Here is a 72,089-nt window from a genome sequence, read left to right as displayed (position 1 = left end):
ATCTTCCCATGGACAAAATCCGGCAGCATAACATCTATGCAAAGAGATGTGGTAAGATAAGCACATAGAGTTTGTCAGCAAGTCTAAAGGATAATGACCAAACTCAAGGTATTTGCAGAAAATTCGGCAGCATAACGACCATATAGAGAGGGTCTAAAGCTGCTAATCACAAAGGGTATGCCAACTGGGTTAAGATAAAGTAAGGCTTTCAGCAAGAACACACACTCGAATGAATGTCAGCAAGATAAACTCGCAATCAAACAAGTGGAACATAATCAAATCAGAATCAATCATAGGAGAAGGATACAATAGGCAACACTGAATTTTTCATCCACGATCAAAGATGATCAGCAGATCAGAAAGAAGACCACGGCCACAAAATGACAGAAGTAGGTCATAGACCGGGTCTAAATATTGAAGATGGATTGATATAATTGATCGAATTTAGATAAGGAAACCTCACTGAATAAGAATGCCTTAATCTAATAATCAATAGATAGATATATATACATATATATCCTAACCAGGGGCACCAACCCTAGTCTAATGTAGAGGAGTCAAGGAAGTCTCGACTCAAGACAGACATGTGAGTGTACTAGGACTGCGTCTGTAGCCACATAAAGTGAGCTACCCTAGTCTAAAAATAGGATAAGGCCCCTAAATCTAGGCTCCAACATGTGTAAGCAACACATGTTCATCCTTATATGAATGCAATATAGATATAAGCACATGCAGATCCTAATTGGGTTTCACTAAGTCGGCAAATATATTCATATACATAATATATGTAAAATGAAAGTAGAGCTCCGGACTCAATATATCGGGTACTATGCTTATGATCCATACTTAAAATGTATAACACAAGTACGCCTAGTGTTATACATAGTATGCTTCATTGCTCATCGGCTGCTGTAAACACAAGTACGCCTAGTGTTTACGACTGCAGCACCGACGCATAGCTTGGTAATAGATACAATAGCACCATCTGGATAGTGATATCCCATGAGGCACGCATTATATCTATCCCGTTGAGCCAATAATAATAAAATCAATAAAAGAAAATAAAGAACAAAATGATGTATGCTGTGCAGTGTGTGAATCCCTTGTTTTAAACACCTATTTGGTGCCCCTGGATTCTAAACGATTAAATTCCCATTTATAATGATTTTAGCCCAAAATTTTTCAAAGTTAGTAACAAATGGCATTTTAATAGAGTTAGGCAATATCTCGAAAGAATTCCCCAGCAGAGTCGCTAGCCTGTGGACCCCGATCCGAGAGAGGCGGCGGGGAGCGTGCCCCACACTATCCGTCTCACTGGATCATCCACGTGAATGGAGAGCTCTGCCAAGGAACTCTCGAAAGAAGTGCCTCTCACAGCATGAGTGGCGATATAAAAGGTGAGATACCTCTCGATTCGGGGACTAGCCCAGATTCGAGGCGTACCTTAAACAAAGAAGAGTCGCCATCCAAGGAAGTGGGCCAAGGATCCCATACTATGCTCTGTTGCAACGGATAACCAGAGATATAAAAGAAGGTTCGTGCCTGGTTACGAATTCGGAAGGTCCAAAGAGCACCTCGTCCGCCCAAGTGCAAGCACCTGGTCTCTTATGCCATTTACTTAATGATTTTGAAGAGTTTTGGGCAAAAGTCATATGAAATGGGAATCAATATCTCCGAGAAGACGTCTATCTAATCATGCATGTCTCGGAGATGAATAATAAGCACACATAAAAGAAATGAAAGAAGTGTCGCCTAAGCAAAACTAGGTTATAAGTGACATGCCTAATGGGTGTCTAAGTTCTGGTGTGCAAACACATGCATGTTACAGCTAAATGTATAGGATCTGTACATGAAAGTAAGAAAACACAGCAAAAACATACAACACAAATCAACTCTATACCTGACTGGACAAAATGAGTCCTAACTCTAATGCGACCTGACTCGGACCAAGATGGCCGTCCATCCCAGCTGCTCTACGTATCCCGGCCTCGGGAAGAATCGGAGTCAACGTAGTTCGATGCCCTATTCTAAACTATTATGCCTATCCATCTAGAACTGCTATCCTAGACTCGATTCCACTAGACTCGACTGATTTTTAAAGCTTTTTTGCACGATTGCTTAAATTCAGATGAATTGTAATTTTTAGGACTCTCTATATGCCCTAACTAATGCAAGTTGATTAGCCTTAAGCTAATGCAGGTGAGCCCTACATCCTACGTGTATCTAGGCTGTGCAACCTAAGGAAAAACATGGGCTGACTATATGCTTCCTAGTCTAGCCATCGGTTGGACTAAATGTCTAACCGATCAACTTGAGGCCTCCTAACTCTAGGGACACTCACACGATAGGACACACCATATCAACAAATCAGGACAGACTCCTAACTCTAAAACACCCTAAATAGCTAAGACAGACTCTTAACTATAGGGGAAGATCTTTTTCAAAAAGGTTTTGAAGAATTTTTGTATTTTTGGAAAGGTTTGAAATGTTTATTTTTTTTAAAGGTTTGGCTGGACTTGGGATGTGGATCCCAAGCTGCACTACGTACCCTATGAGAAGGGATCAAGCCAACGTAGTTCGGAATTGATTTTCCTAACTACTCTGAAAGACTCAAGATTTTTGAGATTTTTGGTTTTTTAGATATTTTTGATGTTTTTGAGTGTTTTTGAAATATTTTTGTTGTTTTTGACACCAGAGAATAGAATCCTATCATCATAAGGGTAAGGTAGACTTCTGGAATCCCGCAAAGGTCGGACAGCATCCTATGCTTTACGGGGGAAAAAGACAGAAACACGACTCTGCAAGGGTTGGACAGCATCCTATACCTTACAAGAGTGGATAGAAGAACATGATTTGATAAGAGGTAGAATAGAATCCTAACCCCTATGATGATAGGACTGACTCCCTAGACTAAGGACGGATTCCTATGCTAGTGGACTGTCAAACTAAGATAAAGCTCACAAATAGTAACGAAAAAGAGACCTTGTGCATATTTGACAAAGGTAAAACACCCAGCCGGGCCGGACAGCTACCTAGCCCTAGGGTGCAACAAATGTGCAACCCAATACCCATAAGGGTAGGGGTATGATGCCAAGCCGAGTAAGGTGTTCTCCCAAAACCAAAAGACGCACCAAAGAGGAGGTTTAGCAAGAAAATGAGACTGGGTAAGTCTCTTAGACACAGAAGTAGGATAGAGAAAAATGCTAACAAGGAAAAAGAGAATTTGTGCATATTTGGCAAAGGTAAAACACCCAGCCGGGCCGGACAGCTACCTAGCCCTAGGGTGCAACAAATGTGCAACCCAATACCCATAAGGGTAAGGGTATGATGCCAAGCCGAGTAGGGTGTTCTCCCAAAACCAAAAGACGCACAAAGAGAAGGTTTAGTAAGAAAATGAGACTGGGTAAGTCTCTTAGACATAGAGGTAGGATAGAGAAAAATGCTAACAAGACTAGGCAAGTCTCCTAGGATGGGCTTGGGCTATCACCTTCATCGCCCTGGCGATGAATGGGAGGATCTAATGACTTGAGACTATCTTTATAAAAGATAAAAGAAAGAGGGATACTGCATGGACCAAGTAGGTCTCTCTAAAAGATGGGCTTGGGATGACTCCTTCATCGCCCTTTTTGTAATGAAGATAATCTACTAATAATGAGATTGCAAAATATCCATAAAGACAAAGATTAAGGAACCACTATGATCTTGAAGTTAAAAGACAAAACATCTTACATGTACTAAAAAAAATCATAAGAATTCAATTGATTACTGACTCCATCTTACCTGAACTCTAGAAACATTATAAAACCCAATGCAAAGCCAAGGTGTCTAACATCTTATGCATATCACCTCAATACAAACACCCACCTATTGCAAATTTATTCATTGTAAGAGAAATAATCTCACCACATTCTTATTTTCATCAAGGCACACACTCACTTTATAGTTTTAACATTTGATACACTGTTAAAATGTTGATACAATTTCTAAAAAGACTCACAAGTCAATCAAGAAGTTAGTGTTTGAACCTTGATAATACAGGTACCAAAGTATGAGTATGCTGACACTAACAGGATAAAGGTACCCTGCTCTACAAACCCTAAACTCATCTTGTGTTTTGGATGGAATTGCAAAACCCCTAATAGACTCTTACAATACTTAAGAGACTATGAAAATCAACACAGCTGTGAAAATTGAAGGAACAAGACGGATCTGTGTAATTACCAGGAAATGATGGTATTAATATTGAAAGCACAAAAGATTAAAGCCAGGAACACTATGTTATTGCGATAGTTTCACTAACTCATTTATCTCGAGCAATTAAAAAGAGATGGGAACTAACAGAAGCTGTTACCATTACCCCCATTCTAGTGAGCATTCATAAGAGAAGGCAAGACAAATTAATTCAGTGCAACTATCAACAAAACAAGCTGATCTCATGCTATTATCAAAACCAAGTAATAGTAATATCAATATCTGCAAGCATTCTATTTTGATAATTGAATTTCACTTCGTTCACTAAACAGCAAATGTACAACATGAGCATCCATCCAGCTTCAACAAATACCCTAAAAGAATACCTTGACTCAAAGTGATAAGATATTATGATTTGAAACAGGAGGTGTCCATTCTTGTGAAATTAGAGGAGATGAATTAGACTTGTGGGGATTATTGAAGAACCAGGGCATTAACACCAATAGACAAATACGTTATCTGTTGGTGTTGTTGAACTGGATATTCTTCCATAAATCTAACTCTTCTCCTTTCTAGCATAAAAAAAAAACTTGAAAACCATATGAACGAACCTGCAAATGAAAGGAGCTGATGCTGATTGACAGATTTGTTGAAATTGCAGAGGACAACAATCAGTTCCGGAAGATCAAATCTCAGCAATTTGCAGAGGTGATGAGTTCTAAACCTTGTGGAGAAGACGATGAAGATTGAAAACAAGAAAATGACAGCGAGAATGGGCCGTAAATCTCAGATCTAATAAAGGAGAGAGTGGCCTGTGGGAATTGGACGGAATTCATGGAGATCTGCCGGGTTCCGGCGAGATCCACCGGAGAAAATGAGGAAGAGGAAGATCTGTGAAGAAATCACCAGATCTAATGGCAAATGGCTGAAATAGGGTTTGTTTGCTCAAAGTAGTCAGATTCCGGGAAAAACCGCCGGAATCAATGGGGTCGGATTGCAAGGAGCCAAGGATCTCACCGGAAAAAATTATTCGGAGATAAAGATGAGTTGCCGATCCCCTTTCTTCTCTTCTCTTTTCTCTTTACTTCTTTGATTTTTGTCCAAGAGATTGAACTCGAGGTGGCTGGAAATGCTGGTTCAAGATGTGGCCGACCGAAGATGATAGTCGGATCTCCGATGATCTCGCCGGAGCCTCGTCGGAGAAGGAGACCGAAGGCTTCTCTTTCTCACTCCTCTCTTCCAAATATCATATCTGAATTTCGGGGCTTGGAATCTCACCGAAGAAGGAAGAAAAGGGTTAGGGTTTTAGATCTGATGAGGATAGAAAACCTTCTAAAGCCCGATGAAGTGTGAAGAAGGTGAGGGGATGTGAAGCCGGCCAGAGTAGGCCGAAATTCCGGTGGGATCGGATCAATAGCAGAAGAAGAAGAAGAAAATAAGAAAACCCTCTTTGCTCCCTCCCCTCTCACCTCTCTCTCTCTCTGCCATTTTTTCTTCTTTTTTTTAGAAAAATGAAATACCCCTTTTCCAGCTCTAATCGATGGGCTTTAAAATGGGGTAATGATAAATTTGACCCACATTTTTTTGCCGTGGACAGCCCCATCTCTACTCTTATTTGACAGCCCCATCTCTACTCTTATTTACACCACATGGTTTAGTATTGGCACACTATGATTTGCTATTTCACCCCACTCTTCCTTTTACAGATTCCATTTGTTTCTTTTGGATGAGGTGAGTACCTCGTAATTTCCAAAGCCACACCCTACTGCTTTTGTAGTTGCACTCTCCATTTCTATACTTCACTCCCCTTTTCCTCCAAATAAAATAAGAAATTTGCCTTCCTTTCTTTCCTTGGCCAGCCACCGTCTTCTACATTGGACAGCCACACTCTAATGCCTTCTTGGATGGGTTTTTATTGATGAGGGGTGTGTTGATTTAACATTCTCTGATTTTGGTAATTGCACCCCTCTCTATGCCCTTGCGCATCCTTGCTCGATTTTAAGGGAAACAAATGATGACATTAGCACCTCCTTGTTTTACTATGGACAGTCCTTGTAGTTCACTCCTCCTGTTTTGAACAAAGATGGGATCCCACCTCTGATTTTTCTGAGCAGGCAAGCCGTTGTTCGAGCCCGAATGCCCTTCCATTTATAAATGGAAAATGATGTATTCCCCATACTTTTTTCCTGGACAGCCCTTGGAATTGCTTGGACAACCCTCATTAGCACCTTTTCAGCCCATTACTTTTACACCAGAGGGCAGTTATATATATTCCTAATTCAGCCTCCTTTTGCCGATCAAAACTTTCCTGTAAAAGTCAAATGAAACATTTGCTCACCTTTTCCTCCCTTGGACAACCCTTGTCTAGTGTATTTATGACTACTCTTTATGCCATAGGAGTAAATTCATTATCTCCATGCCTTGATATTGACACACTCATTTTGCCTCAATAACGCACCCTTCTACAAGCTTGATAACAATACGAACTTGACTTAACATTTTTCATCGGATTTTTCTAAAAATTTTCAGACACCTACTTGGGACGCTAACCTACTCTAGGATAAAATTTAAGACTCTACCTCACTCATTTGGTAGGGGTTTTATTCAAAATGACAAGTTTAGGGTTCGGTCAAAATGGGGTGTCTACATCCGTATTCCTAGATTTTCAAAGTAGGAGGCAACACAACTCTAATTCTATGAACAAGGGAGCAAGTCACGTGAAAATCAAACTCACGAGTAGGATATGAGATGATATGGGAATCAAGCAAGGCAGCATATTTAACCCATTCCAAGACAATGGAAAACACTACTATAAACTCACAAACTAGTGGTGGTGTAGCGAGATGGCTTGATAGTCTTACACTCACAAACAACATAGTTGTGGGACCGAAAACCGGGCAACAGGAACTAGAGAAAACAAACAGAGAAGGAACGTGACTATGTGCGAGACAAATGAAATTGGTATAGCCTCCCAACATGGCTGTTAATAGCAAATCACATAAGATCAGTTGAAATAACATAAACTAGCTGATTACATGCAATTATCAAAACTTAGTAATGTCGCTATTGAAAAATCCAACCGTGGATAGTCGCGCTACAATATTTTGCTAATGACGATACTAACCTGGTGAGACATTTCTCCATTGGAGGCTGTACCTCCTCGTTTGCCCTCTTTTTCCGAAATTTGGTCTCCAATTCTGGTGTGGTAATGCAGAAATTCCTCTATGAGAATTGAAACGGCACTCTTCTTCATCGAATGACCAGTGAGCTTGACAGAATTTGCAGAGGGTGAAAATGAAATGGGTTTGAGGCTAAACTGGAAGGGGGTTTGGATCTGATTTTTTTTGTTGTTGTGCTGAGTTCTAAAGCCCTAAATAAAATGGTTATGGTGGCAGAAATGGATGATCGAGTGGAGGTGGCTTATGGTGAAATGGGGCTACAATGGGAGAGGGTTTGAAGAAATGGGAAAGGGATTAATGGTATTATAAAGGGTGATTAGATCTTCGGCAGACTTGCCGAGGAAGGAGGCCGGAATTGGGGTGAAGAAAATGGGTTAAAGGGTTCTAATGATGGAGATGATGTGGATGATGGTGGAAAAGAGGGTTTTAGATGGAGTGGAATCTTAAAACAATGGTCGTTGATGGTGGGAATGGATGGGGAGGAAGATGGGGTCTGTGATAAACTTGGAGGTGAGAGATAAAATGGGGTTCTAAAGTAAAATATAAAAGGGTTTAAAGGGAAGATGAAGGCTGGAAATGATGGGGGTGGTGATGGTCTTGGGCTCGCCGGATTAAATGGAGGAGGTGGCCAAGGAAATGGAATTGTGGTGAAGGTTGACCGGATTCTGGCAAGATTGCCGGAATCAATGGTGTTAGAAATGGGGTTTGATAAAAAAATGGGTTGCAATGGTGGAGGCTTTGATGGAGGCTGATAGTGGTGAAGGTGGGAATGGGGTTTAGGTAGTGGCTGGCGGTGACGGATGATGGTGGCCGAAGATGGGAAGTGGCCGGATTCTCCTTTTCTTCTCCTTCTCCCTCTGTGCAATACCCTCTCCCCTTCTTCAACGAAAATCAAGAGACCCCTCTCTAAAACGATGGTGGCCGAGGATGGGGAGTGGTCGGAGTTAGGGTGAGGTTGCTGTGGTGGTGGAGCGGGAAAAAGGATGTGGGTTTGGATTAGAAAAGTGGGTTTTGGTGGTAGAGATGGAATGGCAAAGAGGGTTTGCTGAAATATGTTGAGGATGGGTTTGGATTCCGGTGGGGTTTGCCGGATTTCGGCCGGAGAAGATGGGTTTTAAAAAAAAAGAAAATATAATGGGTGTGGTTGATGATGGTGAGGATGATGATAAGAGGTTAGGGAAGAAGAAGATGGTCGGTGGGTGGGTGGAGGTGGCACAGCCGGAGCAAATGGCCGGAGATGGTGAAGATGGAGGTGGCGGCTGAAATTGCAGAGGGGAATACCAGAATTGATGGTTGCGGGTGGTGGTCGTGGTGGAGCTAAACAAAGATCTGGTGGTGGAGGTTGAGATGGTGGGGAAAATGAGTTCGCCGGATTCCGGCCGGAGGAGACTGTGGACTCCGATCCGAGAGAGCGGTGGGGGACGTGCCCCACACTAGGTCTCACTGGATCATCCACGTGAATGGAGAGCTCTACCAAGGAACTCTCGAAAGAATTGTCCCTCACAGCATGAGTGGCGATACAAAGGATGAGATACCTCTCGATTCAGGGACTAGCTCAGATTCGAGGTGTACCTCAAACAAAGAAGAGTCGCCATCCAAGGAAGTGAGCCAAGGATCCCATACTATGCTCTGTTGCCACGGATAACCAGAGATATAAAAAGAAGGTTCGTGGCTGGTTACGAATTCGGAAGGTCGAAAGAGCACCTCATCCGCCCAAGTGCAAACACCTGGTCTCTTATGCCATTTACTTAATAATTTTGAAGAGTTTTGGGCGAAGTCATATGAAATGGGAACGAAAATCTCCGAGAAAATGTCTATCTAATCATGCATGTCTCGGAGATGAATAATAAGCACACATAAAAGAAATGAAAGAAGTGTCGCCTAATAATAGCTAGGTTATGAGTGTCATACCTAATTGGTGTCTGAGTTCTGATGTGCAAACACATGCATGCTACAGCTAAAGGTATAGGATCTGTACATTAAAGTAAGAAAATACAGCAAAACACACAACACAATTCAATTCTATACATGACTGGACAAAATAAATCCTAAAACTCTAATGCGACTTGACTCGGACCAAGATGGCCGTCCATCCCAGCTGTTCTACGTATCCCGGCCTTGGGAAGAATCGGAGTCAACATAGTTCGATGACCTATTCTAACTACGATGCCTAACCGTCTAGAACCGCTATCCTAGACTCGATCCACTAGACTCGACTGATTTTTAAAGCTTTTTTGTAAAATTGCTTAAATTCAAGTGCATTGTAATTTTTAGGACTCTCTATATGCCCTAACTAATGCAAGTTGGTTATCCTTAAGCTAATGCAGGTGAGCCCTACATCCTATGTGTAACTAGGCTGTGCATCCTAAAGAAAACCATGGGCTGACTATATGCTTCCTAGTCTAGCCATCGGTTCGACTAAGTGTCTAACCGATCAATCTTGAGGCCTCCTAACTCTAGGGACACTCACACGACAGGACACACCATATCAATACAAATCAAGATAGCCCCTAACTCTAAAACACCCCGAATATCTAGAACAGACTCCTAACTCTAGGGGAAGATCTTTTTGAAAAATGTTTTGAAGAAGTTTTGTATTTTTGGAAGGTTTGAAATATTTATTTTTAAAGGTTTGGCTGGAACTGGGATAAAGATCCCAAGCTGCACTACGTACCTCGTGAAAGAGGATCAAGCCAACGTAGTTCGGAAAAAGATTTTCCTAACTACTCCTAATGACTCGAGATTTTTGAGATTTTTTGGTTTTTCAGACACAAGATGACAGAATCCTATCATCATAAGGGGAGGACAGGCTCCCGATATCCCGCAAAGGTTGGACAACATCCTATGCTTTACGGAGGAATGAACAGAATAACAACTCTGCAAGGGTTGGACAGCATCCTATACCTTGCAGGAGCGGATAAAAATCACATGACTTGATGAGAGGTTGGACAGAATCCTAACCCCTATGATGATAGGACTGACTCCTGAAACTGAAAGACTGACTCCTAGCTAAGGAGAGATTCCTATGCTAAGGACTGACTCTAAAATTAGCAATTCTAAGAAGGAGGTGCTAATGAGACAAAGCCTGTCTCAAAATGAGTTGGATTTTCTTAAATGAGACATAGCTAGTCTCTTCAAAGGGGGGCAACTTTGTGAGACTTGAATAGTCTCCTATGGATTGACTCATTGATGAGACAAAGCCTGTCTCCAAATGATTTGACTTTCTACCGAGACATAGCTTGTCTCCTAAAAGGGTTTGATCTTTCTGTTGAGACATAGCTTGTCTCTTTAAAAAAGGGCTCAAGATATCTCTTTATTTGCCTACGCATTGAATAGGGGAACCTAAGGTCTTAAGGGATATACATCTAAAAGACTTGGGCAAGTCTTTCAAATGAGAGAGGGGAATACTACTTGGACTGAGCAAGTCCCCTAATAATGGGCTTGGGCTAACGCCTTCATCACCCTTGCAATGAACAGGCATTTCTTGAATTTTAAGGATAAAGGATCTCTTTCATATTCTTCAATGGAATAAAATACTAATCATATTCTTTCATATTCTTTAGGACAAAGGTATTTCAATTCTCCTTATAAATGATAATATATCTCTATCTATGAAGAATGTAAACTATGCAACAATGTAGAATAATCCTAAGGAAATTAATATTTTTACCTTACTATAATCATTCTTAGTTTACTATAACAAATTCCAGAAAATTCTTAGTTAAAGGTCAATACAATTTTCTCAAAGGCGCTAAGGAAAGTGACAGACTCCTAGTAGAGAACTCATTGGTGAAAGCAAAAGATACTAGCAATGTCTTTATATATGTATCACCTTTATATCAAACAATACAGAAACCTTACAGTCACATAATAACAGTAGCTGTGATTTGGTGCATTAAGCCTGACAATAACATCTAAACAAATTAGCTCTGCCATATTATACCTTATTACCCATTTTCTTAAAAAATTGTCAAAAACTCTAATTACCTTTAGTGACTAGTGTAATCATTGACAGAAAATGAAGCTATTTTATTTTAAGAGCATGATATTAAAACATAAAAGGTCTTAAGCGATGAATTCAAATTGTGACTTATAGATTAAAAAAAAAATGAGGCATATTCACCTTTGAATCAATAAGAATAATCTTTTGAGCTAAATGAAATGCACTTAAGTTTATAAAATCACAGAAACATTTACAAAACCAGAGGAACATATTAATCCATGACCTTATAGCTAATAGCATCTAATAATCTCAACAAGCTAGGAAGATAATTGGTCATGGGTACTTACACACCATCATCATGTCTTGAGCACATGCATCCTATGAACAGCTTGTAAAATGTCACACGATAATTCAGACATAGAACTGAACTATAAATGAATGGGCTGAAAACATATACGATCATAGAGATAAAACTAAACACATACTTGATGTGATAGACACCCATCTACACATTTACACACACACATATGGACACTTACAGACACATACACCCTAGTTTATAGATTGTTTTCCTTGCGTATTTCAAAATCACAGCCTAGCTTGAAATTGTTATCCAGTTCTCATTCTCATTTTTCAAAACAAACATGGGTTAGGTCCTACTAATTTCCTCATGATAAATAAACCTTTAGACATATAAATCAAGAATTATGAAAACAAGATAAGCCCTTGACAAGAAGTCGAGGCTTTCTACACAAAACAAGGATGCAACCTTAAACTGAATTAGGTCTGCACTCATAGAAAATAGGGAGCATAAACCATTCATAAAATTATGCCAAGACAAGATTGAACTAGTCCATATTGAACCATGTCAAAACAGGGACAGCAATATGGATTAGCTTTTGTATCAAAACTAAGAACGACTCATGAGCTGAATTATGCCAAAATATGAGCTGAATTAGGGGCTAAAATAGTGCAAAACAAGGAGTAGAACCAAAGACTAAGTTAGTATAAAATAGGAGATCTACACATGTGACAACAAGGTGAATAATTGTCATGCCAAAGCAAGATAATAGTTGAACTAAATGAACTAAAAAATAAATAAAATGCCAAAACAGGGCTGAATCATTGGGCTGGTTAGGCACTAGTTATGTAATGGTTAGGCACTAGACTGGTTAGGTTATGCACTTGATGGGTACTGGGTGGGCACGGGACTGGTTGTCCATTTGATGGGCTAGGGGCTGTTCATATACAAATGGGATGGGCTGTGCCTATACAAATGGGATGGGCTGTGCCTATACGAATGGGATGGGCTGTGCCTATACAAATGGGATGGGCTGTGCCTATCAAATGGGACATGAGAGCTGTGCATATCAAATGGAATGGGGCTGAAATTATCAAATGGGACATGAGAGCTGTGCACATCAAATGGGCCATGAGAGCTGTGCATATCAAATGGAATGGGGCTGAAATTATCAAATGGGATGGGGTTGTGCCTATCAAATGGGACATGAGAGCTGTGCATATCAAATGGAATGAGGCTGAAATTATCAAATGGGATGGGGTTGTGCCTATCAAATGGGACATGAGGGCTGTAAGCTAGATCATTAAAAACCAAAAGAAAATATTCTAAAAGCAACTCATTAACTCATAAAGGTCCCAAACCAACATTTCAGATCTCAAGGACACAAACCAAAGTTAAATAAAACACGCTCTTCAAGCACACATACCAAAGCCTTAGAGATATTAAAAAGAATACTGTTTTAATAGGATTAACAAAAGATACTCTGACAGATATAAACATAACCCAAAGCCTCAATCAAATTAATTCAACTGATGTAACCTCAAACCCATTATTACAATATATACTTACTGATTCATACATTTATAAGCATAATAGAAACAAAGCCTTTGTCAACTCTAACCTAAGTGTATAATTCCTGAAAAGTTTCAGTTTCTTCGCAAACACCCCTCACAAACTGAACTCATGTGCATTATAAAGAATTATGTCCAAAAAGGAAGTCTCCAACGACCAGCAGATATCTCAAACAAAAAAATTGGTCATGAAGTAACCATTCTCCTTTAGAGAACAAATCAAGGATAACAAAGGTAGTCTTAGCGAAAGCTTCCACCTTGTAATAAAATTTTGTTCTACTTGAAACAATCATGAAGCAAAAGAGGGAATTATCACACATACACTGATGTAATGAAGGAAGAATGGTATCATTATAAGAGTAAAATTTCGGCTAATATCTCAAGAACATAAAGCTATAGGATACTAACTAGTAGTGCCAAAATAAAAATCAATCAATCAACTTTCCCTAAACTCTATGTTTCAGTTTGATCTAAATTTATAGCAAGACAATATATTCAAACCTTGGCAATAAAACACTATTCAAAATTCAAATACAAGTAAAAGAAAATGTGACTTCCCTGAATAATATTCTATATAAGTAAATGATCAACTAGCTGCTGGCGCAATTTTCAAAATTACTAATGCTAATAGCCAATTCTCAAAACAAAACAAAAAATTTCATGTATCAAATTGAAATAAAAGCAAAGATCAAATCGATTACTAGCACTTGCAGAGAACTTCGAAAGCAGGTATCATTCTCCAAAGAGATTCATTAAATCCCCTGTCTTTTACACTTGCATTATCCTTTTTTAGAACTTCGAAATGATCAAGCTTCGTTGGAACCTAGTTGATTTTGCCTTTGAAAAGCTCTGAGATGCTCAAACCTTGCTCAAATCAAACAAATTTCTGCAATTTCTCCTCTTTACAATCCTCTCAAATTTCTCTCTGTAGCTTTCGATCTCTCTCTATTTACAACTCTTCTTTGTAGATCTTTATATTTTTTTTTCAACAAATTCGTAGATCTAGGGCTCTTAGTTAGGGTTTCGAGAAATAAACAGATGAAAATCTATCTATAGATGAAGAAAACAAAAAGAAAGTGAAGATCTATACAGAGAAAAAGTAAAGAAGGACTTTGATCGGAGAAGGCCGGAATCTAGTGAAGTTAGCCGGAGAAGGTAACCGGAATTTGACAAATCTTACCAGAAATGATAATGATTCACCAGATCTGATGAAGTAATGTCAAGATCTAATAGAATCTTACCGAAATTTGGAGTTAGCTGAAGGTTTTGAAAGAAGATAATCAAAGTGATGGATGATCTTAAGGGCCGGCCAGAGCTTGAGTTCGCCAGAGAAGATGATCCAGTCGGAAAATTGGCCGAAAGACGATCGGAGAAGAAATAGGAACAAATTTAGGGTTTGGATCGCACGAGATCTATTCTCTCTCTCTCTAACTTCGCAGAGTTTCTCTCTCTAGAAAGGGGGAAAATGGAAATTCTGAATTTTTCTCTTTTTCTTCAAATGAGTTTAAACAGATATTTATAACAAAAATCGGGTGCGGATATTGGCACTACTATTTGATGAGAGCACGGTTTTGCGCGAATTTTTGATAAGCGCACCACCGAATCGCGTCCTATTCAGATCTGCTCGGTACCGTTCCAGGATAATCCACCCCCCTTCTGAACTTGTATCACGATACTAAATCGGCTCGTTTGCTAGTCAAACGTGCTTGGATTTTGACGAAATTTTATGGGGACCTAGCTGGGACCCTAACCTATCTTGGGGCAAAATTTGGGGTCCTAAAGCATTGGTTTAATAAGGTTTTACTCAATCCTGAAGGGTTTAGGGTACGGTCAAAATGGGGTGTCTACAGAGACGAAGATGGCGGCTCCCCTTTTCTCTCCTCCCTCCCTCTCTCTCTCTCTCTCTCTCTCTCTCTCTCTCTCTCTCTCTCTCTCTCTCTCCTCTCGGTGGCTGCCCCTATGCGGCTCCCCTGTTGGGAGAAGCCAACATCAAGAACCCCCTCCTCCCTCTCACGAGCTCTTCTTTGGGATTTTATATCTAGGGTTTTATCCTTCACTCTAATCCTAGCCATCCATTTACCACTTATTTTCTCTTGGCTGTTTTCAGCCCTTGATCATTTTCTCTAGAGGGCATTGATATCAGCACACCTCCTCCCTGGTGTTTGAATCCACTCCTTTTATCCCTTTTATCTTTGAAAATGATATTAGCACCATCTCATTTTGATACCTTTGCAAATCATCTTGTCATCTAGTGTTTAAAGGGCTGCGCTGATATAGATTGGAGCCCGGGGGATCGAAACAGAGGAGTGCCAATACCAAAATTTTGGGGCACGCTGTAGGTTGCCTAATTTTTGCAGAAATAAAAGGGAAGGTCGGGGCAATTGAACAGAGGATATCGATGGGGCGTCGGGATCACTCAGGCTTTTCAGAATATTTCCAGAAATGATTTTCAAGCTGGCATTTTCGGATTTTTCAGGCTCTTCTGTAATTGGAACTCAAGTTCTAGAAATTTCGGGAATCGGTTTCAGGGACTTGAAAATTGAGTGTGGGGAATTTTGAATTCGATTTCAGGGATCGATTTCGGGATTTATTTGATTTTTTTTTGAGAATATTGGGGTCAGGTCAAAATGGGGTGTCTACACACTACTACACTGGCCTGGCGCATCCCAACCAAAGCATAATATAAAATTAATGCTAGTAGGAAGGTACCTAAAACAACAGATTATATCCCTGTATTCTGCTTAAGTTTGTATCCATTTGTTTTAATCAAAGCCCATTTCGCATGTCATTTCTACAATAGGGCCCAAAATCAATTTCCAACTAGCTAGAATTTCCTAGATTAAAATTAACTTTGTTAGGGCCCACCACATGAGCAGATTGAACCACTTTCCACGTTATCTAAACATCTTTTTCTAACATGGTAATTAACTTAGAGACATCTCATTAATTAATGAATTTGAACTCGAGGATAAGATCATCTCCCCATTCAATCAATCTGAAGAGCTACAACAATGTGTTTGATGGTCCATTTGAATGTGTACTGTCTCTAACAGATGATAGTACTAGCAACAAAAATGCTCACTTTTTTCATAAGGAAGAAGATACATTTCTAGATGTTCTCTCCATGAAATTAGTTTAGGGTGTTGTGTTGGAGTTTGAGAATCAATTTTTAGTCCAAAACCAATTCTTGGCAAAATTGGATGTTTAGTTCGCAGTAGTAGAATTGATTTCAGACCCAAATCAATTCTACATCCCAACAGAAATGCATATATATTGCTAAGATGTAAAATGGGAATCGAACGCCAAATTTTGCACACAATACTTTTTGGACTCAAATCAATCTCAAATCTTAAAACAAAAGGAGGGGGGGGGGGGGGGGGGGGGGGGGGGGCGGCTTACGGAGTCTGTGAAATTGATATTTGGTCATTGATCATATCTTGAAATTGTTTGGGATCTTCGCCATTGCGAACCCGCTGTATCAGGCCTTGGTACGGCCTCTACATGATTGGGTCATGGAGGTTCTGTCTAGTCTTCTGACTGATGGAACTTTCGATCAGACGGCTCCCCTTAAAAGATTCAGAGGGATGGTTGATATCTTCTCTTTTGATCTTAAAGCTGCGACCGAAACTTAGTCCCTTTCATGATTACGGACTTAATTGGTCTAAGATGAAAAAAAAAACAGTGAAACTGCTGGAAAAATGGGGTGGAAATATAATTTGATCTTCTTAACTACGTGATCTAAGATGCATCTACCATAGATTGGGAGTATCAACACAAGTACCTAGATTGAACTTGGCTTTGAAGTTAAGCCTTTATTATTAATTTCACAACTATGATAACTCAACTTGAAATATGATGGATGCCCATTTTTATACTACTCGTAACACTCATCAATCCAGCAAACCTACTAGAAAAACCCGAATTAATCAAACAGATATAGATACATTACGAGGTTCTATGGACACATTTAGGATCCCTATTACAGAATCCAAAATATTTTTGCTCAGATCCAAGCAACTAGAAAAACCCGTGGCCCCGTGGGACAGTCTTAAATCTAATTTTATTTTATCATTTTATGAAAACATCCTCAAAATTTTTATAATTTTGTATTATTTCAGGAGTATTTTAGTAAAAATTAGATGCATATATTTTTTTTCGAACCATTCCCATTTTTAGTATTTTGTTATTCATCTCTCTCAAGTATTGAGTGACTCTCTTTTCATCCTTCTCTAACTATTGACCCTAAGTCCTTAAGCTACTGTGCTGTGGCCACTCTTGCTCACGCTTTCCCTCACCCTCTGCCAAGAATTTAACTTTCTATAATGTAAGCAGGACCTCTGATGGACGGTTCGATAGGATCAAAAGTGGATCCGTTGACACCCCTAATCCTTCCTATGAGATGACTATGGTAATTAGGTCACCTAGAAGGCAAGCCTCTTAGAGACATATCTCTGTACTAAGTGAAACCGCTCTCCTGCATTTTAAGGGGGTGGGCCTACCGACTTACCCTCTTCTAAGTATAAAATTATCTATGAACCTCTATTAGCATAGCAACAACAGATCTATTCCTACGCCAGCGCTTGGTAAGAGAAGCATCTATCAATCTAAGAGAAGGAGGGAAGGTGCTGGTGTTTTAGTTGAAAGTAGCCAGAGCCAAAATGCAGCTAGCAATTTCTGAAGAAATGAGCTTCAGGCTGTGTAGTCTAATGCAGCTGGATGAAGGTAGATGGATGGGAGGCGGGTAAGAAATAAAATCTAAATTTTATTAATTTTTTATTTTACTCCTTTACTGTGCCTTTTTGCTAGAAAACTTAAAAAGAAAAGAAAAAGATTACATTACATGTCTTTGCAAAGGAATTGTACTGCCATAAGCTCTCTATCACAGGGACCGAATGGGTCACTTCACGATGGTCCACTAAGTCCCTGTTCGTTTAAGATTATGTGAACTGATTGTGAGTCCCAAACCGATTATTGGACTCAAGAGTATATTAATTGGTCCGGGATTCACAATCTGGGGCGGGTGGGCTCATCGATAGACTCAAACTCAGGGTCACATCATCCACTAGTCCAATCTTAAAATTCGAGCCATAACGTGGCACAAATCACATGCAAACATGCAGCATATCGATCTTTCTTCTTAAAAAAAACAAGAAAATGGGAAAATATACTGAGAGAAAGAAATAGAGTAGTTTACGGAACCGCAGGTGAAACCTTCGTAGGAAGCCAAACTATATGGATGTATCAAGCCATATCACATCGTTACCTGTTACCCTCTTGAATGGTGTGAAAAGGAACTACTACTTTCATCATTTGGTGCCATAATATGTTAAGGAAGGACCACTTGTAGGACTATTTCTTTTTTTCTTTTGCCGGATGAGCGGATGTGGTTGACGGAGAAAGGGTCGAAGCCAACGAGGGAGTAGGAAATGCTGGCGGGTAAGAAGCTAGAGCAAGGGTTGCCGGAGGCAAGGAAGCGGTGGATGGTGGATGCGCCAACTGGAATAGCTCACGGAGCCTCTTGCAATGCGATCTTTCAGATGTCGTAAGGCTGGTCGCACACAGACAAGGCTATGTGCCGGTTTACTGTGGTCAGTTTGGTAAGGAGGAGGTGAGAGGGTTACCGGTTTGCAGTCATTTCTTCTTCGGAAAATGAAATGAGGGGGTTAGAGGTAGTCAGTGATGGGCGTTGTTGTAATCAGGGCAAGGCCATGATAGGCTGCTCTAATATCACATTAAATCAGAGATTTCTTAGTCGTACCATGTAAAACTTTGGTGTTCATGTTGTGGTTTTCTTTTATTTATATTTTTTTTGTTTGTTTGCGCATGATCGAATCGAATTTTCTAAAACAATGGTATCAGAATTGTGATTGGAGCGATCATTGGTTGTGGCACGAGTGGAGTGATTGTGGTTGGATCTTGGTTAGAGCAATCATCTGAGGTAGAAAGATTGTTCGAGAGATTCTCGTTTGAGGTGGAGCTCTGCAAAAAGGGTGATATGAGACGACGGTAAAATCGATTGCTACCCAATTCAACATTGGCAAGTCAACGAAAATTGTAGTTTCACCCTAAGTAGATCGTAAAGGACATCCTTGTTCAACAGGGATTGGCGAAGGCGTTTAAAGGATTAGAATCTGGAGAAGATGATGGATACCAAGGAGAAGATGATGGATACCAAGTGTGACAAGTTATATCGTCTAGTTCAGGATATGGTAACTAGTGTTCCTAAGATCTCGATGGTTAGTTAGAAACAGAGTAGCTTGAGCATGTGTAAGATGTCTTTTGCAGTTGGTACAAAGATGTGCTTCCAAGTTGCAAAGATGCGAGGAGGTGATAGTTCCTACAATGTGGAGGACAGATAGAGATCCCTATCCATATTTGACAATTACAACCACATTAGCCGTGTTGATCGAGTCAAGCAGAGTCGTAGGTGTGTAGTTGGTACATTGGAAGGCCAGTGATGGTTTAGGAGAGAGAAAGAAGGGGGTGCTAGGTTAGGTTTATAAAAGAGAAAAATCACACGTCCATGAGTGGTGGGGCTTGAGAGAGAGAGAGAGAGAGAGAGAGAGAGAGAGAGTTCTCTTGGGTTTTTCTCGGATTACTCTTGGCTATGGTCTTGAATAAGAATACAAGGGAAATGGTTGCGGGTTTACAAGTTTGTAGATTGATCCCATTGTAATCCTTGTATTTTGTTTTCTCATATGAAAGATTGTGTTCTCGTCAATGGATGTAGGCATGTTTTTCATTGCTCATGATATAGGGGCATTTTGGCCATTTTCTAAGATAAAAGGGTACTTGGACCATTTTATAAAGAGGAATTCTAGACTGAAGGGAGCCATTGCAAAAAAGAGGTGAAAGGGCTCCCCCATTGGCTGCACATCACCATCATGCATTAATAACGGCTGATGGGGGAGCCCTTTCACCTCTTTTTTGCAAGGGCTCCCTTCAGTTTAGACTTCCTCTTTTATTAAATAGGGGGTCTTAGGATTTTTGCCCTTTTAAGATTTTTAGAATATTTTCTCATTTTTCTATTTTTCCATGGAAATGCTGCCTGGAACTTGGACATTCTACAATTCAGAAAAAAAGAAGAAAGAACTTGGACATTCTAGCCGTTTGAGAATAACTCACGGGTGGGCGTTATTGAAAAAAAAAAGATAGCAGAATTCTCTGGCTAACTCCCCAACTCCTAGTTAGAGAGATCTTTATTCATATTTGTTTCTTTTAGGGGTATGTTTAACGATGCCCTAAGCCTCTAACTATTTAATTCTATCTTTAGCAAAGGATATTAAACTTTAGTGATGGATGATTTAGTCATCAAGAAATATTCGATGGGATTTTGGTTGAAAAGCTACCTTCAAGGAGGGTCACTAAAAAATACCCAATTTATAGGGTCACGGTGAAAATTGATTTATTTTTTAGAGGGATTTGCTAGGGACCATGGCAGAAGACATTTTGCAGATGGTCGCATCTGACAGCAGTCTCACACGCTCACTGTTCAGCAGATTTTGCCTTCATTCATGAGGTGGCTGCTGTCAGATGCAACAGGCTCACTGTTCAGCAGATTTATTAGGGTCCACCTTGTTCGAAGATCCAAACCGTTCATTTGTTAGGCTTCCCCAAAAATATTATCCCTACAGGATGATTAATTCCAACTCTTCAATCCATTATATGGCGTCTTCAGTCTATAGATTGGATGGTCAGGATAATCCTTTGGAGGCGGAACCAACAAATGAGAGGTTTGGATCATTGAACAAGTTGGGATCGTCCATCACAGCGGAGTATTCCAGAGCAATTCTTAATGTGGACCGTCCATCATTGGGGCTTACTTTGCATTTGCCATGGCCCATTCAATGTCTTGTAATCTGGCATTTGAATAGTAGATCTTCCGACTAAAATAATGTTTGCATCGTTATCCATCTATTCTATTGTAGACCCATTATAAGCTGTACGCGTGAAGTCCATTATTTTCTCAGAAAGTACTGAGGGCCCACACTTCATAGCATGATCCAAACCATTCATTTGTTGGGCCACGATTTAAGTAGACTGTACCCCATAAATCTTCTCCATGTAGGATGATTCCAAACCTATGATCGATAAAGGTTTCTATAATGTGCAGTCACTCTACATATCGAAGGTAACAACACAAATTTAATTACACAAAAAATTTGGTTAAATTTAACTTGTACCCACAAAATTGGGTTTATGTCACAACATTAAGATTTGTGTCTAATTAAATACAAGAGCAATGCTCTACAAAATTGTACATATGTGGAGATTTTATAGTCTGCGTGCACGGTCCATAAATTTTTTTCAGAAAGTACTCAGGGCCCACCTAATAGGATGATCCGAACTTTTCATTTGTTGAGTCACCATGTATATAGGTTGAATGAGGTCTAATCAGAGTCAAGAACCCCAATGAGGCAGAGGTGAGAGCAATCCATCAAGGAATCTGGATTCCTTAAATTTCGGTAGTTTGAGAAAGCTTATAATGGAGGGAGATTCTTTTTTCTTTTGAAAAGGGCAACAGAATATATATATATATATATATATATATATATATATATATATATATATATATATGTAAAAACAGAACCGAGGTGGTCCTGAAGGAACAAAGATAATACAAAGATAGCAGTGCAATAATTCAAGGAGGTAGATAGTCAAAGTACTCAAACGCGGCCCGAAAAACTCCTTTCTTGGCAAGGGTGTCTGCTTCCGCATTGGCTGATCTCCTGACATGGCGAAAAACTATTGAGGAGCCCTTAGCTCTGTCCTCAATTTCCTCTAAGAGAGGCAAAAATCGCCAAGGGGGAGAAGCGTTACCCGAAAGCCAGCGAATAACATTTAAGGAATCCCCTTCGACGATAATGTTGTCGCACTCCAGACGAGGCATCGAGAGAAGCCCGCTATGAACGGCTCGGACCTCTGCCTCGTTTGAGTCTGCCACTCCGATAGGCCCCGAGTAGGCCCAGAGGACTTCCCCTTTGTGGTTTCTACATAACCCCCCTACTCCTGCCATTCCTGGATTGCCGATAGACGATCCGTCAAAGTTAAGTTTCAGGGACCCCTGAGGAGGAGGAATCCAGGAGGGGAGGATTTTCACTTTGGTAGCCGATTCCAAGCATATGATTGACCATCCTTCCCAGAGGTCGAAAGCTGAAACAAAACGAAACAGAGGAAGGCTTCGAGCCCAGGATATGACCGCAGCTATCAACTGAATATAAATTCAATAGGGAGATCTAGCCTTCCCTTCAAAGATACGAGCATTCCTCTCTTTCCACAAGAACCACCATGAGGCTAGGAGACACATCTTCCACAGCGTTCTGCCTTTCCTTTTCCAAGGAGTCCAGGCCCAACTCTGAATGAATTCAGCCATAGAGTTGGAGGGGACCCAACTGATTCCAAAACGAGAAAAAATAAGACCCCAAATATGACGAGCAACCTTACAGTGTATGAAAAGGTGGTCAATGGATTCCCCAGCGGATAAACATAGAGGACAGTGATCTACCAACCACATTCCTCGCTTCCTCAAAAAATCCATAGTTTGAATGCGGCCCCAGCTAACCGACCACCCAAAGAAAGCAACTCTCGGAGGGCAAGATTGTCTCCAAACCGAGGAGGACACGTGCTCCACTAAAGAAGGGATCAGATGGTTATAAAAAGATTTGACTGAAAATATCCCCGAAGGATTCCAAATCCAAATCCGACAATCTACGCCCGAAGACTTGATAAAGCAAGAATCCAATAAGGAGAGGAGGGCGCTGTAAGAGCTTAACTCCCTAACAAAGAAGTCTCTGCGAAACTTAGGAGACCAATCCACCTTCCCATGTTCCCTTGCAAAACATTTTGATACCCAGGCCTCTTTCTGAGATGAAACGATGAATAAGTCAGGAAACATCACTTGAAGAGGATCATCCGAACACCAAGAATCCTGCCAGAACCGAACCCGATCCCCCCTATATACTCTGAATCGGACGCCAGGAGCAAATAACGACTTCAACTTCAAGATGTCCCTCCAAACCGTGAGACCTTTGAGTTTAAAATTATCAACAGAGTCCCAATGCCCATGATCTGAACCATACTTACTTCCAATGACCCGGACCCACAAAGAGGATTGTTCTTCGCCAAATCTCCACAGCCACTTGCCCATAAGGGCCTTGTTAAAACTCTGAACCCTCCTGATACCCAAACCTCCATTTTTAGTAGGCAAGCAGACCATACTCCATTTAATCAGGGAGACCCCCTTGGAAGACCCTGATCCGCCCCACAGGAAGCGTCTCTGAATTTGTTCGATGCGTTTAGCAACCGAGGCGGGACATTGAAAAAGAGATAGAAAATATATCGGCATATTGGATAGAACGGCCTTTATAAGCACTAATCTACCTCTTTTGGAAACCAACCGGCGCTTCCAGGTAGCCAAACGTCGCTCAATCCTTTGAATAATAGGAGCCCATAGGTTGTGTTTCGGTCGACCCACACCAAGAGGAAGACCCAGATAGGTTGCTGGAAAGACATCTAAACCACACCCCACAATTCCGGCGAAAAAGGATGCATCGCTCTCAGAAACATTGATCGCGAACAACCGAGATTTTGCGAAATTAGATCTTTGACCCGAAACCATCTCATAACAACGAAGCATTGCTTTAAGGTTGAGAATCTGGGATATGACCGGAGAACAGAACAGAAGAGTGTCATCCGCAAACTGAAGAAGCGATACTTCCACCTTACTCTCATCAATAAGGAACCCTTGATATAGCCCCAACTCACTTCCTTTTTTCAGCAGTCTGCACAGTGATTCGGCCACAATCAGGAAAAGAAAAGGAGAGAGAGGATCGCCCTGCCGCAATCCTCTAGAAGATTTGAAGAATCCTTTTGCTGATCCGTTGATGAGGACAGAAAACCAGGCGGACGATGAGCAGTTCCGGATCCACCCTCTCCACCGACCCCCAAAGCCCATACGACCCATGAGAAAATCTAATGCTGCCCAATCCACTCAGTCATATGCCTTCTCCATGTCAAGCTTGCATAGAATGCCGCCTTCCCCCTTCCTCCGATAATAGTCAATGGCTTCATTGGCTGTTAAAGAACAATCAAGAATTTGCCGGTTGCTTATAAAGGCACTTTGACAGACCGATATAATGGAAGGAAGAACCACTTTGATACGATCCGCCAGAACCTTTGCGAGGACTTTGTAAAGGCTGCCCACCAAGCTAATCGGGCGAAAATCCGAGCTTTTTGTTGCTCCTTCAATTTTTGGAATGAGGACGAGAAAAGTTGCACCTGTCCCTTTGTCAAGGATGGCTCCCTCAAAAAATTCTATGAAGAATCGAAGAATGTCCGATTTTACTGTTTCCCAGCAAGTTTGAAAGAAAGCCAAACAAAAACCATCGGGTCCAGGGGCTTTATCTTTTGCCAGAGAAAATAGGGCTGATCGGATTTCCACCTCAGAGAAAGGGATTTCCAATCCGGCTGAGGCTTCCAGGCTTAAGCTATAAAAACAAATGTCTTGAGGAATTGGGCGTAACATCCCATCAGCTGAGTATAAAGATCTGTAGAATTCAATAATTTCTTCAATAATTCGCTCCTTGTCAGATACAATCTCCCCCTCCACTTCTAAGGATTCAATTCCGTTCCTTCTTCTGCGAGCACTAGCCATGGCATGGAAGAAGGCTGTGTTTTTATCTCCCTCCAACAACCACTTGACTCGAGATCTTTGGCGCCAAGAGATTTCTTTAAGCATCAACAACTCTTTATGCTCTTGAATTAATCTTCCTTGTTGCTCATAATCCTCCGCCGAGGCCAAACCACTCTCTGCCAATGTATTTATCTCCATCAATCTGTCCTCAAGAATCCTCTTCCTGCCTTGGTCCACTTCTTTCTGTTCCTTATCCCACTCTTTTAATTTCCCCTTAATGAAGCGTAATTTTTTGCCTATAACTACGTCCCCTGGACCTTCAAATACGCTTTCAGACCACCATCGGACTAAGAGAGCCTCCATTTGAGGATTTTCCAGCCAAGCTATTTCAAATCTGAAGGGGGGCGGACCCCAGAACTCCATTTTAGGAGACAAAAGGAGAGGGCAATGGTCGGAAACTGAATGGGGTAAAGCCTGCTGATAGACTTCAGAAAGAATTGCCAACCAGTCACCCGAGAGAAGAAATCGATCAAGCCGACTTCGGTTCGAACCTCTGGCCCAGGTGAAAGAGGAGCCACCCAAAGGTAAATCTGCGAGCTCATTGATTGCGATGAAATCAGCGAAAGATCTCATGCCCGCAGTGACTCGCTGTCCCCCAAGGCGATCTCTTGATCCCAGAACTTCATTGAAATCCCCCCCGATACACCAAGGAGCGGAACATAGGCGTCGCGTCTGATTTAATTCTTCCCAAAAAAGACACTTCTCAGAGGATGACAAAGGACCATAGACGCTTGAGAAGAACCAGACTGAATTATCATTGCATTTTCGGAAAGCAACGGAGAGAGAGAAAACTCCACGCCAAACATCCGTGCTGTCCCACAAGACTGAATCCCAAGCCACCAATATGCCCCCTGAAGCCCCTTTGGATGCTAAGAAAGCAAAATTCCAGTCAGTATTGAACCCCATGCTTCTCATATCTATGTTACGGATTTGCTCCATCTTTGTTTCCTGAAGACAAACAACCTCAGGGCGCCGATGTTTAACTAATGCTTTGATTTGAATTCTTTTCTCCCGAGAGCCCAAGCCGTTTATATTCCAGGATAAAATCTTCATTAACAACTGTATTCCGATGAATTCCTCCCCGCCCTGATACCAGACTTTCTTCCTTTTTTCTGGGATGTGAGACCTTTGCTATGCGATCCAGAATCATAATTGATATCCGATTGAAGTCTCACCAATTCGCGCTCCGTGCGTTTCAGGTTTACTTCGGATAGGGAGGCTGAAGATGACACTCCAGCGATCTCCCGTAGTTCTGCCGCCTTTATGCTAGACCTATATTCCTCAACGGGACCCTGAAATATTAGACCCAGATGAGAACTAATGTGCATGGTATGATCCACCATCAATTCAAGCACCTGTTGAGAAGAAACCAAGCCCGAATCATTCCGTGGAGGGACATAAGAGAGTTCTGAGGCACAAGGCAGGAGCTGAAAATCCGCCTTGCTACACCATCTCAGTGGACAAAGATGGAAGAAACTTCCAAGCGATACCCTGACGAGCGAGCGAAAGGACCACTCCCTAACTTCACCAGAGAATAAATGCTTCATACCTCCCAAACCACTATAATCAATGATCACCTTCCTTTGCCCCACCCGGCACTGAATGAAGAAAAGGTCATCACGAGAGATAAGGATACACCTACTCTTGTGACGTTGCAGACTATACCCCCACACCCGATTGTCACCGAGCTCCTCCTCAGTCTCATAATACGTGCGAGTAGCGCCCATTGTGCTTGAATCGTGGAGGAGGCTCTCCTCCTGGTTCCCAGGGCTCACCAGTGGAGAAGCCCAAAGGTCCTCTGAAGCAACTTCTCTTTCAGAAAATTCCATTGGATCCGAATCTGGCACGTAGATTACATCTACTCGAGGAGAGTCGCTGTGGTGCAGAGGGGATAAGGCTGAGATAATATCTTCAAAGCTGTTGATCTTAGAGTAAGGAGTAGCTGTTGCTGATGAGTCTTGAATAGGACCAGCTACACTGGACCACCTGTATGCATGTGGGGGACCCCCTTTTTGAAATTCAACATTTTTGCCAGGTGAGATGCTGCTAACCGGTGCCGCTTTCTGCGCACAATAGACTGAATGTGAAGGAATCTCCGACTCCACCAACCCGACGACCCCAGCATTTATCTCCGGCACAGACAGCAATGCTGAGGCTTCATTGATGGCTTTGAAGACATCATGGATTGCAGTTATGGGATGGTGAACTACTTCAGCCTCACTTACCCCTTCAGTAGGAGTATTTAAAGGAAGACCCAACTCTTCTTCGGAAACCATCTGCCCAGCCGGAGAAGGAGAGGAGATTTTTGCAGCGTTCGGGTCGTCGTCAACTCTTTCCCGGGAGGCTAGAATCCAACGAATTGTGCCATCGATAGAGCTTTGGAGAGATAGTTCACTTCCGGGGCATCCTTCAGACATGATCAGCATCCTACCCACTTCATATCCGAAACCCGCATAACACGACAAATCTACCTCCACCACCTGGCCTATTTTCCTCCCTATACGCTGAAAATTATCGGCGCACCATGCTTCAGGCGGAACTCCTTCTATTTTCCACCAGGAAGGCTTCCCCGCCCTAGGAAATTTTGTATCCCACTTCTGTAGATCTTCCAGAGGAGAATGGGATGGATAGCACCAATCTCTGATTAAGTGAGATCGATTTGCACCCGCTGGGATGGAAATTTGGATTTCTAAAGGAGCAATTTTATACACCACAGCATCAGTCCCTTGCCTGCTATTGCGAGAGAGCCAGTCTTCCAGCGCATCCAGATCACCACCCCACCCTTCCTTCATCTTCCCCCATAAGCCTAAGTCTGCATTACTAATAGACTTAAGGGGGACTACTTCAAGGTTGAAAGCTACACCTTCCGAAGTTGCAGGAAGCAACGGCTCCATTCTAACATTCTCTGCTTGAGGCGCTGTTGGTTTAGGAACAAGCCGCCTCCTCGCCACCGGAGCCGCTGACTGTTCTTGGTGCCCTGGAAAATTGAAGTCCGAACTGGACCAGACTTTATGGCACTTCCAACATCTAACCCTCCTTCGAAAATTCCTGAAAGCACATCTGCAACATCTCCAATCTCCCAGTTCTCTGTTCTTTCTTTTGTGGAAGGCACTCTCCATTCGTCTTCCCTTCTTGCTTCGGACGGGTAGCCACTCCTCCTCTTCAGATCGGTGAGGCCAATTTCTCTACCCAACTGCCGGCTCAGAGCCAAACTTCTTCCAACCTCCTACAGAATCGCCCAAAAGGCCTGCTTCGGGGTTGATCCGCCGGACCCCAAGAGGGATCAAATTCGCCCCACTGGCCCATCTAGGGCGATCTCCCCCAACACCTCTCACCCCGCCGGAGATCATAATTGTCACGGAATCCTCCTCCACTCTGCAAAATGTGCCGACCACCGAGCCGTGAGAATCCCCCGGATTCTGGATCGGAAACCCACGCGGAGATCCTTTTGTAGATGGCGACCGGATTTAATGTCGTGAGGTCCACCTGGCCGGGTGCATAGTTACTTGTATGCTGTGACTGTCGTCCAGCATACGAACTATGTCCGTTTTACACACAAGGTGTCCAGGTGTTGAGATACTAATGGTGCGGTGGCACTAGAAGGCGGGTATAGCCCTCACGGCTCCTACTTATAGTATCTCTCCGAGAGTAACCTGTATTGAGTGATTCCTGAATGACCGTCGGCAATCCGTGGTGCAATCGGCTGAGATTGGTATGAGATGTGGAGGAGAATGGAGGTGCGACCGGAGTTGGGGTCGATCGGAGCTCCGGTGGGCGAAAATGGTGGATGGATGTGGGTGGTGCTGCTGCTCTCTTGCTCTCTCTCTCTCTCTGTCTCAAATAAAGAAAGAGGAGGTGGGATGGGTTTTCGAAGTGGGTAGAAATGGGGTGGAGGATTTGGGTTTAATGGGGGTTGGGAAAAACAACGAGATGGGGGAGAGGGTTTCGGTGGGTTTTGGTGGCTGGAGGAGGTGGAAAGGGGTCGGCGATGGAGTTGCAGAGGTGGTGGGGTACGGTGGCTGAGGGTGGAGGGTCGGGTATGGTGGAGGCGCGGCGAGGTGGGAAGAAAAGGGGGTTTAATGGAGGTGGCGGCTCGGTGGTGGTGAGGATGGTGGCGGTGGTTGCAGAGAAAAGGGGTTTTTCGACGGGAATGGGTTTTGGGTTTGGGAGGTGTGGAGAGGGGTTTGAAGGTGGCAGATAGAGGGGGTAGAACGAGGGAGATGGTGGCTTGGATTCCGGTGGGTTGCCGGCCGGAGATGGGTTTGGCCTCGCCGTATTCCGGCTGGCCGCGGTGGTGAAGAGGGTGAAGATGGGGGAGGTGGTGGAGAAAATGGGGGAAGAAGAGGAAGGTGGGGGGAGGAGAGGCTGGCCGGAGAGTGGTGGCCGGCGGATCTTTCTCCCTCAATCTCTCTGTGTTGTGGTGGTGGCCGGCGGATCTTAGAAATTCAAAATTCAAAATTCAAAAATAGGGTGAAGATGTCTCTGTGTTGTGGTGTACCCCAAAAAAACCCAAATCAATGGAGCGTACTAAGCAGACGGCAAGGAAATCAACGGGAGGGAAGGCTCCACGTAAGCAACTGGCCACCAAGGCGGCCAGAAAATCTGCTCCGGCGACCGGAGGTGTGAAAAAGCCTCACCGTTTCAGACCGGGAACGGTGGCTCTGAGGGAGATCAGTGCACAAGTTTTACTGCTGCCCATGCTAACCAAGGCATCGGAGTGTCCACCGGAGTCCAAATTCCGGCAGTTTCACCGGAGTCCAAATTCTAGGCCAGTTAGATAAATAGATGAAAAAAAAAATCTTGAACCTGAAGAGCCTAAACTTGAAGATTTCCTTGGTGGGCACATGGAGGGAGATTCTTTAAGGGGCCGGATACGCGGATTTTAGAATTCGGGATTTCTTTAAAATTGTAGATGAGAGACAAGAGAAGAAGCGGACCCACCGTCGTTTTCTGATTTCTCATTATTTTTTTCGTCAACAAGAGAGTAGCAGATCATCTCATGTTTCCAGGTTTTAGAAATCTCAAGTTGCGGGAGAGATTTCTAAAACCTGAATTTCTTACTTAAAATCCAAGAAACGCTGTCAGGATAGCATACACAAGCTTGATCATGAACCCTCCTTTACACTATTTTCAAACTAAAACCTGGATTCTAAAGTCGGCGTATCCAAACGGCCCCTAAATGTCATTAGATGGATAGATGAGGGCATGCTCCCCCTTTATTTTAAACTTCTGAAATAATTCCATGAGCCATATTTTTTTCTTGAAATGGCAAAATTTTTACTAAAAGATTAAGAGAGCCCACGACCGAGGTGGTCTAGGCAATGCAAGAGAGCGAAAACAGAAGCAAAAAAACCCCAGCAAACACCGAAATTAATGCGAGAAAAGCATAAATAGAATATTGCCCATATGTAGACAAGGGAGTGTAGATATCAACTTCCAAAAGGATGTCTTTGCCACCTCTGTTTCTTCCTACAAACTTATACGTGATGTACAAGGGTTTGGTGATCCAAGCCATTCATCCACTTGCTTGACACTGCATATTAGAACCGATTAAAGCTTGATTCATTATGCTCGATATAGGGAATGTGAAAGCTCCAATATCAAAATATTTGGAAAGGAAAAAATTCCATTCAGTGGCATATTTACTCAATTTTCTTTCACCAAGAACGTTTTATGAAACTCCTACGTTTAGTTTCATGGAACTCGATCTGATCCCTGAATTTGTAATTTCCTACTTTCACGTTATTCACAGGGTTCAATAGTTCAACCAGAAATCGATATTTCACGATCAAAGGTGTTGGGTCAACAAATGAGTGGTTTATATCATTGAAAAAATGATGATCCCATGTCTACATTACCCACGCTTAGATCATTGAAAAATTAATTGGATATTTCATTTCCCTTAGGCTCTGTTCACTTGTTTTCTAGCAGCAGGAAAAGAAAAGAAAGGAAAAGAATCTAACGTGGAAAACTGGAAAAGAAAGGAAAAGAAACTGGGAGACAATTCCGTTGTTCACTTGGCTGAGAAAGGCAAAAGAAAGTATGCAGGCAAAGTGGTTTTCTCAGGAAAGTGATTTTCTCACCCTTTTAGTGAGAAAATTTAGAGGGAAAGTGTAAGAAAGTTCGTTTTCCACGTCATTATTTATATTTTCCACCTGTATAATTATGCTTTCTCGAGAAAACAAGTGAACGGCGGAAAATGTCAAATCATGTCCAATCACGGGAAAATTTGACTTACTTTCTTCTACTTTCCTTTCTCAAGAAGGCAAGTGAACAGAGCCTTATGCATCCGCCACATGAACACGCAAGTGTGGCTCCAAGCTCCAGGTAAAATGATTTTCTCTAAGCTATTCTCTTGTTAGCTCAAGTCTTCCCATTAACTGTAAATATTTTACAACACATTCACAACAAAGTGAGTATTAACAAATGCTGATATCTAAAGATTGGAAATGCTGAGGATCAGGGGAAATCAAAAGTTTACAACTGGTTATTACCATAATCACGGTTAAATACAATTATTGAGCACACCGTGTCCACATTTCACCTCTAAGCTGTACAATGAAAACGCTTTCTTTAACAAAGTACGACCCAAGAAAGCCTTTTAAGAGATGCCCTTTTCAGAATCAGCAAAATAAATCAGGAAACATAGAGGGGAAAAAAGACGGCACCTGATCCAAGAGCTGATCTGATAAAAAAGGATTTACTCAACTAAACATGTGCTAGACCACCCCAGGGGTTCTCAAACTCGTACAAAAGCATCGCTGGGTGAGAGTTTGCGGCTTGAGATGCGCCAAAATCTAGCGGAGATAGTACTAGATCTGTCGCGGACTCTGGAATGGATTCCTCTAGAGAAGACATCCACCTTTCAAAGTCAAAATCAGAAGATCCCGTTGCGTTCTGTGGACATTGGGTGATTTCTGATGCCTTTGATGGCTCAACACTAGTACGTTGGGGGTCTGCTGCTGAGACATATTCTGGGTTGCTCTGTGAAGTATCATTTAACCAAGTACCAAAATCCGAGGGATTTGGAGAAGGATTTTCAAACAGAGAGATGTTTTGGTTGACATTTGGTTGAGGGAGAGACTGACTAAATGCTAGCGGTTAAGAAGAGACGGTATACTGATGGAAATCTGTGAAACTGTTGTTGGTATTTGTGTTCTGAAAAGTATCAAGTCCTGTTTCATTGCCCAGAAGAAATTCCTGCCATTTTCCCGAGGTAATGTTGTCGGGCGACATTGGAAAAGATTGAAGAGATTGATTCCTTGGTGATATTGGGTTGTACGTCTGATTGTTATTAGAAGAACAATATCCAGACCGATTTATCGATGGAAAAGCAGGCCGTGAAGATCCTACTCTTTTAAACTTTGAATAGGTAGGAGCGAGTTGAGGACCTAAAGTACCACCACCAACCCTCTCCTTACGCAGATTCTGTCCCCCTAGCATTAGCTGATGTGATGTGTTTGGAAACTGATCTCTATTTCTTCCATAGAAAGGTGACTTTGACCGCTGCTTATGTCCGTAACTTGTGCGAATCGGCTTATATTACCAATGTTGTTTACTGAGCAGGCACGGACTTGAGTCGATCTGGAGAGCGGGGATTGCAGAGAAATTGAGCTGAAGCCAAGAGATCCAGAGGGAGAGAGAGTTGGTTCATAGTTATGCAAGGGCGGTGTAATCGAGAGAGTAGTGTCAGTGGGCTTTTGTATGGGTGGTGCTCCTATGTTGCCTTGCTTGAAACTTCTCCTTTGAATTCTCCATATTTCCAATTTATTAGTAGAATGGCAAAGATCGGTAATGGAAGCATTGGTAGAGCCCAGTAGACACATGGGGCGCTTTTTTTTTTTTTTTGATGAGTAAGCTGGGGTTAGGCAGGACCCCTACCAGATTCATTAGAAATAAAAGAAGAGATTACACCTAGGGGGCACAAAAGCCAACAGCTTGGGAACAATAACCCAGCAGCAACAAAGAAGAAACAAAATACAAAAGGTTCTCATGGGAAACGCAATAAACCGAAACAATCTATAATCTGGTGTATAAATGGCCATTCTTATCTTGCTCAAGCACTCTGAGAAGATCTTCATTTATGTGAGCGAAAGAGATGTTGTCTCCTTTGATAGGGAATGATCTCTTGGAGAGGATGTCTGCAGCTGCATTAGCCTCCCTCCACGAGTGACTAATCTTCCAGGATATGAAACCATCCAAGGCTGCTCTGATAGCTCTGATTCTATTCAATTGCTTCCAGGGATATTCGGTTTCCCCTGCTACAGATTTAACTGCAAATAGGGAGTCTGATTCGATCCAAAGGTGATGGGTACCGAGAGCTGATGCTAATTTGACTCCATTTTCAATAGCAAGAATTTCGAGAGCGAATATTTCCTCTCGATCAGTAAGCTTGGAGAACATAGCAATGCAGGATCCGTCATGGCGGCGGAGAAGGCCTCCAATTCCACCACCAGATTCTTCCAGCGAAGCATCCACATTGACTTTAATTTCATTTTCCGATGGAATGCTCCAGGAACAGAGTCTAGGAGCAGAAGATTTGGTATTGAATACGAATCCCATAATATCTACAATCTGATGGTTGACCTTTGATGGGAGATCTGATATGCCTAGACAATTTATCTTGATTCTGACTTCAGCCAATATTCTACCCAAAACAACAGACTTATGAGATTTGGAGTTCTCAAAAACCCTGTTGTTTCTTTCCCCCCAAATATGATAGATTGAGGAGGTAAAACAAAGCTTTAAAGTAGTGGAGATTTGGCCTTTTCCTTTGAAGTTTTCCCGAGCCCATTGCTCTTCCTCCTTGAGCTTCTTTTTGGGACGTCTCCGGGTGCCGAACCTCCATAGGATAACTCTCCAAATCCACACTGAGTACGAACAACTGAAGAAAAGATGATTTACAGATTCATTTTCAGCACAACACAGGGGACATTGAGTGTCGACAGAAGGGATGAATCTAAGGAGGTTATCCTCTGTGAGCAACTTATCTTGAATCGCCTTCCAAGCCACAATGGAATGTCTTGGAATATGGCCAAGAAACCAAATTGAGTCGTACCAAGGGGGTTTCATTTGAATGGTTCTTACTGCATTCCAAGCACTTTTAGTTGAGAAATGGCCACTGGTGCTGGGTTTCAAAATTGGGATGTTTAAGTTCTCGGAGTTGAAAATGGCGTCTTTTAGAGTAGAAAATTCTTCAGCGAGCGAAGGTTTGGAGAGAACGGGGTTCCACCCATTTGAATTATGAATTTGGGATAGGGTATGCGCAGAAGCCAGAGATAGCTTGGTTCTATGGCTGGGAATAATGTTGCTGATAATCCCCTTAGGATGCCAAGGTTGGGACCAAAATTCAATCATATCCTCTCTGCCAATGTCATAGCAGATGAATTTGCTGGCTATCTCCCTAACTTTAAAAATGCTATGGGCTCCCCAAGAGCATTTGGCAGGAGTAGGCATGGTCCATAAATTTTTGCCGTTGCAGTATTTCGCCTGGAGCCACTTGTTCTAGAGAGAATCATTTGACTGGAGCGAGTTCCATATGAGCTTGATTTGCAGAGCCTGATTTATGTCATTTAGCTTACGAAGACCAAGCCCCCTTCTTTCTTTGGTTGACAAATCAGGTTCCAAGCTATGGAGTGAATTTTTCGTTTGCCGTGGTCATCTCCCCAGCAAAAGTTCCTGAAGGTCTTTTCAATGCTATCAAGGACCCCCTTTGGGATATTGAATGCCGAGGACCAAAAGATTTGAAAAGCATTTAACACAGTTTTAATAAGCTCAATTCCACCTGCTTGGCTGAGGTTTCTGCTACTCCAAGCAGCAATTTTCGCTCTGATTTTGGAGATGAGGGGGGAGCAGTCCCGAATGCTCAACCTGGTAGTGATCAGTGGAAGCCCCAGGTATCTGATTGGAAAGGAACCCTCTCTGATATTCAGAATGCTGGTAATCTGGTTCTTTGTTCTAGGAGGAGTACCTAAAAAGAAAATTTCACTCCTTTCCAAATAAGGCTGAAGACCAGTAATTTTAGAGAACACTTTTAGGCACTTTCTGATGCCCCTGGCAGATTGGATATCAGCACTGAGAAAGAGAATGAGGTCATCAGGAAAAAGGAGGTGTGTGATTGCAATGTTATTCTGGCAGAAAGGGGTGGAAATGTGTTGAAGCAAAAGGCTATTTTCTATGGTCAAAGATAACATTTCCATGGAAATGTAGAAGAGGAGGGGGGAGAGGGGGTCTCCTTGACGAAGCCCATTTGAGGAAGTGAAGTATCAATGAGGGGTTCCGTTTAGAATAATGGAGAAGGAAGGATTTGCAATGCAAGAAGAGACCCAGCCCAGCCAAGTTTCATTGAAGTTTTGCTTTTTCATGAATTCAAGAAGAGCTCTTCTGTTTACATTATCAAAGGCTTTAGCCAAGTCAATTTAGAGGCACATAGAAGATATAGAAGAGGGGAGATGGAATGCAGAATATCATAAGTCAGCAAGATGTTTTCCTGAATTTGACGACCTTTGATGAAGGCGGATTGGGTGGGATTAATGAGGGAATGAATAACCAGTTTCAACCTATCTGCCATGATCTTAGTAATGATTTTATAAGTGAAGTTACATAAGGAAATGGGCCGATAGTTAGAAGGAGAGGAGGCATTGGGGGATTTCAGAATTAGAGCAATGAAAGTAGAGTTTACCTCTTTGAGCAGGTATCCGTGATTGAAAAAGTTTTGGATGGCCTTAGTGAAATCCACTCCAATGAGGTACCAGAAAGACTGAAAGAAACTTGCATTGAACCCATCTGGACCAGGAGCTTTGTCTCCATCTGCTTTGAAAACAACCTCGCGAATTTCCTCAGGGGAGACTGGTCTAGAGAGGTTGGAGGATACATCATCAGGGAGCTTTCTGACAGGATTGGGAATATCTCTCATATTAGAGATCGTGTGCCCATTGTTGAGAATGCGATGGAAATGGTTGACAAATATCGAAGCAATTTCATTAGGGTCAGAGGAGTAAGAGCCATCAGGCCGAAGAGTAGATGAAATGTTATTAGAGTTGGTTCTTAATTTGATTGCTGAGTAAAAAAATTTGGAGTTGGAATCCCCAAGGTTCAGCCACTGAACTCGCGATTTTTGTCTCAAGAGGTTTTCTTCAGCAAGGGAGGTGGATATTAAATCTTCTCTGAGGTGTTCTTCTTCAATTATGAGACTTGGATTTGAGGGATCAGCAGCTAATTTGTCTTGGGTCTCAGCAAGGGACTTTCTAATGAGAGGGAGTTTCACGTCTATCCTGCCAAAAACTTCTTTATTCCAGACTTTCAGAAATTTCTTGACTTCCTTTAGTTTTTGGGAGTTTCACATGGGGCGCTTTTATCACAGACATAACAGTGGCACTGTGTTCACTATGCAAAGATCAATCTACTAACAAAATTCATGACGGGCATCGGAGGATGCATATTAAAAAACATAAGCACTAAAAAAGCAAGAAATTTCAAGTGAAGGATTACCAGGTCACAATGCTTTTCGTGTGGAGTGGTGCTTAGGTGCCGTGGATGGGCGTAGTCTCTGCGTGCTATCTGCAAAATGAACATAACAATTTGTTAGTCATGACCCATATCTCATATCATGCAAATGGAGAGCTATGTTTAGGGGTTCCAATCCATAAAGCTGCTTACATGAATTCTACTCTTTCATTATCCAGGGAGCCTAATTAATCAATCAAATTGCTATAACAAAAAAAATTCAAATTAGTCGGAAGATAAGCTGCAGCACCAATCAGTACACGTATAAAGTCACTGATGTGACTGAATGATCCAGAATGAGTACAAAAGTCTTCAGCACCTATAGTAAAAAAGTTTGATACTCGTAGACACAAAAGAAGGAAAAAGTGGCCAATGCCCAATGGCATGTAGGCGTACAAGAATGCGGCATACAAATAAAGATAACTACACAATAAATCCATGGGTGCATGCATGGTACAACCTCGGCAATTGAACTAGGCTCTACTGGAGCAGCGGATTTCTCATGCCCTGTTAGGCCTAAAATCGGTAACAGATACGGCAGTGACGTGTGAGCTGAGCTGGCGGACCCGAGGAGCTGAGGTGAAGGAATTGAGTCCTGCACAAGAGTGCACGAGGTCAGAAGACCAATCCGGAGTCGTTGCTCCGGACGGCCCCTTCGACACTCAAGTCAGTATGAGCAGGAGTGCAGAGCCAAAAAGCTTTAAGAGTGGTCCCTTAGAAGTTATTACCTGGCGCTTTGAGCCTTGAGAGGTCTTTTATATAGGGAGACCTGGGGTGGTTGGATTACCTACCCCAGGACAGGTGTCGGCCAGGACAGGTGTCGGCCCATTTGTGGGTTTAGGTTTACCTACTCTCAGGTAATTACCGGATTACCCCTAGGAAGGTGCCGAATTCGTGGTGGGTCCTTTAAGGGCCACGTGTCGACAGCCAATTGGTCGTTGTTTTTCATACCCCATCAGTTGCCCCCCAGTTATCCAAGTCATTGTAGTGATTTGGGGAAGTGCGAGGAGTTATGCCCTTGAACGGTAGAGCGAGCCAGTCAGTGTTCGGGATGGCTTGATAAAATGGAGAGGTCCGGCTGGGGCTGACGGGGATAAATGGAGTGAAATATGTCCGGCCTGCGACGGCCAGAAGCTGAAGTTGTGAAATCCGTCCGGCCAAGCCGTCTGCCCGGCCTGGGACAGCCAGAAGCTGAAGTTGTAAAATCTGTCCGGCCAAACCGCCTGTCCGGCATGGGACGGCAAGAAGCTGAGGTTGTAAAATCTGTTCGGCCAAGCCATCTGTCCGGCCTGGGACAGCCAAAAGCTGAAGTTGTAAAATATGTCCGGCCAAGCCGCCTGTCCGACCTGGGACGGCCAGAAGCTGAGGTTGTAAAATCTGTCCGGCCAAGCCGCCTGTCAGGCCTGGGACGGCCAGAAGCTGAGGTTGTAAAATCTGTCCGGCCTGGGACGACCAGAAGCTGAGGTTGTAAAATCTGTCCGGCCAAGCCGTCTGTCCGGCCTGGGATGGCCAGAAGCTGAAGTTGTAAAATATGTCCGGCCAAGCCGCCTGTCCGGCCTGGGATGGATACATTTTTGTCGTCTAGCGAATGCGTCATATTCTGTCCGGCTTGGGACAGACACATTTTTGTCTTTTAGCGAATGCGTCATATTCTGGCCGGCTTGGGACGGACACATTTTTGTCTTTTAGCGAATGCGTCATATTCTGGCCGGCTTAGGACGGACACATTTTTGTCGTCTAGCAAATGCGTCATATTTTGGCCGGCTTGGGACGGACACATTTTTGTCGTCTAGCGAATGCGTCATATTCTGGCCGGCTTGGGACAAACACATTTTCTAGATAGGCACAATCACTTAGAAGGTATCCCGTACTCAAGCACTTCATTGGACAACCCTTAACCCCTTGGAGATTTTTCCCGCATCCATATCGCGCATAGTCTATACGCACGCATTTACATCTGCCCTTGCCTCGAGGTGTGTGCCCCCTTCATTAATGAGGGACACGTGGCATCATCCGGTTCACGAATGCGAACCGCCTTCAGTCTCAAGGCTATAAAATGAGGTTTTCACCTTTCATATTTTCACTTTTACTTTCACTTTTCACTCTGCCTTCTCTGCCTGTTCGGCTCTACTAGCCCGTGGTTGTGGTCGTCCGCAAGCTTAGGAGCCTTTCTCCTCAGGTCGGTAATCTTCGTTTTAGCGCGTATCTATTTGATTTCTCTTTCAGCATTCTTTATGTCCGGTAGTGCTTCAAGTTCTGAGTCCGGTTCTAGGTCATCTTCGGGGGAGTCCGCCTCTTCTAGTAGCTCAGGGTCTAGTTCGTCGGAGATGACCCATACTAATCCGACCAGGATTCCCGGCCCGTATATGGCGAGTCCTGATGTTAGCGTAGAAGTTGTAGACAGTGTGGACGAGGTGATTTTGGATCTGAATACCACTCCGCCCCCAACGGATAGTTACTTCCGGGCAGAGGTGAGTGCAGGTAGTGACGCCGCCGAGGCGTCCACCACATTCCTTCCGGGCCGGGCCGTCGAGGTCACTGCTAGGGCTCGGATGGACGCCGATCCCAAATATAATATTCAGGCTCTTTACGAGGAGAATATCCTTGCTGAGTCCAGATTAGAGGACATTAGAGATAGGTATTGTATTCCCCAAAGGTTCAGGCTGAGGGTTGCGATAGAGGGAGATAGGGCTTGCAACGACAGTACCAACATCTGTATATATGATGAGTCGTTAAGAGCCGGGCTCAGGTTCCCCTTGCATCCGTTCTTCATCGCGGTCCTTCGATATTACGGCCTGGCTCCGGCTCAGGTCGCACCGAACTCATAGAGGACGCTGATCGGGTTCATATACCTCGTCCAGGGCCGGCTCCAAAGGAGCTTGTCGGTACCGCTGTTTCGGATGTGTGCGCACCTAAAGAGGCATAAGGACGGAGGCTGGATTTACATTAGCCAACGCCCTGAGGTGAAAATGATTACTTGCATTCCAACCTCCATACATCTATGGAAGAACATGTTCTTCTATGTCGAGGACGGCGAGCCCACTGAGCCCTGGCCGGTTCCTTTGAAGTGGGACACCCCAGATACACTTGCGCTGAACAGCAAGCCGCTCTTGGAGGGCGAGGATATGAGAATGTTTACTCTAGTCTGTGAGGAGTTGCATTGGGAGGGCCTGATTCATTGTGCGAACTTTTCTAGGGAAGAGGTCCTGGTCGGGCTCGGTATTGGTACTGCGACCCCGGCACATATGTGGCTAGTCTTGCTTTTGAGCTCTTCTTTTCTCTTCTTTGTCCCTGACCGGTTTTTGTTTGTCCTGTTGAATTTCATAAATGCAGACGCAGTCCCAGCTGAAGAAGGTGAGGCAAGGGGCCTTTGGCAGGGGCCAGGGCTAGAAAAGGAAAGCCCCTGAGGTTTCAAGTCCCGCACCAACTAAGGACACACCGCCCTCCAAGGGCAAGCCCACAGTAAAGCTGGTCGGCTCCTACGGCCAGGGAGCGGGTACTTCTAAGCCAGGGGACGCAGCTACCGGAGCCCGTCCCACCCCCGCGAGGTCCGGGGACAACGTTTTTCAGCCTAACTAGGCCGTTCAGAAGAGCGACACTAGCTTGGGTGACAGCCGGGTGGATAGGGAGATCATCACTAAAGGCCAACTGAACCAGAATCAGCTTCAGGTCCTAAACGAGCCTCCAAATGCGGCCGATGAGGCCATTTTCTCCTCGCTTTATCAGATCAGATTGTATTATCATGACATCCGCGAGAAGAGTCGGAAGTTCTCTGCCGTGATCACTCACTCCGAGGAGGAGAACGGCAAGTTGATGCGGGAGGCTGCTGAGCTCCATAGGTCCATTAAGGAGAGGGACCAGGAGATAAGCAGGCTCAAGGCCGAGGTGGCCGCCTAGAAGCAGAAGGCCATCGAAGCTCTCAATGCACAAAGGGAGAGAGCCCGGGAGAGGCAGATAGGGGCCAGGGCCAGAAAAGAAAAGCCCCCGAGGTTTCAAGTCCCGCACCAACTAACCCTCCAGGGGCAAGCCCACAGTAAAGATGGTCGGCTCCTACGGCCGAGGAGCGGGTACTTCTAAGCCAGGGGACGCAGCTACCGGAGCACGTCCCACCCCCGCGAGGTCCGGGGACAACGTCTTCTGGCCTAACTAGGCCGTTCAGAAGAGCGACACCGGCTTGGGTGACAGCCAGGTGGCTATGGAGATCATCACTAAAGGCCAACTGAACCAGGATCAGCTTCAGGTTCTAAACGAGCCTCCAGATGCGGCCGATGAGGCCATTTTCTCCTCGCTTTATCAGATCGGATTGTATTATCATGACTCCCGCGAGAAGAGTCAGAAGTTCTCTGCCGCGATCACTCAGCCCGAGGAGGAAAACAACAAGTTGATGCGGGAGGCTGTCGAGCTCCATAGGTCCATTAAGGAGAGGGACTAGGAGATAAGCAGGCTCAAGGCCGAGATGGCCGCCCAGAAGCAGAAGGCCATCGAAGCTCTCAATGCACAGAGGGAGAGAGCCCGGAAGAGGCAGATACGGGCCGTGGCAGAGGCCGTACAGAAGAAGGAGGACGAACTCATCAGTTTTTCTACTGAATCTTACAAACTGGGATTCATGGATTGCCTTGAGCAGGTCAAGGGATCCAACCAGAATGTCATTCTGACGAGCATCGTCCTGCCTGATCCCCCGGTGGCCAGGGATGATGACGAGCAGGACGCCCCTGCAGCAGCTGACGCCCCTGGGGATGGGGGTCACGGGGTGTCTTGAGCTTACCACTTTTCCTTTTTGGCACCGTTTCAAAATTCTTTGTAATGGCCCTTGGAGGCCCCACTTTTTTTAATGGCCCTAGAGGCCCAACTTTTTCTAATGGCCCTTAGAGGCCCAACTTTTTATGAATAGAAGTTACATTTTGTTGTCTACTATTTCCACTTGTGTGCCTTTGACTAGTATCGATTAACTCAACACTGTGTGCCTTTGCCCGGGCCCGTTCCTGACCAGGAGTGCGCTCTCGGTCTTTGTGGAGACGAGCCGAGGCGAACCAAGCAGCGAGTACCCAAGTTTTAGTGAACTGGATTTCTGAGACGGTTTGGTTTTTCTGCCCGGGCCCGTTCCTCACTAGGAGTGCGCTCCATGTCTTTGTGGAGATGAGTCGGGGTGAACCAAGCAGCGAGTACCCAAGTTTTAGTGAACTGGGTTTCTGAGACGGTTTGGTTTTTCTGCCTGGGCCCGTTCCTGACCAGGAGTGCGCTCCCGGTCTTTGTGGAGACGAGTCAAGGCGAACCAAGCAGCGAGTACCCAAGTTTTAGTGAACTGGGTTTTTGAGATGGAGTGCTCGGAGATTTACAAAGAAATAGTATCCTCTTTATCATTCACATTCGAGCGTACTTACAACGGCATTGGCTTTCGCGCCAAGTAGCCAGCTATTGATAGTATTTTCGGAGGTTCTTTGAATTCCAGGCGTGGGGTAGTAGGTGCTCCCCAAGTGACTCCAGCTTGTAACTCCCAGGGCGAATTATCTCTTTCACTCGGTACGGCCCCTCCCAGGTCGGGGAGAGTTTGCCTACCTTCTTCGGTTGGGAAATAGCAGCATTTCTTAGGACTAGGTCCCCTGCTCGGAATTCTCTTTGGCATATCTTCAGGTCGTGATAGTTGGACACTTCTGTTTGTAGGCCGTGACCCTAATTCGGGATTCTTCCCGGGCTTCCTCTAGCAAGTCGAGGTTTGTGCGGAGCCCATCTCCATTGATCTGCCCATTGAAGTTGATGACTCCGGGAGACAGGACGCCAGCATCGACGAGTATTACGGCCTCAGTTCCGAAGGACAAGTTGAATAGTGATTCCCCCGTCGCGGTGCGCAGGGTGGTACAATACGCCTATAGGACGTGATAAAGTTCGTCTGCCCATCTGCCTGCCTTCTCGTCCAGCCTCTTTTTGATCCCCTGGAGTAAGATTATGTTCGTTACTTCAGTTTGCCCATTCATCTGAGGGTGCGCCACAGAAGTAAGAAAATTTTCATGAAGAAGGTGAAAGGATCTACCCGGCTCAAATTGACTAAGTCTAATCCTGACACTGGTTGGGTTCGTCTACATGGATCATTTTCTTTCATTCTATCCTATTAAGGTCATGTTCTCTGTTATGTTCTTAGCCATCAAGTCTTTCCTCATTGTTTCTGCCCAAGTTGTTGTCGGTCTGCCCCCTCCTCTTTTTACTCCATCAACTTGGCACATGTCACTTCTTCTCATTAGAGCATCCAGAAGCCTACGGTGGATATACTCAAACTATCTTAAGCAGTGCTCTCTCATCTTCTCCTCAATTGTTGCCATCTCCACCTTTTTATGGATGACTTCATTTTTAATTCTATCTAACCTTGCGTGGCCATGTATCTGAAATCGAGACCATTGGTCTTGTAGAGTACCATGATACAACCCATGTGTAAGATAAAGGACTACAAAAAATCATCGGTTTAACTTTCTTCGTGGAACCCGATCAAGTGTAGAGCTACAAATGAACCGAGCCGGATCACGAACATGTCTGGGTTTGGCTCATTAAAAGCTCGGCTCGGGCTTGTTCGTTTACTAAACGAGTCGAACCCTAGCCCAAAAAATTAGGCTCGTCAAATAAACGAGCCGAACTCGAGCTTTGTATAGTTCGGCTTGGACAAGCTCGTGAACTTTTTAGGCTTGGTTCATAAAGCCAAGCCGAGCTTTAAAGCTCAGATTATGTTCGTTATATTACTATATAGATAGGTATTATATATATATATATATATATATATATATATATATATATATATATATATTACTTAATGGTATTTATTTGATGTGTTTACTAAACGAGCTGAACCCGAACCCAACCAAGCTCAAGCCTATCTCGGCTCGGCTCATCAAAGCTCGGCTCAGGCTCGTTTGTTTAATAAACGAGTCGAGCCGAGCTCGAGCTTTGTTGAATGTTAGGGAGCCAAACACGAGCCAAAAAAAACCAAAGCTTGTCACGAATACGAGCCGAGCCTCAAACTAAGAGAGCCGAGCACGAACACCCCAATGTTTGGCTCGGCTCGGCTCGTTTGCAGCCATAATCAAGTGCTCTCAGTGACCAACTTCTTCTGGGCTTCGGGCCAAGAAGTGGGTACAAGGGGCGCCCAATAAGTGTCACATAGGAAGATGCATACGGTAGACACCCCATTTTGACCGTACCCTAAACCTTTCATGATTGAGTAAAACCCTATCAAACCAATGAATTAGGATCCCAAATTTCACCCTAGGCTAACTTAAGGTCCCGTGTAGGTCCCTGCAAAATTTTGTCAAAATCCGAGCACGTTTGCCTAGCGAACAAGCCGAGAGAGAGCCGTAGTGCAAATGCGCAGAAGTGGGGTGAATTATCCTGGAGAGGGCTTATCCAAGACCAGAAAAGACACGATTGTGTCGCGCGCTCATCAAAAAATTGAGCAAAACCGCACGCTAATCAAAGGGGGTAGTGCCAATATCAGCCCCATCCTTTTCTATAAAAGTAAAAATAAAAATCTGTAATAAGAGGGAGAGGAAGAAAAACGAGAGAGAAAAAATGGGATTTCTAAAACCCTAACCCTAGATCCATCCTCTCAAACTAAGATCCATCACTTCCGATCACCTCTCCGGGGGAATTCACTGGAATCCGGTCTTCACTTCACCACCGGCCAGCCACACACCTTCCTTATCTCCGACTTCATCTTCGTCCTCTCAACTCTCCACTATTTTCATCTAAATTTCTCATCCCTAACCCATTTTCCTTCAATCTCCACCTTTTATGCTTCGATTTAACCTCTTGAATTTCATTTCTTTTCTAAAACTCAGTATTCACAGTTGATTTCACAAATCTATAATTTGCTTCTAATCTCTTCTTCTTCATTACAGATCTGCTGAGTTTCGAGGAAGTTTGGTTATTTTTCTTATTTTCTTTTCAATCTCCACCATTTTTTTTTATGAAAATTCATTTCTGATTTTGATTTCGTAGTTGAATTTCTTATACCTCTGTTTTTTCTATTTTTTTAGTACTGCAATCTAGGTTTTTCACATACTTCATCTTCATTGTTTTTGTTTTCTGACCTGTTTTCATTGTCATTTCCTTGATTTCCATCAAAAATATTTTTCTTGCCTGTTTGGTTGTTCCAAACCTAAAAAATTACCTGTTTTTGCCTGTTTTTTTTTTAGATTTAGTTTTTAACTAGAAAATTCTCTATAATACTCCATTGATTTTCTTCTCTTCATTTGAAAATTATAAGTCTCTGTTTTCTTTGAAGCACATCACCTCCTTTAATGTTCTTCCATATCTAACAAAAATCCATGGAGTTTCTTCGGTTTTGTGTACCTATTCTATTCTTATTTCTTAACCTGCACTCTTCAAATTCTTCTACAACACCATTGAATTGTTCTGAAACCACTCGCGTCTGTACCTCCTTTATTGCCTTCAAGGCAAACCAAAATGAAACCCTAGCTGAAATTCAGAGCATGTTTGATGTCTTTCCTGAAGATGTTACTGTAGATGATGATACTCACCAGTACCTATTCATCAGGAAGAATTGTTTGTGTTCTTTGCCGAGTAAGAAGTATTTGAGCAACACAACTTTTACTGTGAAGAAGGATGTGAAGTTTGTGTATAAAATGGTTGGGGATGCGTATGAGGAGCTTGCGTTTTTGCCCAATTCGACGCGCCCAGCGCGTGCTGGTGCAGTGATTTCTCTGCATTTATTGTGCAGTTGTTCGAGCGGGTTGTGGAATTATTTAATGAGTTATGTGATGCAAGATGGGGATTCTATTGAATCACTGGCAAGTAGATTTGGTGTGAGTATGGATAGTATTGAGAGTGTGAATGGGATTGCTGATCCTGATCATGTTTCAGTTGGGTCAGTCTATTATATACCCATGAATTCAGTTCCTGGAGAGCCTTACACTATGGATAAGAGTATTTCTCCTGCTTCGGCTCCTGCTCTGGTTCCATCTGTTGAAATCTTTTCAGGAAGAAGAGAAAAATTGGGATCTCGTTCAAGAGGAGAGAAAAGACAGATAAAGGGATTTAGATTTTATTTCCGGCAACCTTGCTGATATCGACCGCCACTCCTCAGCTATCTCTTCATCAACGGCATAGCTACGGATTCATTGAGAATAAGATTTGGACTTTACCTTCATTTCTCCGGCAATTCACACCAAAATCTGGCGATCTTGCATAGTCCGGTGATTTAATCTGCAATTTCAGGTTAGTAATACATTCAGATGATATATAATCACGATTTTAGTTGAGATTCATTGCAATTTTCTTTGGATGTGTATTTGCTTGCACAAGATTATGATTATGCTAATGATCAATTGTGGTTCTTCATGACTCGCGGGAAGTTATTCTGAAACTTTATCCAACAGCATACGATTGTATTTTCTGTGAGTTATTCATAGCCATAGCTTCAAGATCTCTAATATTCTCTCTGTGAGACTCACTCAATAGCTTGTAGTCATGACTGTTTGGAATTCTGATTGTGACAGAGGTTATTTGTAACTGAGATTCCCTAGGTGAATATGCATGTATGTTAATAGTCCATTGTGCCATCAGCATGTGCATATTTTACAATTTATATTTCTCCAAATCATTTTGAAACTTTGAATGATTTGGAAAAAAGTCATGGAATAGAATGTAATTTTACCTTGGATTTTGTATAACTTTTGCCTCAAAATTTCATACTTGCTAATAGAATCCAATTGTTTGTCTTACTGCCATGCTTTGAAAAATATTGTTAATCACTAGATAGCACTCATTATAATGTCCAATGCATTTATCTGGTTTTGTGATTATGCTATGAAATTAATTCACCTCCACATGTTTCATAATGTGTAGTGGTAGTAGTTCAATATAACTGTCTTCATGGGTATAAATTGTTTATAGGAATTGTATAAGTCAAATGTCCTTTTAAATTCTCGGACCATTTATCATTGCAAAGGCGATGAAGGCGTTAGCCCAAGCCCATCTTTATAGGGACCTAATAGATTATGGTGGTACCCTCTTTTCCTTCTTTTTCTTTAGGTAGAGTTTTCCTAGTCGTTTAAATACCCTTGGTTATTAGTAACCTTTATCATTGCAAAGGCGATGAAGGAGTCATCCCAAGCCCAACTTTAGGGGACTAACTTAGTACATATAGCGTTCCCCTCTGTTTTCTTTCCTTCTAGAAGATTCTCTAAATTTTTTTTTAGTAATCTTCTATCATAGTATAGGGCTCTCTCAGTCTCATTATCTTGCTCGTCTTTCTTTTTTGGGGAAAGGTTTTGTCTCATTTGTTTTAGGGATGTCATTTCTTTTAGACATGTTTTATTTTATTGACGTTTTACTTGTTTATGATCATGCTAGTTTACTTATTTGTGACCACGCTGGTGTACCTGTTTGTGAGCACGCTAGTTTACTTGTTTGTGAATCACGCCTGTTTACTTGTTTAGTATCTTTATCTCGGAATATGTTTCGAACTACGTTGGCTTGATCCTCTTCCCCGAGGCACGTAGTGCAGCTTGGGATCCATATCCCAAGTCCAGCCAAACTTTTTGTAAATAATGTTTTAAACATTTTTTAAAAATCTTTAAAACCTTGTTTTCAAAATATCTTCCTCTAGAGTCAAGAGTTTCTCCTCGATAGAGAGTTTTAGAGTTAGGAGTTTCTTTTTGATAGGGTGTTTGATTGTTTGTTTGTTGTGTGCTTGTTTTAGAGTTAGGGGTCTGTCCTAGAGTTATAAGAACGCTTCCGTCCGGTCAGCTGGCAATCCACATCGCCGACTGATGACTAGAATAGGATACGCTAGTCCACCATTTGTTTTCCTTAGGAAACACAGCCTAGTTACACATAAGTTGTAGGAACCACCTGCATTAGCTTAGGACTAACCTGCATTTAGTTAGGGCATATAGGGTGTCCTAAAATCCACAATTCACTGGAATTTAAATAATCGTACAAGAAACTTTAATAGCTGGTCCAGTCTTTTAGATCGAGTCTAGGATAGAGGTCTAGGTATCTTAGGCATCATAGCTTAGAATAGGCGCGAAGAACTACGTTGCTCTGATTCTTGCGGAGGCGGGGATACGTAGGCTTCTTTGGATGAATATTAGACCATCCGAGGACTCGGGCTAAATCGTTTAGAGTCTTAGGATTTGTTGTGTTGTTATTGTATGTTTTGATGTGTTTTCTTACTTTCTTGTACTGATCCTATACCTTTAGCTGTAGCTTGCATGTGTATGTCCACCAAAACTTAGACACCAGTTAAGCATGTCACTCACAATCTAATTGTCATTAGGCGACACATCTTTTATCTTACTTTATGTGTGCTTATTATTTCATCCCCGAGTCATGCATGATTAGGTAGACGTTCACTCGGGGATATTTGTTCTCATTTCACATGATTTTTACCCAAACTTCTTTGGAGTTAATGAAAATGGAATAAGAGACCAAGTGCTTGCACTCGGAAGAATTTGGGGTGCTCTTCGGACCTTCTCCATTCGTAATCAGGCACGAACCCATTCATTTCTGGTTATCCATGGTATACAGAGCATATTTGTTTAAGGATCCATGGTCGTATACCATGGATGGCGACTCTGAGTTTGCTTAGGTACGTTTCGAATCCGGACTTGTTCCCGAATCGAGAGGTATCTCTTTTATATCTTCACTCGTGCTATGCTATGAGGGTGGCACCTGTTTTGAGAGTTCCTTGGTAGAGCTCTCCTCCACACATACAAGTGACTTTCTTTTTAGAGAACCAAGAGATAACTTCCCACGGGCCTAGCGGTATCAATGGGTTCTGTCTGCAGCCCATGTTGAGTTCGGATATGTACATAAGTCCATTATCCTTATTTTGATCTCCTCATCCGCAATTCTAATACTAATTGTTGTATTAAAATATAATCGGGATAAGCGACATGGAGACCCAATTAACATATGGGAAAATGGGCTTTTTAGGAAGCCCAATTTAGTATTTAGTTCCCCCCGTCCAAGGAAATGTGCTCTAAAGGCATCACAACATTATCCACAACATTAACAGCAATACCATAGGGTATTTAGTTTCCCCGTAGGCAAAAAAGTGGGAAGTAAAAAAATTATATTAGAAGAGATCTGCACGTCTCCAGGGATGGCTTTTGAAGCCTACCTCATATTGGGCTGGTCTCAAACTCCCGGCATTCCTGAAATAGCACCCATAGCCTTGTTTTATTTCTAGGTTAGTAAGCTTTAAATGTCAAGGCTAAATTATGTTTTTCCTGATGGCGTCGGAATCCGAGTCCGCGATCGTGCGGTGGGTAGAGAACCTCCGCGGGGTCTGCAATCACAAACAGAGGGGTCAGGGGGGTCCCGGGTGGGTCACGGACGACCACTTCGACACCCAAGTCAGATTCTGGACCAACAGTATAAAGAACAGCAAGAAAAGGCGGAGGTTTAATCAGGTTTACCAAGGCCAAGACACAGGTTCTTCTTTTGGCATGTGGGTGGATGGGTCGGAGGGGATGAACAGGGAGAGTGGGACCAAGCTCCCGGCCTCCTCTGTTGCTGCCTCGCCTCTCTCTTTAGAGGGTTGTCTCGAGGGAGCTCAGATTGATTTTTCTCCTCCCCTTCTCCTCCTTTTAAGGGGTGGCGTGCGGGTCTTTTCATCATTACGGAGAGAAAACCTTCCTTCGAAGGATTGGGCTGTTCTCCTGGTTTGACGGCGCGCATGGTTTCGCTGCACAATCTCTTCCATAATTTGTGATGATGAGGCTTGGACGGCGAGAAGGTGACACGTGGCGTAACCGCATGGTCTTGCCGCTCATCAACACCTTTCTTAATGATGATTAAGCTCCATTGGTGCATGGACGACACGTGGCGAGATTTGAGAGTCGTGCCGTATTTATGTCCCATCATAATACCCCCTTACTCCTTTGGTCCATTGAATGGGCCAAGGGAGTAATGTCTGGTCAAACGATGCCCTGGTGAGGGCATTTATGGGAGCTCCGGAGTACGAGGAGACGTGCCGTTTCGTCCGGCGATTTCCCCCCGGGGAATGGTAGCGTCATCATGTGGCTTCCGGCTGGTCACCCGATGGGGAGGAGACATGTGTTGGGTGGGTTGCCTCGTTTCGAGACCCAAGGGTTTCTCCTTCTGGTTTATAAAAGGAAGACCATCCTGGCATTTTTATTATCGTTTTCTTTATGAGATAGATCGTTTCTCTGCATCTTTTCCCTTTTTTCGGCAACATGTCCGGTTCCCCTTCGCGGATTAGGGGCAAAGCCCCTCTTTCCCAGGAATCTTCAAGTGACCCCGACCTGTATTCTGACTCGGAGGAGGACCTTACGGCCCATCGGAAAAGGGCTAGGGGGGACTCGGGCCCTCCACCGGGCTTTCCCCCCCCTTCGCCTTTCCTCCTTGCCTAGCAAGGACAAGTCGTCTCGCTCCTACGTTGCCAAGGAGTGGTCTTTTTTCTCCAGGACCTATCAGCAGGGGATGGAACTGCACGACTGGGTCTCGAAAATGGGCAAGGAGATTGAGGACTTGAAGCAGGAAAACGAGGTGTTGCAGAGAAAGGTTTACGCCCTCAACGAGCAGCTGCTTGAATATGAGGTGGACCCCTTGCTGGAGAGCTCCTGGGAGGAGGAGGGGGACTCTTCGGGAGAGAAGTCTTCTGCAGGTCGTTCGGGAGATTTGTTTCTGCCTTCCTTCGTTTTTTTGTTTCTTTTCCTTTTCTCCCCCTTTTTGTCGGGGGTTTTGGGGCCTGCGTGCCCTATGTTTGGTTTCTTTATGAGTTTGTGAGGTGTTTCTTATGCTGCTTTTCTCATATGTGTGGTGGCTAGGGGGAGCGGTAGTAGCGAGGCCGGCCTTTTATAGGACCGGGCCCTTTCCAGCGTGTTTGGTATATGTTTTCCTTATTTCGAGGGATTGCAACGGCTTTGCCTAACCCTGCGCGGGGTTCCGAGCCTTTACCTAGCGCGTTTAGTTTCTTCCGTCTTGTGGATTCGTATGTCGAGCTCTTGTGCCGTGGCTTCGAGTCCAGCCATGTATTTTTCATCTAGTGGCTTTGAGTTCGGATCTCTTTGCTCGGTTTCCAATCTCTGAATCCTTCCTTTCATTAGTGGTGAGGATTTGAAACTGGGCACGCGCGGGCGATTCGAAATCCGAGCCCTTCCTTTCATTAGGTGGGGAGGATTTGAAAATGGGCACGCGCGGGTGATTCAAAATCCAAGCCCTTCCTTTCATTAGGTGGGGAGGATTTGAAACTGGGCACGCGCGGGCGATTCGAAGTCCGAGCCCTTCCTTTCATTAGGTGGGGAGGATTTGAAACTGGGCACGCGAGGACGATTCGAAATCCGAGCCCTTCCTTTCATTAGGTGGGGAGGATTTGAAAATGAGCATGCGCGGGCGATTTGAAATCCGAGCCCTTCCTTTCATTAAGTGGGGAGGATTTGAAACTGGGCACGCGCGGGCGATTCGAAATCCAAGCCCTTCCTTTCATTAGGTGGGGACGTTTGAAACTGGGCATGCGTGGGTGTAGACACCCCATTTTGACCGTACCTTGAGCCTCTCGTGTTTGAGCAAAAACCCAACCAAATTAATCACTTAAGGTCCCAAATCTCACCCCAAGCAAGCTTATGGTCCTACCAAGCTCCCCGTAAAATTTCGTTGAAATCCGAGCGCGTTTGCCTAGCAAATGAGCCGAGATAGTGTCGCGGTGCAAAGCCAGAAAAGGGGGTGGAATTTATCCTGAGCGGTACGGATCGTGATCCGAATGGGACACGATCCGTACGTGCGCTCATCATTTTTCTCGCGCGAATCGCGCTCTCATCAAAATGGTGGTGCCAATATCACTCCCCTCTATTCTTATAAAAAATGTAAAAAGCTCATTTGCAGAAGGAGATCGGATTTTCCAAAAAGCAGAGAGAAGAGAGAGAGATCTGAGAGAGAAAAAAAATTATTTCTTCCCCCGATCATCTTCTCCGGCAAGGATCCGACGAATCTGAAGCCGATTGCTGCTGGCTATTATTTCTAATCCAAAGATCTTCATTTTTTTCGTCAAAATCATCGGAACTCCGGCTCATTTCTTCTTCTCCGATCGATCATTTTTGGTGAGGTTGCCGAAGCTCCGGTTAAGAGTTTCTCTTCGATTTTTTTTACAAGTTGTTGATTCGTTTTGCCCTCACAGATCTACTTTGGAAGCCCTAATTTTCTTGATTTCTAAACTAGAAACCCTAGTTCTTCTCAAGCTTTATCCCTCCTATCAAGCTTTCCTTATAAAGATCTTGCTGTTTTAATTTTTTAATTTGTTTTTTTTTCAGCCCTAGAATCTCTAATCTCTTTTGGAAACCTTCATTTTCTCTGACCTACTCTCATCACTCGAATTCTTTTACCATTACTGGCGAGATCTATTTCGATCTGTATATTCAGGAAGGAAATTAACTGAGAAGGACGAAGGAGAAGCAGGAGAGATTAGTTCATTACAATGAGTTGAGAAGAGCATAGAAAGGGGTTTGTGAGAAAGACAAAGCAGCGAGAAGAGAATTTTCATCTTCCCCGGTCACTTTTGCCGGAAATCGGAGAGAGGAATTTAAGATCTGAAATCGCTAGCCTCATAACAACAGCAGCTGGTTCGTCTTCTTCATTATCTTCTATTAAAGAAGAAAATGTGAAAATTCGGCAAACCGAGGAATCAAGAAGAAGAAGGAGAGGTAGATTTTGGATATGAAATCTCAGATCTAGAAGTAGAGGAGATCTATGATCTCAAATGAAGCAAGTGTGAGCATTCCTCTGCAATTTTAAAGCAATTTTCAGAGAAAAAGAAAGGAATTGCCTATATTTTGCATCTTGTGCAAGCAATCACATCAATTACAAGTAAGTATCTTTGATTCATGGTATTTTCATTATGAAATTCTAAGTAATGTGTGAAATTAGCTTGTTCATATTGATTTGCCAGATGATGACATTTGAAAGAGAATAATTTTAAGGCTTATCCTTCTAATATATTGGATCTTCTTTTGTATTTCTGTTATTTGGTGTATTTCTTACGCTTTTATCTGACTGTTGGTTTGAGAAGTTTATATATGTCTGGATTTTTATTTTTTATTTTTTATTTTTAGAAAAAAAATGTTTGCTTCATTGTGTCTTCTTGAAAAGATGATGTCAGACAGTCTATTATATTTTTAATGAGCAAATATAAGCTTTCCCTTCGCATTGTCAGTTATATTAGGGATCATCATGATATGAGATAGTTTCATTATGAGTTTACAAGTTGAGTCATTCATTTCCATAAAAATATTAGTCTTGGGAGCTAGTTAATGGAGTAAGGAAGGGAAGTATTCCTTTTATGTATGCTATTCTAGCTGATTTTGAGTGTTAATGCCTTGTGCCTGCAAGTTGAAATTTTTGAGGGACATTTGTCTCAACTGAGATTTCACGTATGTTTAGCGGTGGTTTATCCTTATTACAGGTTAAATAGTTTTTAGCTTATTTTTTTATTCCCTTTAGACATGTATGTAGGTGTGTGTATATGTGTTGTGTGTGATTTAGCTGTGTGTGCATGCATACATATGTGAGTGTGAGTACATGTTTGTTTTTTACACTCGTACATTCAAATCATGTCTCCCTTGCAGCTTGTAAAAGACTCTTATGGGACTTAAATTACCTCCAAAGGATAAGTTAGTTTGTTTGAAATTTTAGCACCTTTACTGTCATCAGCTCCTAATATTTCGTAATAGCTTACTGACCTTGCAAGTACCATCAGCTAAGATTTTTTATTTTTCTCTAATGCTCATTATCTTCATAACTTGTTATAAACCAGTCCTTAGACTTCTATCACCACTAATTGTCCTATTTTTGTGAATAGATACTATATTTTCTACAGTCATTATTTTATTCCCTTTGAGTTTATCTTGCCGTAACATATCTGACAATCACCCCTGCCATGACACTTGCATTGTTCGCGCCTTATGGAATAAAGTGGCCATTAGAAATTTCATTTTATAATCCTGTAATGAGTGCATCATTAATTTTGTTCAGAATTTTTCATTATTGGTTTTCATAAGAATAACGGGGCATGGTAGATTTGATGAGATAATGTGATTTTGGTAGTGAAAATCTTAATGGTAAGCCATGGGTAATGTCATATATCGTACTGTTGTACTAAGTCATAGTATGTGGCATAGTATGTGGGGTTTCACATTTCATACAAGACATGATTTCTTTGTTCCTGTTCATTACACTAGTGATTGAATATTCAAAACCTTTAAGATATTGGACATTGCTTTTATATAGAGCATCATTTAAGTCATGGCTAGTATATAGTAGCAGCCAGGTATTACTTGTGTATGCTATTTCTAAGCATATGTATTTATGCTGCGGATAACAAAAATTAGTTTATATATTTTCATTTGTTTGAATAACCCATCATTAGGGGACTTGCTCAGTCCCAGTAGCATTTCCCTCTTATTTTTAAAAGACTTGCCCAGTCTTTTAGATGTGTATCCCCTTTAAATAATTAGATTTTCTTTTTCTTGCAAGGGTGATGAAGGCGTTAGCCCAAGCCCATTCTTAGGGGACTTGCTCAGTCTAAGTAGCACTCCTCTCTTTCATTTAAAAGACTTGTCCAATCTTTTAGATGTTTACCCTTGAACATTAGAAACCCATTCATTGCAAGGGCGATGAAAGAGTCATCTAGAGCCCTCTTTTAGGAGACAAGCTGTGTCTCAAAAGAAATCAAACCTCTTTTAGAAGACAAGCTGTGTCTCAGAAAAATCAAACCTCTTTTAGGAGGCAGGCTGTATCTCATGTGGTAAAAATCAAATCCCTTTTGGAGACAGGCTTTGTCTCATTGGCCCTACTTATCCTTTTATTTTAGGAGACATGTCATGTCTCATTAGAGCCCTTCTCAGAGTCATTAGCATAGGAGTCTGTCCTTTAGTTTTAAGAGTCAGTCTTTTAGTTTCAGGAGTCAGTCCTATCATCATAGGGGTTAGGATTCTTTCCAACCTCTAATCAAATCATATGTTTTTATCCACTCTTGCAAGGTATAGGATGCTGTCCAACCCTTGCAGAGTCGTGATTCTGTCTTTTTTCCCCGCAAAGCATAGGATGTTGTCCAACCTTTGCAGGATATCAGGAGTCTTTCCTACCCTTATGATGATATGATTTTGTCCTCTTGTGTCAAAAACATCAAAAACATCTGAAAACTCAAAAATCTCAAAAATATTAAGTCATTAAGAGTAGTTAGGAAATTCTTTTTCCGAACTACGTTGGCTTGATCCATTCCCATAGGGTACGTAGTGCAGCTTGGGATCCATATCTCAAGTCCAGCCAAACCTTTAAAAAATAAACATTTCAAATCTTCCAAAAATACAAAAATTCTTCAAAACCTTTTCAAAAAGATCTTCCCCTAGAGTTAGGAGTCTGTCTTAGCTGTTTGGGGTGTTTTAGAGTTAGGAGTCTGTCGTGATTTATATTAATATGGTGTGTCCTGTCGTGTAAGTGTCCTTAGAGTTAGGAGGCCTCAAGTTGATCGGTTAGATATTTAGTCGAACTGATGGCTAGACTAGGAAGCATATAGTCAGCCCATGGTTTTCCTTAGGATACACAGCCTAGCTACACATAGGATGTAGGGTCCACCTGCATTAGCTTAAGGCTAATCTACTTGCATTAGTTAGGGCATATAGAGAGTCCTAAAAATTACAATTCACTTGAATTTAAGCAATCGTGCAAAAAAGCTTTAAAAATTAGTCGAGTCTAGTGGATCGAGTCTAGGATAGCGGTTCTAGATGATTAGGCATCGTAGTTTAGAATAGGTCATCGAACTACGTTGACTCTGATTCTTCCCGAGGCCGGGATACGTAGAGCAGCTGGGATGGACGGCCATCTTGGTCCGAGTCAAGTCCTGCATTAGAGTTTTAGGATTTGTCTTGTCCAGTCATGTATAGAATTGATTTGTGTTGTGTGTTTTGTTATGTTTTCTTACTTTCATGTACAGATCCTATACCTTTAGCTGTAGCATGCATGTGTTTGCACACCAGAACTCAGACACCAATTAGGTATGACACTCATAACCTAGCTATTCTCAGGCGACACTTCTTTCATTGATTTTGTGTGGGTTTATTAATCATCTCCGAGACTTGCATGATTAGATAGACATCTTCTCGGAGATATATGTTCCCATTTCACATGACTTTCACTCAAAAGTCTTCAAAATCAATAATAAATGGCATAAGAGACCAGGTGTTTGCACTTGGGCGGACGAGGTGCTCTTCGGACCTTCCAAATTCGTAACCAGGCACGAACCTTCTTTTTATATCTCTGGTTATCCGTTGCAACAGAGCATAGTATGGGATCCATGGCCCACTTCCTTGGATGGCGACTCTTCTTTGTTTAAGGTACGCCTTGAATCTGGGTTAGTTCCCGAATCGAGAGGTATCTCCCTTTGTATCGCCACTCATGCTGTGAGAGGCACACTTCTTTCGAGAGTTCCTTGGTAGAGCTCTCCATTTACCTGGATGATCCTGAGACTCGTAGTGTGGGGCCCGTCCCCCCGCCTCTCTCGGATCGGGGTCCACAGCGGGCGATTCGAAATCCGAGCCCTTCCTTTCATTAGGTGGGGAGGATTTGAAACTGGGCACGCGCGGGCGATTCGAAATCCGAGCCCTTCCTTTCATTAGGTGGGGAGGATTTGAAACTGGGCACGCGCGGGCGATTCAAAATTCGAGCCCTTCCTTTCATTAGGTGGGGAGGATTTGAAACTGGGCACGCGCGGGCAATTCGAAATCCGAGCACTTCCTTTCATTAGGTGGGGACATTTGTAGGGATGACTTGCTGGGGGGAGTTTTAGTGGTAGGGGTAGCAACATCTTTCCAGTCAGGGGGGAAATGGGGCTTCGATTTCTGGCGGTTTCCTCGAATTCCCCAATCGGCGCCATGTGTGCACGTCCCATCCGCTTAGAAAGGGAGGGAGGTTAATCGACACGTGTAGAAACCCTAGCTCCTTTTAAAGCCTTTTTTGGGGGATTTATTTTCACCTTATTTCTTCGTCTTCTTTGGGTGAAGTGGGCTTTCCTCTGCGGCGATTTTTTTTTTGTGGCTGCTCTTCATCAACTCCTCTCTGGTTTTTGCCCTTCTTCACTATCTGCCTCGGTGAGTTCTGTGCTTTTCGTTTCGTCTGATATTTGATTATTTTACAATGCCTGTCGCAACCTTCTTAGAGTCTGTCTATCGAGTCAGTAGAAGTAGTGGAGAGGGCTCCGCCAAGAAAAAGGAGGCGGTTGGTAAAAGCCGGGGGCGGCGGCTCTCGAGATGAACAGACGCCCAGGGAGTTGGAAGATAGCTCCGGGGCTTCTGGGTCGTCATTGGGGGCCGCTCCCTCTGAATCCCCTACTCGAGTATCTTCTGCTCGCGAGGTGGAGATTAGAGACATTCGGTCCGGTGTTGTCATCCGCCCCGGTCGGGTGGCGTTATGTAAGCATTTTTTGGAAAAAGGTGCGGCGGAGAGGATTAGAAGGAAGTTTCACATTCCCGAGGAGTACGGGATTAGGGTTCCCTCTTCTAAGGATGGGGTGTGTGAGGGTGCTAGGAAGAGGTAGCTTTTTACTTGGAGGCTTTTAGGGCGGGGATTAGGTTTCCGCTTTTGGGTATCATAGTTGAGGCCCTTGAGTTTTACCGGGTGGCCCCCTCCCAACTGGCGCCCAATAGTTGGCGTACTCTCTTGGCTTTCGTGGCCAAGGCGGGTCTTCACAAGATTCAGCCTACCCTCCCTCTGCTCAGGAGTTGCGTTGCCCTTAGCCCATTGGTGAAGGGCGAGGACAGCTGGTTGTACCTGACCCAGCGTCCTCAGGTGAAGATCGCGGTGAACTTGCCCTCTTCTATTAAGAAGTGGAAAGAGGAGTATGTGTTTATTATTCCTCCGTCGGATGCTGGTTGGGGTTTCCCTAGTTCTTGGTGGCGCTCCGTTGAGTGGCGAAGGAAATCCCTCCCCGACGAGTCCGATTGTAGCAAGTTTGACCTGGAGAAGCTTGCCTCCGGGGAGGCTATTGATGTTTCTGAGTTTAGATGGGAGAGGGGTTTGAGGAGGTTCGGTCTACTGGGTGCTGCGGAGAGGAGGGCCCACTGCACGGGAGAGGAGGTGGGGGAGAGTTCCGCCAATCATAGTGGTGAGCCTTTTTCCCTAAGTTTGTCTTTTTCTTTTTTTTTGCTGTCGTTTTCTTCGTTCTGAGCCGTCGTTGCTCTTCTGTTTTTGGCAGCAGGTATGTCTTCTTCTGGTGATGTTGCTAGGGGGAAGGGGGTTATGGCAGAGGCGGCGAAGGGTCCGACTGGCCGTCAGAGGATTCCCTCTGGCTTTATGGCCGTGGCTAGGAAGGATCGGTCGCAAACTAGGCTTCTCACGTCTACGCCATCTAGTTCCTCCAGTCGATCGGTCGGAGTGAAGGACACGGCTAGGTCTCCTCCTCGGAAGTTGGAGTCTTCCTCCAAGAGGGTTGCCCCTTCTTGCGCCAAACAGGGGAAAGCCGGTCGTGCGGCCTGTTCTCCTGCCGCCTTTGCGGAGGACATGTCGAGTCGGCTGGAAGGGTCGGTTATGACCAAGCTGCTCCTGGAGAATATGGAGTTTTCCCCACAGTGCTACCAGGCGCAAGGAGAACTGTTTAAGCCGGACTGGAAGATCGGTGTTGAGGATGGCGTCCTCGGGAATCCTCGGGTTGGGGTGGAGCTTGGGTTGATGATCGCCCTTCCTGGCGATGAGGCCGAGTTGGAAAACTTCCCCCGCAGGGCCCTGGGGGCCCGGTACCTTCATTCTATGTCTTGCGTAAGTATCGTGTAGTTGGCTTTTCCGTTGTCTTTGAGACTGCATGCGGCGATCCTCTAATGGTTCGCTTGTGGTGGGGGCTCTTGTAGGTTCAAAGTTATGCCAGGAAGACGCTGCAGTACATGGTTGAGGACAAGTCTGAGATCAGTGCTTTTGAGGAATGTGTCTGCAAGCTGAGCTGAGCGAGGATCTTGAGAAGGCCCAAGCCGAAAAGGCGGCGCTTGACGACATTGTTTCTCAACTTCGGGGGGAACTCCAGATGTCCGAGAACGGGAGGAACCGTGCGGAAAATAACTTGGTGGTGACCCGACAAACGTATGTTGAGGAGCTGGTAAAAGCGCAGGAGGAATGGCGAGGTTCCGAGGAGTTCTTCAAAGCCGCGGCCTCGTTCAACGTTGACATCGAGATAGATGCTTTCGTCGAATGCCTGCGGCGCGTTCACAATGTCAATCCTTCTTTCCCCTTGGAGAAGTTGGTGCACGAAGCCGAGGAAGCCGTTCCGGAGGACCTTTTTCCGGGACTAGTGGATATCACGAGACCGGTCGAGGATCCGGTGGCTGCCCCGGATGCCTCTACTGTTATTGAGACCTCTGCAGGGGGTCGGTGAGGTTCGGACGCCTTGGGATTTTCCCCAGACTTTGCTTCTTTTTATGGTTCTATTTGAGGCTAATGTGCTCGGTTTGTAATAACTATTTGAACTCTCTTTTGTTTTCTTCATCCCCCCCCCCCCTCTTTTTGTAAGGGCCCTGAAGGGAAGGCCTGCCTGCCTTTTTTTTATATATATAACGCTCCGTGGGCTAGTTGAGCTCTTTGGTAGGTTTCTTTGTGACGGGTTGCTGTTAAATTCTAATTTGGTTGGCAAGAATACCTCTAGTGCGCCTTTGTAGGGCGTCACCTTAGGGCGTCTTGTTCGTGGAAGGGCCATCTTCCTCTCGAGTGATCAGCTCGGAGTTGATGGGTCCTTCCTGCCCTTTAAAAAGAATAGGTCTTTTTTTCATGGGGAGCGTTTTAGGGTATTTTCGGGGGGATCAACCTAGATGCTACCTCTGTCCCACTCCCTGTTTTCTTCCGGTCCTTTATACATCATGGGCCGGAAAGTGGAGATGCGCATAGCTCAGGCGGGAATGCTATTTCATTGATTTGTTAAGGGGAATACATAGCTTTGCTGGAAATGACAAAAAGAAGACAAACAAAATATTCGTTATAACTTAAAAGAAAGCACAGCTCTTGCCCTTCCTTTTCACTGGTAAAACTTTCGGAGGTTGTCCATGTTCCAACTTCGAGGGACTGGGGCCCCGTCGAGGTGCTCAAGCTGGTAGGCTCCGGGGCGGAGCGCTTGAACGACCCTGTAGGGCCCTTCCCATTTTGGTGCGAGTTTTCCGGAGCTTCGGGGGTCGGATACCTCCACTCGCCGTAGTACTAGGTCTCCGGGCTTTACCGTGCGTTTTTTTACGCGGGCGTTGTAGTATTGCGCCACCTTTTGTTGGTAGGAGGCAGTTCGGAGGAGGGCTTGCTCTTTTTTTTCTAGCACGAGATCGAGAGCGTTTCGGAGGAGCTCAGAATTTCCATGTTCGTCGTAGTTCTCCGTGCGGAAGCTGGAGAGGCCGATTTCCTGGGGCGTTGTCCGGTAGGCCCAGAGGACGCTGGGGAGTGCTTCTACCCAGCACTTTCCGGCTTCTCCCAACTGCTTCTTGAGGCTTTTGAGCAGGATCCTATTAGTTACCTCCACTTGCCCGTTGGCCTGCGGGTGTGCTACGGAGGCAAAACGGTGTTCGATGCTCAGATTATCACAGAACCTGCCGAACTCAGCACTTGCGAACTAGGGTCTGTTGTATGTTACGAGTATTCTCGGAATGCCGAAACGGCAGACCACGTCATGATAGAAAAACTTTTCTGTTGCCTTCGAATTTGGCCTCACCACGGCTTTAACTTCGACCTACTTGGTGAAGTAATCGATGGCGACGTACAACATCGTGTGCCCCCCCCCCCGGGGCCTTTGGGAACGGTCTGAGCAGGTCCATGCCCCACATGGCGAAAGGCAGTGGCCCCGCCACTGAGGTGTATGGGGTGGCCGGTCGACGGGGGGTGGTAGCGAACTTCTGGCACGGGCTGCATTTTTTGACAAATTCCTGGGCGTCCCTGAGGATTGTAGACCAAAAATACCCATGCCTTACGATCTTCTGGGCTAGGGTCCTCCAGCCTTCGTGGTCTCCGCAGATTCCTTCGTGTACCTCTCGCAGTGCGTACTCCGAGTCGGAGGGTACTAGGCATCGGAGGTATGGCCATGTGTACGACCGTTTGTACAGCCTGGGTCCGTGGAGTACGTAGTGGGCGGCCTTTGCGGTTAGCCGTCGGGCTTCCAGTTTATCCTCGAGTAGTATTCCGTCTTTCTGATACCGCATTATGGGGTCCATCCAGTTTGGTCCTGGTGGAATTTCCAAGACTTGTACCTCGTTGATGCTGGGGTGGAGCAGTATCTCTGTGAGCACGGTACCGAAGTCAGGGGTTTCTTCAGAGGCCATTTTTGACAGAGCGTCCGCTCGATTGTTCATGCCTCGCGGTACCTGGAGAATCTCAACTTCCCCCATTCTTTTCAGCTTCTCTTTTACCTTCTGGAGGTATCTTTTCATCCTGAGTCCCTTGGCCTCGTATGCCCCGTTTACTTGCTCGACGACCAGTTGTGAATCGCTATAGACCTTCAACTTTCCTGCGCCGAGCTCCGTGGCTAGACTTAGCCCTGCCAATAAGGCTTCGTAATCAGCCTCGTTGTTGGAAGCTTTGAAGTCTAACCGGAGTGCGTACTCTGCTGTGAATAAGTCGGGGGCATGGAGGATCACTCCTGCCCCGCGTCCTGCTTTACCTGCTGAGCTATCCACGTGCAGGGTCCAGTGAATCTCGCCGCTCTGTTCCGGCGGGCCGAGCCCCATGTCTTCGTGAGCCGTTTGCCCGGTGGGAGCCTTGGTCTTCTCCATTACTGCTGGTTCCGTGGCAGGGGGTGTGAATTCCACTATAAAGTCGGCGAGGACCTGGGATTTAATGGCCGGCCTTGGTCGGACCTGTATGTCGAATTCTCCTAACTCGACGGCCCAGCTTACCATTCTACCCTAGGTCTCCGGTTTTTGGAGAATCTTCCTAAGGGGTTGATCAGTCAAAAGTATTATGGGATGGGCCTGGAAGTAGGGGCGGCGCTGACAACTGCGAGGGCGAATTTTTCTATGTTCAAGTACCGGACCTCCGCACCGTGGAGGATCTTGCTTACATAGTACACCGGGTGTTCCCTCTTGTCGTTCTGCTTGACCAGTACCGCACTCACCGCCGTAGGGCTGATGGCTAGATACAAAAATAATTCTTCCCCAGGCTCAGGTTTGGCTAGTACGGGTGGTGTTTGAAGGTATTGTTTCAAGGCGTCGAAAGCTTCTTGACAGGCCGGGGTCCATTCGAATTCTTGTATGTGTTTTAGCTGCTTAGAGAAGGGCTGACATTTCTCCGCCGACTTGGGCATGAAACGGCCGAGGGCGGTGATCCGTCCCGCGAGCCGCTGCACCTCTACCACCGTTGTCGGGGGCTCCATGTCTAGGATGGCCTGGATCTTTTCAGGGTTGGCCTCGATGCCTCTCTGGCTAACCATGAATCCTAAGAACTTCCCGGAAGTTACCCCAAAGGCGCATTTTATGGGATTCAGTTTCATCCGGGCTCGTCGTAGGGTGTCAAATATTTCTTGAAGGTCGGAGATGTGTTTCGAGGCTTCCAAGCTTTTTACGAGCATGTCATCTACATATACCTCCACATTTCTACCTATCTGCTTCTGGAATAGTTTGTTTACGAGCCGCTGGTACGTGGCCCCCGTGTTTTTCAACCCGAAGGGCATGACAGTATAGCAGTAGACGCCCTGATTGGTGATGAATGCAGTTTTTGGGATGTCTGGTTCGTACATCTTTATCTGATTGTAACCGGAGAAGGCATTTAGGAAGGTGAGGAGCTCGTGCCCGGATGTTGCATCGATGAGCTGGTCTATACGCGAGAGGGGTACGAGTCTTTTGGGCAGGCTCGGTTTAGGTCTGTAAAGTCTATACAGGCCCGCCAACCCCCACTGGTCTTTTTTACCATAACCACTTTGGACAGCCACTCGGGGTACTGGATCTCTCTGATAAATCCGGCTTGTAGCAGTTTCTCCACTTCAGCTTTTATGTGAGTTTGGCGTTCTACTGCGAAGTTCCTCTTTTTTTGCCGGACGGGTTTAAAGGTCGGATTTACGTTCAACCTGTGAACGGCCATTTCTGGGGGTATACCGGGCATGTCCTGAGCGGACCATGCGAACACGTCTTTGTTGGCTCTGAGGAAATTAATCATTCGGTCTCGCAAGGTGCCTTTTAGCAAGGAACTAATCCGGACTTGCTTCTCTGGTTGGTCTTCGTCTATAGGGATGGAGTCTAGCTCTTCGGTGGGCTCCCCTCTAATCGTACGGGCCCTCTCTCCGGGGTCTTCACTCCCGATCGTGAAGTTTTCGGCCGGGGCATTGCTCCCTCTCAAGCTTGCCTCGTAGCATTGGCGTGCCGTCATCTGCTGCCCCCGAACTTCTCCTATCCAGGTTCGAGTGGGGAACTTCATTTTGAGGTGGGGGGTGGAAACTACTGCTTCCAAGTCTCTCAGAGCAGGGCGTCCTATGATGGCACTGTAGATGAAAGGTATGTCCACGACCATAAAGGTGGTCCAGATGGACTTTTGGAGGGGGTACGTTCCAAAGGTTACGGGTAAGTCAATTTTGCCACTGACCCGCACCGATGCCCCGGAGAATCCGTAGATGGAGTACTCTGCGGGTCCTAGTCTTCCCTCGCCCATCTTCATCTCTTCAAAGGTTCCGAGGTGCAGCACATTGACGGAGCTCCCTATGTCGAAGTTGGCAACGATTAGCCTAACTACCAGTGCGACGTCGTGTGGAACTTGTAGCCCGTTGAGGTCTTCGGAGGAGAAAGTGATGATCTGATCCTCGTGGGGAGCATTCGTTCGGGCCTTTTTGGAAGGTATTTCCAGGGAGAACACCCGCTCCGCGTACGCTCGCCAACCAGCTGTTGTTGGTCCCCCTGCCGCAGGTCCACCCGCAATGATGTTGATTTTTTCGACAATGGTAGGCGGCTGTTCATGCGTCGGCGGCCGTTTAGGGGCCCCCCTCTCTTGAGGCTCTGGTGGGGGTGTGTGTCATGTCTGCTGCGGGATCGGTGTCTACTCCGGGAGCTATACCTGCTGGGGGATCGGTGTCGACTATGGGACCGGTGTCTGCTACGAGACCGGCACCTGCTTCTTGGTTCGTCGGCGGGGTGATGGGCTTCGTGCGAGTTTTCGACGGGGCTTCTGAGGTAATGATTTAGATGTCCCTCCTTGGCCACCTTTTCTAACTGGAGCCTGAGGTGGAAACAATGGTCGGTTTCGTGGCCGTGATCCCCGTGAAAATCGCAGAACTTCCCGGTGGAGCGCTTCTTCGGGTCCGTGCTCATTTTCCTAGGAGGGGTCAGAAGACCCTGATCTCTAATAGCGAGCAGGACACGGGAGAGGGGAACCTTCAGGGGGGCGCTTCCCAGCCTTTTGAAGACGGGGACGGGGTTCCGGCTTGCCTGTCTTTCTTCGGCCCTTTGCCTCATGGCCCCTCGGCCATCTTCCCTTTTTCTTTCCTCGGGGCCGGGTCGGCTCCGCTCTCGTTCACATGTTTCTTCCGCTCGTACGAATTTGTTAGCCTTGGATTCAACTTCCTGCAGGTCACGTGGTGGCTTGAGGGTGAGGTGCAGTTTGAGATTCGGGTCGGTGGTAGCATGCTTCAGTGCCGCGACCGCTATTTGGACGTCGACGTTGGAAAGTTGGGCTAGCTCGGCGTTGAATTTCAACATGAAGTCTCTTAGGGTCTCATTTCTTCCTTGCCGGAGGGCTAAGAGGGCATCCGCCAGATCATGGCGGAGGCAGTTGTTGGCGAACCTTGCGCTGAACTTCCTCCCGAATTCGTGGAAGGATGCGATGGAGTCTGGCTCCAGCCGCATGTACCAGTCGTTGGCGATCTTTCTTAACAGTGAGGCAAAGGCTCTGCACATAAATCCGTCTGACGCGCCCCGGAGCGCCATTACCCTTTTGAAAGTTTGGATGAACTCAAGAGGGTCTGTGCTCCCATCGTAAAAATCAAAACGGGAGAGGTCTACTCCTGCTTCCACTGGGGTTTTTAAGATTTTCGAGGTGAATGGGGATGCCGTTTCCCTTTCCCATTCGTTGAGGATGTCGTGGGCGTAAGGTTTTTTCATTTTCCGTTTTACTTCTCGGATTTGCCTTTGCAGGTCGGCTAGCGAGTCCAGCCCGGGGGGCTATGCTGAGGTTGCTACCTCTTCTGTCCGAGTTGGAGATAGTTCCTGGAATCGAGCCGTCCGGGTAGGGGGAGCGCGGCTTAGCGTAGCTTGCTTTCCGTTATTTTGCTGGTGCCCCCTAGCTGTGGGAGGCAAAGGGGTATTTTCGAAGGGGAGGGCGTCCGTCGGGCATGTACTCGCCTTCGCCGGGGATGACACTCCCCCGGTGGTTCCGCGTCGCCTTCGTCACAGGCTTCCGTCTGATCATGCGTTGCCAGGGGCCGGAGGTTCCGGCGGAGGCAAACGTTGAAGTAGCTCTGGGCGGAGTTCGTTAAACATTTCCATGGTCGGGACCATTTGCGGTGTGCTAGAGGCAGGCTAATGTTGGCCCGAGAGTGGCGAGTTTGGCTCCCTGGAATTTGAGGAGTGGGTTTGTGCGTGATGAGCCTGGCTCCTGGTCATTACCCCTGTTTCTTGCTGTTGGGTGTGGTTTCTCATCGTTATAAGGCGTTCAATACTCAACGAGTCCCACGGATGGCGCCAATATGATGGCGTCGGAATCCAGGTCTGCGATCGCGCGGTGGGTAGAGAGCCTCCGCGGGGTCTGCAATCACAAACAGAGGGGTCAGGGGGGTCCGGGGTGGGTCCCGGACGACCACTTCGACACCCAAGTCAGATTCTGGACCAACAATATAAAGAATAGCAAGAAAAGGCGGATGTTTGATCAGGTTTACCAAGGCCAAGACGTAGGTTCTTCTTTTGGCATGTGGTGGATGGGTCGGAGGGGATGAACAGGGAGAGTGGGACCAAGCTCCCGGCCTCCTCTGTTGCTGCCTTGCCTCTCTCTTTAGAGGGTTGTCTAGAGGGAGATCGGATTGATTTTTCTCCTCCCCTTCTCCTCCTTTTAAGGGGTGGCGTGCGGGTCTTTTCATCATTACAGAGAGAAAATCTTCCTTTGCAGGATTGGGTTGTTCTCCTGGTTTGACGGCGCGCCTGGTTTCGTTCCGTAATCTCTTCCATAATTTGTGATGATGAGGCTTGGACGGCGAGAAGGTGACACGTGGCGTAACCGCATGGTCTTGCCGCTCATCAACCTTTCTTAATGATGATTAAGCTCCATTGGTGCATGGACGATACGTGGCGAGATTTGAGAGTCGTGCCGTATTTATGTCCCATCATTTCCTACGAGCATCTCGAGGATGGGATGATATTAGGGTCTATTCCAGTGAGGGTAGTTACAATAGGGTAACTCTTTTCCGGGTAAACCATTTCAGAGGAAACTACTTTTGCCGCATTGGTTTGAACTAATTTCCGATGATCCAATGTGCAACTTAAACTAAGAGGGGTATTTGTATGGGTAAATATATAACTTTTATGCGCCATTATATAGATCAGAGGGCTAGGATCATTTTCTCGAGCAGATTTTTGAACCAAGCGAGAACCACTAAATGAATGGTTTAAATCATAAAAATAAGCATGCCCTGCTTCACAATCCATTCCTATTTCCTAAGCACGAGACTAGCGGTGACGAGAGAGAGAGAGAGAGAGAGAGAGAGAGAGAGAGAGAGAGAGAGAGAGAGTTACATTGTTTCCAATTACTATGTCTAAGGTATGCGAGTCATGCGACTAACCCCACTTTGGGGTAAATGACGCGAAGGGGGTAAGTCACATACCCATCACGAGGGGGTAAGTAGTACGACTTATGGTTACTAAACATGGTTTTAAATTTCGGCCAAAATCCGAAATTTCAGATTTTGGTGGGGACCAAAACCGAAATTTGCCAAAATTTCAAATTTCAACCTTTACCAAATTTCAGCCGAAAGTTCGAGAAAATGTCTTTTTTTATAAAAGAAAAAATATTGTTACAAAATTTCAGAAATTCGGTCTACAATTTCTAACTAAAGTACGAAATTTTGGATTTCGGTGGGGTCCGAAATGGATACCGAAACCGAAATTTAAAACCTTGTTACTAACTAAAACAACCATCACTTTTCATAGGTGGTAAATGAATGTTTTACCCCATATTTACTCCCATTGGAACAGACCCTTAGGGGCCGTTTGGATACGCATATTTTAGAATCCAGGTTTTTAGTTTGAAAACAGTGTAAAAGAGGGCTAGAGACAAGAGAAGGAGAGGACCAGCCGTCGTTTCTTACTCATTTTTTACTTCTCTCCCTTCTTTCCATCAGCAAGAGAGTAGAAGATCCTCCCATTTTCCAGGTTTTAGAAATCTCAGGTTGTAGGAGAGATTTTTAAAACCTGATTTTCTTGCTTAAAATCCAAGAAACGCTGCCAGCACACAACAGCCTGATCATGAACCCTCTTTTACACTGCTTTCAAACTAAAAACTTGGATTCAAAATCCGCTTATCCAAATGGCCCCTTAGTAAAATATCTTGTCAATATTAGTATTTGATCCTAACAATGGTAGTAGGAAACACCGCTGATTTGGTGGCTAGATTGGGACCATAGTTAGCAAAACTCCATTTAAACTCCGTTTTTTTGAAAAAAAACATGTTTTATTGGTGTGCCATTTAAAACTCCGTTTAATACTTTCACAATGAATAAAACTCCGTTTTTTTAGGCAAACGTTTTAAACACGTTTAAAAGGCGTTTTAAATGTTTTAAACACATTTTTTGAGCCAAATTTCCAATTTTACCCCCACCATATTTTGTAAATGACAAAATTCTAAACTCATTTTCTTGTGTTTCCGTTTTTTGTCTACGTTTTTTTGAGCCAGTACCGTAGTTAACTCGATTTTTTGCCATCCCGTTTTTTTGGCGAATCACGTTTTGCTAACTATGATTGGGACAATGCCTCATATATGTGGGAGCCAATAGAAGTGTATAAAATGGAGGTGGCTAAATCAAAAGAAAAATAACTAACGACAACACTAGAAGGGCCAATTGTTTTATGAAAAGCAAGAAAATAAAATGTTGTTTGTCGTTTTGAGTAGCTTTCTCATCTGATTTTTGTTAGGATTTAATCCTAACGGTGGATGTGGCCTTAGCAAGATCAACGGCCGAGATCATTTTAGTTAGTTTAAGTGTTTAAAGAATAAGATGTATCCCTTTATTGTTAAAGGGTATATTTGGAATAGGTGTAAACAAAGAGACGTTTGAGAGAAGGGTCAGCGTGATGAGGAGTTGCATCCCTTCCCTCAAACATCTATAAGAGAAGCCTCTGGTCCCTGCTTGTACAGAACTAATCTTTTCCAATTCTCTAGGAATCCACGTCTAAGAGAAAGAGGAAAACAGCCCCCATCACTGTCTGTTGTGGAACAAGGAGACATACTGGAGTAGAACCATTTCAAGAGAGAAGAAAATATTATCCATGGCTTCCGGTATGTTCTTTTACTATTTCAATTTCAACCCATATGATTAACTGTGATTTTCTCAAAGTTGGACCGCCAAAAATCCATTGCCCGTGTTCCTTTTATGATGAACACTCACATGTGGTATTAGAGCCACGGTTCCGGCGAGAAAACAGCTAGAAAATCACATTAAAATGGTAAAAAATTGAAAGAAATAGGGTTTTCGTGTAAAAACCGTCGTATTTTTATTGCCTCCATCAATCCACGAATCGGATCGACGATTGAGTGCTCTGGAACGTTGTTTGTGTTCCTACGAATCAAACGCAACAAATGGTTAATCAATCCGATGCCCGGATTGCGTTTGGCGGAGATTTAAATATTAAAAAATCACTTTTTGGGAGTTTTTGGACTTCGCCGAAAAATGGCTTGCCGCCGGCGAATGGTTGCTCCGACTGGCTAGATTCCGACGTGGTTGTGAAGTTCATCGAGAGAGAGTCCAACAGAGTATTGTGCACCTCAATTGGACGTCAAATGAACCCACAGTGATAAATCGAAATTCTGGTGTTTTTTGAAATTTTCTGAAATTTTTCTGAAATTTCTACAGTTGAGAAGACGATGAATAGTGTTCGCGGGCCTGACGGGCCGTGTGGGCCCGTTAAGGATCCGCAACCGGTTTTTTTTTTAATAAAAGGCCCAGTACACCTGGTTGGCCCACCAGACCCGCTTGGCCCAAACTGACCCGAACTACCCCCATAGGCCCAAACCGACCCATATTTGTTTTTGACTCGGTTCGGCCCATTATTTGGGAGATTTTGTTAGAGTAATTAGGTCAAGCAAGAGGTTGCTTGAAGCACTACACCCAAGATATCTAATTTGGAATACCAAGTTTGTTGCCTCCAGCCCATATATATAGAGATACACTAGGGTTTTAATAGGTTAGTGGGCTCTAGCCCAAATAGGCCCACTACACCAGTCCATTATCTTATTGGGCTTATATTAGAACATACATGGGTTATATTATATACCCAACAATCTCCTCCTATGTTCTACATATAGCACAATCCAATAGATAGATAGTGTAATGTTCAAAATAAAATATTGAAACATCCACATCACCATATGGTCTATATCATAAAAGATCTGTAATCCAACTGAAAAACACGAATCCTTTTATGACAAACCAAAAGTTCTAGATATACAACAAGCTAAACTCAATTAAAAGGTAGTTTCACATATAAGTGAACCCCACTGATCTTAGACGAATTCATTCATGGGGTATGATTCTCATCGAGATCTAAAATAAAGTTCCACAAAAAAGTGAACTCTATACATACTGAAATAAAAGCATAGTCTTTATGACTTTAGAAGATTTAAGTAAGTCACATTCATCAAAGTCCAAATCAAGACAAGCTCCTCCTTTTTCGCCAATCCCTGTGAATTGCCAAATATGGATTGTATGAAAATGAATCCAACCAATAGTGTAAACATGAAAGTATCTAGTTCTACCTGAAGAAAAACTTAGTGCAATTCCATAATTCACGAAAGTATCTAGTTCTACCTGAGGAAGAACTTAGTACAATTCCTTAATTCACGAAAGTATCTAGTTCTACCTGAAGAAGAACTTAGTACAATTCCATAATTCACGAAAGTATCTAGTTCTACCTGAAGAAGAACTTAGTAAAATTCCAAAATGGCTGAAAAAGTATCAGTATCACTCTCACCATAAGCATCATTGTCAAGTTTCAATAAAGAACAAGACCTAAACAGCTTCTTTTGCAAAGAACCATTCATCATTGTCAAGTTTCAATAAAGAACAAGACCTAATAGTTTCATTTACAAAGAACCATTTTATGTTTCTTTTTAGAATATTACAGTCATCTTATCCATATTTGAGTTAAGCTGTATCATCAAGTTTGGAATGTACAACCTTTCCCAAAAAGGACATGTCATCAAATGTGGAATGACACACAACAACTGTAAACATCATCAAAACATATCAAGTGCCTATCTTGGCCAAAAGGGAGATTCAAAAATTCAAAATAACATTAATGTAGGTTAAGTCTTGTCTATATAGACTTTAACCCCATCTCCCCACAGTTTTGAATATTCGATCTTTGTTCAGTCCCTTGACGAGAGCATCGACCATATTATCCTTCGATCTCACATCAATCAAAGTGATAATCCCGTGTTCAATGAGATAATTCAGCATGGCATGTTTCAGCCTAAGATGTCTCCTCTTACCATTAAAGAGTGAGTTCTTCACAATCGTAATTGTAGTTTGATTATCACATAACACACTTAAGGAACTAATCCTTAACTGGGTCAGTGGAATGTCCATAGCCATAATCAAAATCTTTATCTCCTCTGCTTTCATTTGCAATTGAAGCTAGAGCATAAAGTTCCAATTCGACTTCCACACGACAGCAGTAGATTTGTTGTCCCCTGATTCTGATCCCCATGATTCATCAGAATATTCTTCCATGAGAAGTGGATGGCCACCATAGTTTTGAGCATACTCTTGAGTACACGAAAGGTATCTCATCAGCCTCATAAGGGCATCTCTATGTTCATGGCCAGGATTGCTAGTAAAAAGACTCAGCATGCAACCTATAAAGGCTATGTCTGGCCTAGTGCAACACAAACATGAGGCTACCAATCAGTTTAGAATAATCTAACTGACTCACACTGTCTCTTCCTTAGAGATCAGTTTCTTGGTATAATTAAAATGGTGTCTCAATCGGTTTGCACTCACTGTATCCTCAAAAGAAAAGAATTTTTTCGTATAATAGGCTAGGCCAAGGGTGATTCCTTGCCTTTCAAAAACTTACTTTCATACCAAGAGTGGTGTTAACAACACCCAGGTCTTTGCATGTCGAAGTCTTTACCCAAGGTTAGTTTCACATTACTCATCACACACAGAGATTGGAAATAGGAATCAACATCTACATACAAGTAAATAATCATGACCTTATTCGACACAAAACGATAGTAAAGGCATTTATCCGAGTAATTTGTCAGAAACCCAAAGCTCTTACTACTATGTCAAATTTCTGATGTCACAATTTAGGTACTTGATTAAGACCATAAAAAACTTTGGATAATCACATACAAATATCTACTTACAGCTCATAGTCTTAGTCCCTTTTGGCAAATCGACTAGCTGTCAAGTTAGATTTTCTAACAGATAGCTCATTTCATCATGAATGGCTTCTGCCCACAATATAGAGTCCCTAGATCTCATCACGTCCTGATAGGATGATGGATCATTCTCCAATTTGTAGGTCACAAAGTCCTCACCAAATTCTTAGGTACTCTATCACATGGAGGAGCATATAGAGATTTAGGTTGTGATTTGCAGCCAAAGCTGCCTCTTCCCAAATGCAACTAGGCATGCCAACTGACATTAACATGGAGTGTAACACTTAAGTTAACGTCATGTTCTTACACTCAGCTATGCCAATTGATTGAGGCGAGAGAGGAGCAGTAGTTTCAAGGATTACGCCCTAAGAGGCACAGAATTCTGTGAACCCTATTAATGTGTATCTTCTCCTTCTCTATCACCCCTAACCCTCACACTTGTCAAATATAATTGACATATATAATGGTATCTTATGAGTATTAGTAAGTTAGACCGTTTTTTGATTGTGCACATGTCCCAATCGGTTGTATAATAACTTAGGAGCAATTAGCGGTGAACTATCCTAACTAACAGTCTCATTATCTAAACTCAAATCAAAAATACCATCTATCAAATATGCACAATCAAAATAGTATGAGTTAACAATCAAAGTTACTCTACCACACATAAATGAAGTACATATGCCAGCATAGTCTAAAAGACTAATAAAAATTAAATTCTTTTGAAGAGCAAGAACTACTTTAACAATTTTTAAAGTTAGTATATGTCCTGAAGAAAAGGCCAAGTTCGCAGTACCAGCGTGAGGCACCTCTACCTCTGCTCCACTGGCCACTGTAACGGTCTCTTTCGCGGCAACAACATCAACTAGTAGTTTCTTGGAGTTGCAAACATGACAAGTGGCTCCTGTATCTAACCACCAATCTGAAGAAGTACTGGCCTTACTGTTACCCAACATAGCAACAAAACTCTTAGGCTCAGTCTTACCCACCATCATATGAGCTTCCTTTTGTGGTGTGTCAGATTTAGCCTTCTTAGGGTGTTTACACTCTACAGCAAAGTGACCCCATTTCCCACAGTTGTGGCACTTGCCCTTCTTTTGCTGAAAGATAGGCTTGTTGGCCTCCAACTTGAGATGTTCACTTTTAGGTGACTTGGATTTTT

At 43.9% G+C, this 72,089-nt stretch overlaps 2 protein-coding genes and 1 pseudogene across 2 annotated transcripts; 1 reads left to right on the top strand and 2 right to left on the bottom strand.

The window, feature by feature from the left end:
- Positions 1 to 24,175: 24,175 nt before the first annotated feature.
- Positions 24,176 to 25,816, bottom strand: LOC143858823 (uncharacterized). Its single transcript, XM_077369538.1, has 2 exons — positions 24,568 to 25,816; positions 24,176 to 24,258 (listed from the first exon to the last, which is right to left on the bottom strand). Exons 1-2 carry the CDS (start codon positions 25,814 to 25,816, stop codon positions 24,176 to 24,178), a joined length of 1,332 nt encoding a protein of 443 aa, XP_077225653.1.
- Positions 25,817 to 44,691: 18,875 nt separating this feature from the next.
- Positions 44,692 to 45,450, top strand: LOC143858821 (lysM domain receptor-like kinase 3 pseudogene; annotated as a pseudogene).
- Positions 45,451 to 59,396: 13,946 nt separating this feature from the next.
- LOC143858820 (uncharacterized) lies at positions 59,397 to 61,254 on the bottom strand. Its single transcript, XM_077369536.1, has 2 exons — positions 60,388 to 61,254; positions 59,397 to 59,897 (listed from the first exon to the last, which is right to left on the bottom strand). Exons 1-2 carry the CDS (start codon positions 61,252 to 61,254, stop codon positions 59,397 to 59,399), a joined length of 1,368 nt encoding a protein of 455 aa, XP_077225651.1.
- Positions 61,255 to 72,089: the final 10,835 nt, after the last annotated feature.

Source organism: Tasmannia lanceolata, unplaced genomic scaffold (genome assembly GCF_043159265.1).
Source record: "Tasmannia lanceolata isolate RefF3 unplaced genomic scaffold, GAP_Taslan_0.1 ptg000026l, whole genome shotgun sequence".
In the NCBI taxonomy this organism is placed as follows: Eukaryota; Viridiplantae; Streptophyta; class Magnoliopsida; order Canellales; family Winteraceae; genus Tasmannia; species Tasmannia lanceolata.
Note: the sequence above shows the minus strand (reverse complement) of the source record. Positions and strands in the feature narration are given on the sequence as shown.

Coding starts and splice junctions, on each gene's coding strand:
- LOC143858823 (XM_077369538.1), bottom strand. CDS start 25,816: ATGGAGCAAATCCGTAACATAGATATGAGAAGCATGGGGTTCAATACT. Junction 24,259..24,567: donor TAAAGCCCCTGGACCCGATG/GTTTTTGTTTGG, acceptor GTTCTTTAACAG/CCAATGAAGCCATTGACTAT.
- LOC143858820 (XM_077369536.1), bottom strand. CDS start 61,254: ATGGTAAGCTGGGCCGTCGAGTTAGGAGAATTCGACATACAGGTCCGA. Junction 59,898..60,387: donor CGGAGTACGCACTGCGAGAG/GTACACGAAGGA, acceptor GCACACCCGCAG/GCCAACGGGCAAGTGGAGGT.